Here is a 59,199-nt window from a genome sequence, read left to right as displayed (position 1 = left end):
GAAATTTAAGACGCCAAATCTTGTTGTCTTTCTCCCTTCGTAGGAGTACAGGGTATGCGGTTCCCTTAAGTCCCCAGCCTCCCCACAGACTCCTGTCCCGCTCCAGGTGCCCGCCACCCTGTGCACCGTCCCCTCGTCCAGCCCTGGCCGACCGGGGGTTGTCCGCTGTCTTTGCGGAGACAGTTTCCTGTTAACTCCACACTCCACACGCGCTTGGCTTTAGAGGCCCAGAGGGTCACCCCACCGGGCACCTAGCGCAAGCCCAAAACTGTCACCGCACACACTTCCGGCCGGAAGCAGGGCGGGGCCGGGGCGCGTTTTTGTGACGCAGTTCCTGGAGTTCGCTCCAAAGGTGGAAAAGCGGGGAGGAGGAGTGTCGCGCTTCCGTTCCGCCTGCCGTCGGGCTACTGGCCTAGCTGGCCAGGCTTCTTCCTAGCCACCCGCCATGGCGTCGGAGGGACCACGGGAGCCCGCGGGAGAGGTGAGGATGGCGGCCCTGGGCGCCCCAAAATGATGGTCTTGCGCGGACGGGGTGGGTGCTGGATTAGCGTGGCCCGGAGGCTTGTTGGGGACAGGGCCGGGGGCGTCGGGGTGGGCGGCCGCGGTCCCCAGACCCCGGGCGCGCCCACACGGCCCGCCGTTAAACGCGGTGAGAAAGGACGCTGTCGACGGGAAACCGCCTTACGTCCTGAGGCTGCGGAGGGGTTGCGCTACCGTGCCGGCTCACCGCACTGCTGATTGGGAGCCGAGTGTTTAAAGCAGCTTGTTAGTAACGTTTTCTGAAGCGGAAGTCTGCTCGACGTGCTTAGAGTACCTCTAGAAGGAGCCCTGGCAATCGCATAAATCGGCTTTCACACAAATTAAAAACCATGATTATAAGTTGTTAGTGGAAGTAAATCTCTCAATACAGATGTAAAAACGGAAAGAATAAAAGCCCAACAAGTTTTATTATATTCGTATTCCAAGGGCTCATGGCGATAGAAAGATTTTCTAGCAACGCTTACTTTTGCGTTTCAACAAAACAACTTTTAGTGCTTCGCTGAGTGAAAAGCAACAGTTTTAAGTTCTTTGGGAAATTTAATAGAAATAAACTTCCGCAGTGTGTTTTGAGCGCTACAGTTAAGTTTGACAGTCTCGATTGTCCCTAACTCAGCTGAGAGAGGTAAACTACCATATTCTACGTTAAAGCTAAGGAAACGTCACTTGTGGTTCTAACTATACAGTCTGGGTTGACTTTTACTCTCACTTTAATTGGTTGTCCTTATTCTTCATTTTTAATATTTGGTAGACTGTTTTTTCTAGTGAAAAAGTGTTTGCGGAGAAATTGTTAGCAAACAAATTCTTGTCCTTGCTAGGTAGAATTATTTGGACAACACCATTAGCATTTCTGGGGCTTCGAGAAGGGAGGGACTCTCCCTTTCTTTATTTTTCCCCCCCCACTTGGTTGATCTCAGAAGGTAGCCAAAACCCCCTTTTTTTCCTCAGGGCATCAAGTTGTCAGCAGATGTCAAACCATTTGTCCCTAAATTTGCTGGGCTCAGTGTGACATGGTCAGAGTCTTCAGAAGCACGCGTTTTTCCCAGCTGTGCAGCCACGACATACTATCCATGTGTCCAGGAACTAGCAGTGCCTGAGTATGTATCCTTCTGAATGTCTTGCCTTACCTGGGGACTTTTTTGCTTGACTTTAATGGTGATTAGACTTGAAATATGCAGCAGCTAACACATTAACGTTTTCAGAGCAACTGGAGAAGATGCTCCTCAGCCAAGAAGCGTCTGAGCCAGTAGCACAACTTAACTGTGTCCCACACCAAAAACTGAAGCTCCAGCTCTCCTTTTCTTTCTCCATATTCATTTGATTATTTTTGGCACAGAAAGTGGAGACTGCATTGCATTTATTAGTGGGAAATGCAGTTCATTTGTGCATACAGTTTATAAGTGTATCATGTATCTAATGGGAGACGAAATGGCAGGAATGAGTGGGCGAGAGGAAATTGGGCAAAGACACGCCCAAATAAATAAACATGAGGAATGAGTGGGTTTTGCTTTTACCTGTTTTGCTTTATACATGTCCTATGGAGATGGATTCTACAAATTTTGGTTATAAATTCTAGATTTGACTTGAAAGAAGGCTTATATTGTCCTTTAAATGTTCTTTTTCCTTCTCAGGATTTATTCTCTAGGTATTTACAAAATGGTTTCCATTTATTAGCTGAATTTAGAAAAATAAATGTTAAGCCTTGCACATAATTGTGTGGATTACTTGTAGGTTTATTTTTAAGACATGAATCACCTTTATGCTTATGTAAAAATTCTTGTTTTTATGTTCCTTTGTTGGGTCAGACTTGTTTCCTTTTTTTCCCCATACCTACATGGTGTAATTGAAAATAGTTTATACTTCATACAAATTCTAGAACTGTATTCACGAGAATGAAAGTTGGAATGAATAAGAAAATCATTGGGTTGTCTGGTGTATTTAGGAAATAAGGAAAGTTATATATATATATTTTTTTTTTGCTGTATGCGAGCCTCTCACTGTTGTGGCCTCTCCCGTTGCGGAGCACAGGCTCCGGACACGCAGGCTCAGCGGCCATGGCTCACAGGCCCAGCCGCTCCGCGGCATGTGGGATCTTCCCGCACCGGGGCACGAACCCGTGTCCCCTGCATTGGCAGGTGGACTCTCAACCACTGCGCCACCAGGGAAGCCCGGAAAGTTATATTTTTTGACAAAAGTTGAAGTCCTGCCTGAATGTGCTGAAGGTCTTTGGTAGGAATACCAAGTTTTCCATTGTAATTTCATCCTTTGTAAAAGGGAGGTTGGCATGGGTCTCTTTTGAGTCATTTCCTACCTTGAGTGGCTCACATAATAAAATACAAGATGTATCGCTCTCAGTGACAAGAACTCTTAAGTCATCTGCTGGGTGACATTCTAGTGACCCAATATAAAGGTGGAAAATATTTGTATAGCTAAAGCAGCATTCTGGTAGTAACATGAATTGAGATTAATCAGAGGCTCAAGGATGCTAAATGCTGAATTTTAAAATTATGTTTCTTAACCCCTTATCCCTTTATAGCTTTGATTTTTTTTTTTAATTGTTTATAACCACTGAAAAGGTTCACTGACAGTATTCCTGCCTGGCAAGAAAACAATTAAAGACAAAGGAGGCATGAAACCAAAGGGCAAGTTTAGAAAGAATGAGTGCCTTTAAAGTGGAGATGAAATGGTGAGACTTTACACAGTAGAGAAGTGATTATCTAGTCAGTTCTAATGTAAGTTAAGACTTGCATTGCTATAGTCAGATTTTGTTTAAATGGAGATCTCTTGCTGCCTTGAAAAAAGGAGTAGAATTTTCTGTAACAAACATATGTCCTCTTTCCTACTTATTCCAGTATAGCAACCTAATTCTGTATGTCCTTAAAGGAGTGACCTTTAACAGAATATCCATCTCTAGTACCTCTAGCAGTGCTTGCCAAGGGACTTCATTTATTCATTTGGAGTTCATTAGTGAAAGGCTGTTACATGGAAAAGCACTAGTTCCTAAGCGGGGAAAGACTGTCTCATGAGCTATGCTCCTGTTTTTGTCTTATATATAGATTTGAACTGGTGGAGATGGAAGAACACGAACTACCAATCTCCTCCAGGTTTATGTTATAGACAAGACAAATATCAATAGAAGTATTCTGGTATATAGAATTGGCCATGTTTGGGAAGTAGTGAGTATTTACTGGTGTAATGAACAAATAGAGGTTATGCAAACAAAGTAAGTTCACTGTTCCCAGTCATCATCCCTGGACGATGGCTTTGTTGATTGTCATAGTACCTGCTTTGTGACAAATCCTGTGTAACACATGCATGAGGACATGTGTGTTTTGTTTGGGAATTACTGAATATGTTCATTTCTTTCATGCTTGCCACAATCCATGAAGTTGGCAGGGAGGTGTAGTGTTATTTTACACAGGAGAAACTGAGACTAGAAATGCTTGTCCAAAGTTCCTCAGAGATGTAGCACCAGGACCAGAATTAGCATTCAGTTCTTCTGACCTGAGTTCATTGTATTCCCCAAAGCTGCTATTGCTGTCGGTAAAGTTGAGCTTTTTCAGTATCTTGTAGTATACTGTAAAAATCACAGTGCCAATGGATGCTTTTAAGTTAAACCTCTCATCTGTGAGAATTAGCAGTTCTCCACAGAGTGTGGCTCACGTCAGGTGGGTGGGTGGAGGAGTGACTGGATTCCTGACAGGTTCTGGCCTGGTTAGAGGGGACCAGATGCAAGATATGTTTGGGAGACAGTAGAGGAGTACAGCCCCATTGTTGGGGGAAGCCACTAGTCAATTGGCCTACATGGTACAGCTGAAAAGTTAGGTTTGTTGGGTAGGAAATAGAGAGCTCTTGGGGCTGTTTTGGTTGGGGTCATGATAATCACTCCTGGTTTCTGGCTCAACTTAAGGGAAAGGGGCTTGAAGGTTTTGATTGGGTTCTAGGCACTGGAAATAGAGAAGAAAATACCTGGAGACCTGCTGCAAGAGAAAAGGGTTCAGTGGTTGTCCATATGGGTTTTGGTGGAAAAGACGCTATAGCAGTTTCCAGTTGAATACATGGAAAGATTTGGGATTATTCGTGAGAGCATAAGTTGGCAGTGGGGCTGGTTTGGGGACCAGTTGTTATGTTTTGGAGCTATATGTGCTAAAGTGAACTATTAAGTGGAAATGACCTGTAAGTTGGAGATAGAGGCCTGGAGATGGTGAAAGTGTTGGAATTGAAGTATGTAAGTGAAGTCCTGAGCAGAATGAGGAGAAATTCTGACTCAGAGTGAGTCCGCCAGATGAGATAGGGAGAGTGTAGGGGAGGCCACGCCATGGAGAAACCTTTGGAAAATGGGTGAGAGCAAGGAGAGGGCAGAGGCTGCCAAGTGCAGGCTAGTGGAGCTTTTCAAGTGATGTGATAGAAGTAGACACCATGCAATAGAGGCTACTGAGCTTGGCAGGAAGGAGGGTCCTGGGAGACTTGGTGGTCGTCGGTAGTGATGGGGTAAGGGGAAGTGGGGCTGAGAGATTAGCAGGGGAGGTTAGAGGCTGCTATAGCAAAAGGAGGGGGGCAGATGAGACGGTGGGGCATAGAGGAAGCGTGTTACTATGGTTAAGGGCCATCTGAGTGATTTGTGGCAACTGGAACTTTAGAGGCAAGCCATTTGAAGCCCCAACTGCAGATGCTGTGGGTTATCTCTTTGAAGTTTTGTGTTGTATGTTGCTCTCTGCATGTAACTATATTTACCTGGGATGGAAAGAAAAAATATCAACTTTCCAGAGGAAGAAGGATCAGTGAGGGGATAGAAACCCAAGTGACTTATCCAAAGGGGAAAACCAGATTGTGACCCAAACCGAGGTCTCCTGATTCACAGGAGAAAAATGTTCTGGGTGACAGCAGCCTTCAAAACCACTACTGGATCCTGCCTCCTCCCACCTCCCTTTCCTTCTTTACCTGAATTTCATTGGTTTGTTCATTTATCCATTTTTCAGACTTGGGCTAGTAATTTTAACTTTTTTTTTTTTTTTTTGCTATCAGCCCATCTTCTTTGCCTATCTTCTTTTGTGGAGAACAGGTTCTTCACCTTCATCTGCCCTCCCTTAGATTTTCTGAGCATCAAACAAAATAAAACAGAGATTCACATCTAGGGTTAGCATCTGGGGAGCAGGATGAAACTTTGAATCTTTCTCTTCTCGGCAAAGAGCAGTACTAGGCCAGGTGTTCTGTGGGGCAGAAAATGGTCAGTAAAAGGGTTCGTTGAGGTTTTAATCAGGAATATTTCATTACTAGAATCAATTGCTTACAAGAAAAAGATCTTATAAGATTTAAACTTGTTATAAAATGTCATGAATTAATAGACGGTGATTCCAGGCAGTTCAGTGCTGCATGGAAGCGAAAGCAGTGAACATTCTTATCAGTGTGTTAACAGGTCTAGCCTGTAGATAGTGACTCCTTTCCTTCCTCAGTGCAGACTCTTACTTGCAGCAGAGTAGAAACATGACTTCTAGTAAGTGGTGCCTACGCCCATATCTCCTGACAGTTGAACAGTTGGAAGATCATATGGGATGTCTCATCATTAGCTTTGGCTCTTCCTGCCTTTCAGTGGACCAGTACACTTTGGGATTTCATTGATTTGCTACAAGATAATTTGGAGCTCTGGAAAGTCACAGAAACATCTGCTGGTGCTTATTTGTGGGAATGAGAAGATAGTGATTTGTATTTAACTCAGCTGCTTAGCATTTTGTCATTGTATCAACTTTCATTGCAAAATGGTTGAAACCTCTGGCCATATACCAAATTTGCTAAAAAAATAAAAATCAATATTAAATTATATTTCAGTTTAGCCTAGCAGCTTGAGAAAGTTGAGGCAGTAGCAGTGTTCACAGATGGTTCCATCTTGTTAGCAGTGTGTGTAGTTCCTGGACTACCTCGTGCGTAGTGTCCCCATTGCAACTCCAGCCCCAAGAGTCAGTAGAGCACAGGATGTGGCAGTGGGCTTGGAGCAGGGAAGGGGCTGGGCAGGCTGTCTGCGGGCACCTGGGGCCTCAGGAGGCAGGCCCTGCAGGTTGTCGGGGTAGAGGTTGGATGGGCAGTAAAAAAAACTCCCTCTACTGAGAGAATGGTCTGGATAGCTCTTTTGGCCAGGGTTGCTGAGAGAGGCTTTTCCAAATGTTTGACAGCATGAGAGTGGAAAGCTGCTGGAGCATCCTTGGGCTTTTCTAATGTTCCTTATAATAGGGTCCTTTCATGGAGGTTCCAGATAAGTAATGAAAAAAACAGAACTAGGTCAGCATCTTTCTTTGCAGATTAAGAAAAAGTGCTCAGAGGTTTTATTTGGTTTTTAATTTGAGGTATTGCTAGAATAAATGACCTCAAAAGTAGTAAAAAGTTTAAATTTGTTTATTACAAAATATTAAGCTCCTTGGTTTGTGGTATGAAATCTGCAACTAAAATTTACATGTTTTATTTAGACAGAAACTCTATGCCGAAGATATGGCTTTTGGAGCTTCAACTTTTCCACCTCAATATTTATCTCCTGAGATCCCTCTTCATCCATATGCCTATTCTCCTTACACCCTGGAGTCGTCACAAAATGTTTGCCCAGTGCCTGGCTCCCAGTATGATTACAACCAACCCGGTTGTTTCGGAGGTTTTCAAACCGTGAAGCCACGAAACGAGCACGTGTGCCCTCTCCCGCAAGACACAAAAGCTCTGTTTAAGGTCTGTAAATGTTTTGGTTTTGTTGATCACTTTAGCATTTAAAACATAAAGAACTGTTATTTAAGGTATTTAAATTTTGAGATATTTAAAATTTGATATGGTCTAACCTTTCTAAAAAATGGTTGAGTTGTACTTATGAATTTGCAAATTTGAGCCTTTTTTATAGTGAATTTATGTTAATTTTTAATATGTTACTTTTCAATTATGTTTACTTTTTAATGTTTCCCGCAGAAGAAAACCTGTGATGAGCAGAAGTTTGACACTAAGAAGACTGATGGACCTATATCATCTGATTTAAAATCAGTTAAAAGTTCACCTCGTATGTCCATTCATGCTGAGAATAGTTTGAAATCAGGTAAAAATAACATGCTCTGTATGTTATGTCTTCCTGCCTTGTCTACCCCCAGAAACGTCTCTGTTCTTTGAACTATTTTTGTGGACTTACTCATCATGAAAAACTGAAGCCATCAGGTTTCCTGTGGGATCCTGGGGGCCTTTCCTCCCGGGGAGGGAACTTGTTTGTGTGGGCTCTATGACGTGTCCTTAACATGTTATTACCTTGTTTTGTGCAAGAACTTCTGTTAAGTCACATAGCAAGTAGGTGATAATCACCCACCTCAAAACAGTTGTTAAATAAAAGTGAATTACAGTCACATCCCTTGTACTATATTTGATCATGTTCATCCCTGAAATAGCTTCTCTGGTATTCTGTTGGGACACTTTTTAATACGTGGGAGAGTTGACTGGTTTAAATCCCATCCTAAACAATACCAAACCTGGGGCAGGACAGTCATTCAGAGGACATGTCTGCTCTGGTCTTGAAAACTGCTGTTCCAGTCTCTGGCTGAAAGTTAGTGATTATACATGATGTCTTGTTTTTTTCGTGTAAATTACTTACTATTGCACGTTGATCACAGCCATCATCTGTTTATATAATAACTTAAAACCTTTGTAATAGCGTACTTACTGGGAATGGTCTGTCATTTTATTTACATGTGTAATTTATTGTTACTTGATATGTAACTTTTTCTCTTGGTGTTGACTTCACTCATAAACTATCTGGTACGTGGTAATGTGAAAGAAAATTTGAACAGTTAACTGTAATAACTCTAGCCTTACAATTAAATAATTTAAAAAATGCTGGGGCTTTATGGCATTGTAACCTGTAGCATCATTCATTTGCATTTGAAGGAGAAAGATGGGAAAGAGCTTATAAGTTTCATTTTACTTCTCTCCAGTTTCTTCCAGCAAACTAAAACATGGAAATTTTATTATTTAAAGAAAATTTGTAAGAGTCCCCTTAATCTCACAAATCTCTAAAGTGTGTATTAAGAATAATTGAAATGCCCAGCTGCACAGTCAGGTTAAGGTAGCCATTTCATCCACTTTAGAATTACTCCTAAAATTTGCAGTGTGTTTTCGTTTTTCTGCTTGGTGGCCCCCATGGTCATTTATGTTTTCCACTGTTACAGAGAAGGTTAACAACACTACAAAAAATTAGGCTGTTTGGACAATAACGTGTTGCATCAATAGCAATAGACTTTCTACTCTGCAATTTAAGTGTGAGTACAGGTCATTAGACAACATCTAAATTTTTACCCCTACTTTTAATTCTGTAAATACAGATGGTTATTATAAACGAACAGACAGGAAATCCAGAATCATTGAAAAAAGTGGATCTGCCTCCAAACCTGAGTTTGAATTTACCAGGTTGGATTTTCCTGAACTGCAGGGTCGAGAGAACAGTGAGATACCAGAGATACAAAAGCAGCTCAAGTGGGGGCCTTTACGCTCTGCCTCTACTGATGTTTCTCTTCTAAGAGAAGTGGGGAAACCTGCTGCAGTGTTAGCAGAGGTGAGTGCAGCCTCCTGCTCTTTTTGTTCCCTTCTTTCTTCCTTTCTCCTCAGTGATGGGTAGTGATGCAAGGACATCACTTCAAATACTACACTTCACATCTTGGTGTGGGAGGGGCCTCTCAGTTCGCTTAGGTGACTTTCTCTGTTGTTTGAACTGTTTATAGTCAGCTGTAACACCTGGTGTGGCTATTCTTTCCAGAGAATCACTTAGCAAGTGTCTTCATATCTGGTGGCTAGAAAGCATTGCAGTGTCTCAGGAGGAGAAGATTGTAGCATGGGTTCCTGCTTCCACAGCACATTGTGAAAATGTTGTTTCTACCATTGCATTCTGGTAGCACTTTTTCCAATACAGGGAAAGAGATTTTTTTAAATCAAATAGTAATGTTAAAACTGTGTAGTGTAACTTCTGATTTTTCCAGGTTTTTATCTGCACCTCAGTCTTGTCAATGATACGGAAAATGTCATTGCAATAAGTGCACTCAGTGCCTAATAATCTTAAATTGCACTGTATTCACCATTTGATCTCAAAGTTTTACTCCATCAAATTGATGCATTTTTCCTCTCAAATAGATTGATTTTGAGACTTCCAGGAAAAAACCTTATTGGGTTAGTAGTCCCTAAAATGGCTTGTGACAAATTGGGGCCCATCCCAGTATGGAGGTAAGGAGAAAGAAGAAACAATGAAGAAAACAGAGCTTACCAGTTCATTTAGCTCTTGAATGGAGAAAGGATTTCCATTTCCTGTCCTAGCACTTCTCTTGGGTGCCTGGATACTAAACCCTCTGAAGACTTGATGGTAGTGGCTTATAATGTGCAGAAAATAAATCATTCCCCCCATGTTGACCCTTAGACTATTATACCTTGGTGTTATAATGTGCAGAAAATAAATCATTCCCCAGATGTTGGCCCTTAGACTATTATACCTTGGTGTTTTCCTTTTACACAGTGGTGATAAGTAAGGCCAATTGACTGATATAGAAGAACCACAGTTTCATTAGGCAGCTTTGTGACTGCTTTCTGGGCCCTGGCTGGGTGTATGGAATAGCTGAGTAGTCGAGGGGCTCCATGCTTTCATCATGGGTGGTCAGTGGATAATTCCAAACCTGTGAGCACTGTACAAAAGTAGGACAGAGTACAGCGGGTCCAGGGTGAGTGGAAGCATGACTGACACTTTATGTCATGGTCACTTGTTACATATGAGTACTGCATATGTGGACAAGAAGTAAGGCATATCATGCTATGTGGGGAGATGTACATACTCATTGCTTTATATATTCACACTCTTGAATTATGTGTGGAGTATTTTTTTGTTTTTTTCCCATTTTCCCTCTAAAAGAAACCTTTTTTTTCCTGATGGTATTAGTAACATCTTTCAACATGAGAAAAATATTCAGGAAAAAAAAAATTGTCTGAAGCTGTACAACCAAGAGAAAACCATGTTTGACACTTACTCTTTTTTTAATGGTACATTGTGGGAATTGAGGGGCATTCCTTTCAATTTAGGATACACATGTATGATACAAGCTTGTGTTTGAATTTTTCAAAACTTGTGGTAGTTTTTCCATGTCATAAAATATTTTTTGAAAATATAACTGTTGCATTGAATCTTTGGTATTGATATATATAATTTAACCATTCTAGAATAGGTAAGCCATTTCTAGTGTTTCATTGGCTTTGGTGAGCATAAAAGTTACGTTTACTCAAAGAACAGGCTGTGTTTTAATCATTTATGTTATTTTATTTTCTCCTTTGATGAATTTATTTTTTTTTAGTTAACATAATTGCCTTTACATACTGTGTCTATCTGGAGCCCCATAGAGAACACAGCAGCCTATAGGATGGGGCCGGAAGAGAATTTGTTTCTCAGTGTGCAGTCACTTCCACAGAGCCATGCTGATGCCACATCACCTCCTCCAGGACTAGCCCAGTGTTTTGGAAGCTGAGAAAGGTGCTAATAGAAGGGAGAATGGCATCTTTCTCTTTGCCAGACTCCCAACCTCCCCATGCCTTTGGAGTTTCCAGAAATGTTTCATTAAAAATAAAAATTCACTTCCCCAGTCACTCTTGTTTTGCATCCATTTGGTAATAGCGAAATGAAATTATCGAGATTCTGTTCAGAGGTTGGGCCTCAGTCCTGCAGTGGATTGAAGCAGACAGCTCCGCACTCCTGGGATGGGGTGGGTGCTCTAGGCGGCACCTCCTGCAAGATTTGTATGGTGTGCATCTGTCAGGCAGTAATTTGGAATTTGCAGGTTAGCAAGTGACACCTGCCTGCCCAGAGAGCCCTGCCTGATGTCTGTAGGGAAGTGGTGGGTCCTCTGGGGAGGCCCTGGGGCAGGAAGGCCAGGGTGAAGTAGGTATTTCCAGGCCCTTAGTGAGCTCTACCACGGGGCCAGGAATCAGCGGATGCCACATGGAGGATTTTGCTTCATTTCTATTTGTAATGAAAATGGGGGCTTTCTGTCCTAGTTAAGGAACATGTTCTTTCCATTGTTCTGAAACAGCTCTTGGAGGTTAACAGGCTTCTACTATCCAGGCAGAGAAGTGGCACAAGGCATATTCAGCAATCAGCTATTTTGGCCACTGAACAATTCTTTTTTTTTTTTTTTTAACTAGGCTTAGATGTAATGGAATGGTAAAATGGATAAGTTTATGAAACATATGAACTCCAGAATTTATTTTAAATCCATTCAGTGTGAATTTATCATTTTCCTTTCACTTTGGCTGCTGGTCATTTTGAGGTCTCTCTTATGTACTCACTTGTCCCCAAGTGTCATTTGGTGCCTCTTGTTCCATGCATGTGGCAGCTTTCTGTCTGTGAAAGGGAGTACGTATTAGAAGGCCTGCATTTGTTTTTGTGGGTATGTTCAGGGATTTTTTGAGCCTTGGTGTGGGGGTGTGGTGAACGACAGCTTTTGCATTCACAGTGGGCACTTCGGCTCTAAGAATCGCGTAGGTACATCTGTGCTGATTTGGAAATTGTTGGTTGTATGTTGGTATTTTTTTCCTAAGTTACATGCTACTGCGTGTGGTGTGATCCCATTATGGAGATCCATTTAAAATGATATACAAATGTTTATGTCCTAAGCAAAGAAATGGAAGGATGCTAGCTAAGCTGTAGACGGTGGATGGTTTTTCCTTTAGGGAATGAGATTTGGCAGAAGAAAGTAATTTAATTTTTCACATTATGTACTTATGTGTTTGGAATTTTTAATTAGCGTATGTTTTGCAGGTTTTAAGAATGGCGAAGGAAACTATATATTTCAAAAATAATGATTACTTTTATTTTGAAATAGTAAGAAAAGAACTGGTTTGTTTTTTAGGGTGAAATAGTGGTGAAGAATAATAATCGGACCGAATCTGTAACTGATAATGCTGCTACCAGTCCCTCTTCATGTACAAGAGGTAAGAGTGGGCTACCAAATATTATTTTAAAATATAAAAATTGTCTATTGTTGTCTGTTTTCTTAGTTCATTTTCAGTCTAGTGCAACTGAAATGTTTTTGTTTTAAAGCCTTCTTTAAGGCAGCTGATGGGTTGATAAACTGGCATCATTGTTAGAAGACTGAAGTAAGCAAACGAGATCCCACATCCATGCACAAGGAGTGTAAACTACATACAAGTAAAGCATTCTAAATGAAATGTTTGTTCGGTTAAGTGAGACATTTTATGAACTCAGAAATGATTACTTTCTTAAGCATTACCTATATCAGTGGTTCTCATAGTTTTTGGTCTCAGGACCTCCTTAATACCCTTTAAAAGAACCCCAAAGAATTTCTGTTTATTTGGATAACTGTCAATATTTGTAATATCTGAAATTAAAACTGAGAAATACAAAATACTTATTAATTCACTTTAAAAGTAACAATAAACCCATTACAGGTTAACACAGCACATTTTAATTTAAAAAAATAACTATTTTCCAAAGTTAAAAAACTAGTCAGGAGAGGAGAGCAGCCTTTACGTTTTAGCAGCTCTTTAACGTCTGGCTCAGGAGATCTGCTTCGGCATTCACCTGTTTCACTGTTCTCTGTCGTACAGCCTCTGGAAAACCCCACTGTACTACGCTCATGGGAGAGTGAAAGTGGGGAAGGCAGATGGCACATTCCTGTTACCAGGAAAACAATTTTGACTGTGGACCCCTGAAAGGGTCCTAGGAGTCTCAGAACTTTGAGAACTGCTGGTCTGTCCTGACCTGGCCCAGAAGTGAGATATTCAGAGAGAGTTCAGTAGATTCTGCTTTTGAAGTTTTTGTGAGTAGCTTGTCCTAACAGAAGCCCTTTTTACAAAATTATTCTAGATTTATTCACAGGTGTGTTTTCTATTGCGTTAGCATGTTTGGTATGTACGTGGTTCAATAAAAGACCTTCACTTTAGCAACTGCTGTGAAGATGCATAGCTCTGTGGTGACAAGAACAGCCTGTCTCCCCACTGTGGGGTAGTCACAGGCTGCTGACATGACCTGCCCGTGTCCTGAAGGATGTCCTTTTGTTTTGTCTGTATATAGAGTTTCATGGGCACCTACGGAGTAGTGTTGCCATACTTATGCCTATGTTCTAGAAAGAAATAAATTACCAGTTATTGCGATAGCTGAAGTTTAGTGATCTTTGATTTCTGATGTTAAAGGTACACATCAGGGCCACAGTTTGCTGTGGTTAGTAGGGCTACAGTTTGCTCTTTAGCTCATTATTTCTGTGTGTTTGCCACGTGGATGTATTTGTGGATTATTGTTTTTTTTTTTTTTTTTTTTTTTTTGCAGTACGTGGGCCTCTCACTGCTGTGGCCTCTCCCATTGCAGAGCACAGGCTCCAGACGCGCAGGCTCAGCGGCCATGGCTCAAGGGTCCAGCCGCTCTGCGGCATGTGGGATCTTCCCGGACCAGGGCACGAACCCGTGTCCCCTGCATTGGCAGGCAGACTCTCAACCACTGTGCCACCAGGGAAGCCCTGGATTATTGTTTTTTAATGGAAACTTTTTTGTTTACCACCTGCACCTCAAAAGAACAGTTCCTAGGAAAGTCAGTTCCCCTTACGAGTTAATTCAGCATGCATGTTCCAAGAAGAAAAACAAATTTAGTGGATACTGTAGTTTCCAAGAGAATGTTCTTGACAACACCTTAATTTAACTATGCTCTTGAGTACTTCATGTAATGCATGCTTGGAATTTCTTTTTACTGTTGGGATTGTTCAACAATTTTGGTTATCTTTGAGCAGAATTATCTTGGACACCAATGGGTTATGTTGTTCGGCAGACATTATCTACAGAACTGTCACCAGCCCCTAAAAATGTTACTTCCATGATAAACCTAAAGATGGTTGCTTCATCAGCAGATCCTAGAAATGGTAGTATGTCATCTTCTGAAGTTTTATCTTCGGAGCCTTCGTACAAAGAGAAACATGTTGTCCATCCTACTAAAAAGGTACGTGTCACAGTTTGATTATGTTGCTCTTCTGTACCACTGGATTGTCTTTTTTTCTCAAATCCTAACTGAAAGTGTTTCATTCGGTACTGTAGGCACTAATCTGAGTTGGTTGTATTCAGTACTTGAATTGAATACAGTCTAGGGACACAAGTGGTAGCTTTTATACACAAGTAAGGATGTGCATGTTAGACCTATGGTCTTAAAATATCTGTGGACCATTTTGAATTCTTTACAAGAGAGATGCTGGCAGTAGCTTATGCTCTGGTATATAAAATACTGCAGTCTTTTGTCTGTTGATTTTACATTGCTTTTACCTACCAGGTACTGGTAGCAAGATAATTGTGTGCCACATTTTGCGATCATCATGTATGTTAATTGATTCTTGGTTAATTGCAGCTACTTACTATAAAATAGCATTTCAGAATCCATTTTTTCCTTTCAATTCAAATAATTTTAAGTTGTTATTTTTCAATCCCTAGATTTCTTTCTTGAAAGAGCCTTTTTTACTGGGCTAGAGTTTGGGTTTGATTTTCATTGTGTACTGATAACATTATTTTAAGTTGAAATATGGTCATATTTGTTTAGTGCTGGTTTCCTATCTTTTTGAGTGTTAGAATACTTTTTGATATCGAAAGTGTCTTAGACCATCCCACACAAACAGGAGCTGTGTGTTTATGCTTGGTTGATTGAGAAATCTCTGCTGGTGACAATTAATGGTGAAGTCAGACCTGTGTGCCTGTTCCCTACAGCTTTATGCACATACTTGTGAAACACAGGAGGCGGCTGTGAGGCCCCTCCAAGTACACATGGAGACTGGCCAGCTCCAAGGCCCCGCTGGTGTCGGGGCGCAGGCTGCACAGTAGGCCACCAAGTCACCATCTAAATGAGTTTTTGACACTCTTAAGAGTTAACAGATTTTATTTTATTTTCCCAGCATCTTTTTAAAAATTATTTTTTAATTAGAGGTGTAAGAAAAGTTTATTTTTGAGAAGTCCCAAAATAAAGATGAGAGAATGAGGATCTCCTGTAATCCTATGACCCAGATGGCTTTGCATTGTGGTCATAATGTTTTTTTTTTTTCCCCCTCTAAAACTTTCTGTATTGTGAATTTTTATTACTGAAATAGCACCTGTAATATTACAAGGATCTAATTATGGAAAAGGTCCTTTTCCCATAGCCCTTTGGTCCCCACCCCTCTAGGAGCCTCCATTAACAACTTGCTGTCTGTTTTACCTCAGGGCTCCTGAAAACATAAATAAGTATGTTTATTTTGTTTTAAGTTTTTTTTTTTTAAAACAGAAATGGGGGGACTTCTCTGGAGGTCCAATGATTAAGACTTTGCCTTCCAGTGTAGGGGGTGCAGATTCGATCCCTGGTTGGATAGTTAAGATTCCACATGTCTTGTGGCCAAAAAACCAAAAAAACCCATAAAACAGAAGCAATATTTTAACAAATTCAATAAAGACTTTAAAAATGGTCCTAAAAACCCATGATTTTTGCTTTTTTTGTTGTTGTTGTTCTAGTCCAGAGCATCACAAGGTGACGATACTGAGCAAAATGAAGCCTCAAGGAAGAATAAGAAAAAGAAAGAAAAGTCTAAATCAAAGTATGAAGTCCTGACAGTTCAAGAGCCACCAAGGATTGAAGTATATTTACATTTATTACTCACCTTGTTTGATATAATAAATGGGTCTTCCTTAATAGAAATGGGTTCATACTGGTTGCTGAAGTAAAAATTCTCCAACATTTTCTTTAATAATTGTAGTGCTGGGCTTCCCTGGTGGTGCAGTGGTTGAGAGTCCGCCTGCCAATGCAGGGGACGCGGGTTCGTGCCCCGGTCCGGGAAGATCCCACGTGCCGCGGAGCGGCTGGGCCCGTGAGCCATGGCTGCTGAGCCTGTGCTCCGCAATGGGAGAGGCCACAGCGGTGAGAGGCCCGTGTACTGCAAAAAAAAAAAAAAAAAAAAAAAAAATTGTAGTGCTAAAGAAAGTAGTTGTCACCCATTTTCTTCAGTTCTTCATTTTGGTGTCCCCAGTGCAGTGCCCATCTCATAGCAGGTTCTCAGTAAACAAATGAATGGCCTAGAGAAAAAACTACTTGTATTGAAATTTAATGGTGTGTATGCCCTACTACTAATATATACCCCTCAGTATCTTCTGGTCTGTTTTTTTCTTTGCTTTGGCATGCTGGCTTCTGCAGGGCCTCCTTTTCTATCTAGATGTTTTGGTATAATATGCTCCACTATTGAGAGAAACTTAGAATACTGTAGATCTGTCGTGGACCCTGGTCAAGAAGAGAATATCATGAACTTCCGAAAGTGCTCTTTAAATTGTTGTCCAGTGATACTCCAAGAATGTCTCTGTTCCCCAAGGAGCCATCCTGGATCCTGATTATGTTTCTCATGGGTCTGCAGTACCAGACTCAGCAGCCTGGCTCCTGGTGCTGGCAGAAGGGTCTCTCAGCAGTACTCCCAGGCAGCCAGCTTAGGGTCAAGCCCGAGGTGTTCCCACAAACTCGAGGGACTCCCGGGGCTTTTTGACATTCCCTTGAGAGTAATGGGGTTGCATGTTTGAAAACCTATGACTGCGGTAGAGCGTTATCGTTTGGGCCAACAAATAACTCATTATTTCTGCCCACATTTTTCACATAATTTCTCCAGGGTCCCTAAAATGTTGACAGAAGCACATAAGACATTTTAAAATGATTTAAACATTGTTTAGAGACCTGTTCCTTTGTTTCTTTTTTCTAGTCTAGGATCAGCACATGTGACAAGATGCTTACATCCCCTGAAGTCCAGATTGATGGTTTTCCTAAAGAAAAGCATAGTTGAAGGATGGGTGCTTGAACACTCTTGTGCCAGGGTGCTTGGGGCAGTTCGTAGACTGCTTGGTGAACCCACATCCTTGAGGCCCCTGCTCTCTCTCTCTGGAGCAGGGAGATTCAAACTGCGGTCCTTAACTTTGTTCTAAGAGTGAAATAAAGCCGAAGCACTTACATTAGTTTTTTGTTTTTGTTTTGACTGTTTTATAACACCTTTGAGCACTTTTATAAGGATATTTTTATGGAAAGAAAATAAGAGCAAGGAAAAGGTTGTAGTTGGGCTTATTTGATAATTGTGATTTGCGAAGAGCTAAAGGGTGTGTGGTTTACTTAGGATGCCGAGGAGTTTCCCAATCTGGCAGTTGCATCTGAAAGAAGAGACAGAGTAGAGTCACCGAAATTTCAGTCTAAACAGCAGCCACAGGTAATTTTTAGATTGAAACCACAATTGCTTTTGGCTTAACTTTTCTTGCTAAACTAAACTGAGAAAAACTGCTTTCCAGGCTTCTTTGTGTATGGGGACAGGTGGTTTTGTTTTGATTCATTCCTTCATTGGGGAACCACATCCAGTATGTTGAAACAAAGTTGCTCTTAAGCTAAAACTGCTTTATCACTTTTGAAATTAGGCTATTGGTAACTGCCATTGCTGTATCAGAAAGGGGGAACACAAACTGCCTAACTTGGATTTAAAGAAAAAACTTTGACTTAGTTTATTCAGGAAACAGAAGAATCTCTTTGTGAGGCAGTAATGTCTGACAGAAGGAAAAAAGAGAGCCACCAGCATTTCACTCAGGTAGTCAGGATCAGAGGAAGAAATGATTCTTCTCTTGCCTCAGCCCCACTGTGGATTCAGGAATGAACTTGTAGTCCATAATCTAGATGGAGAACTTGCATACTTTGGGCATGTTCATTGTCATTTTGCCTTTCAAAGTGGGGTGATTGTTTTCACATTTGTGAAAACTAAAATTCTAAACCCATGTATCTTTGCATTCCTATGTTGTAATTTGGTTATCTTCCATCCCTGCAGAGGTCTCTGTGGCTGCCTGTGCTGTGCTTAGCACTTACCCATTGCCATGAGCCCTCACCCAGCGTGAATTTGGCATCAGGGAAGAGAACAGTGGCGTGGGGCAGGAGTGGAGGTGTTAAAGCACAAGAGACAACACGTCCGTACAGCCTTATACAGTCTCAAAACCCAAATCAGAATGATTTCAGAAATAACATTTGTTTAGAGTGTATCTGACTTTGCGCCTAAATATAATACTCACCTGCTGGGTGTGTTTTGGACTTGTATAAATTTTTGGTCATGCCTCCATGGTTTCATGGCACTTGGTTGGCTCACTTAGGCAATTGGAGAACGAATGGTGTTAATGAGGCAGTAGTACCAACCAACTAGCCCCACACATAAACTTTTGTAGCCAAGGACTTTATACAAGTCTCGGTTCCTTATCTGTAGATGTATGCTGTTATTCACAATGGAGATGCAGACGTGTAAGTGGTTTAATTAAACCAGTGTTATGAAAGGAGGAGGAGGAAATAAACAACCTTGGTGGTAATATTGGCAGATAATTTGGAATTGACTGGGTTTTTAATTACTTTAATTTTTTTTAATTTTAAGATTTTTATAGTCCCTTTATCTGTTTTATCTTATTAATTATATGATTTTTTAATCATAAAATGAAAAGCACAATTTGTAAAATATAGTATTATAAATAAACTTCTGATTTTTGAACTTTTTAGAATAATTTTAAAAGTAGTGGAAAGAAGAGCCAAATTCCAGTACAGTTGGATTTGGGAGGAATGCTAACCGCATTGGAAAAGAAGCAGCACTCCCAGAATGCAAAGCAGTCCTCCAAACCAGTGGTGTTCTCAGGTAAAAGAGTCTTTTCATTTCAGACAAATGATTGAAGCCTTTTTCAGTAGACTATTTTGTGACTTTTTTCTTGTAATCAAAAGTTGTTTATATACGATCAAAATAATGTGGTTCTGGAATAAGGATAGTTATAGACCAGTAGAATAGAATTGAGAATCCAGAAATAAACACACATATCTATGGCCAGTGAATTTTTAACAGGGTTGTTGAGTTCATTAAAAGGACCAAGAACAATCATTTAAAAAATGGTCCTGGGGCAACTGGATTTCCACATGCTTAACAATGAAGTTGGACCCCCAACCTCACACCATATACAAAAATTAACTCAAAATGGATCAACAACTTAAATAATAAGAGCTAAAACTTGAAACTCTTAGAAGAAAACAGAGGTAAATCTTCATGACCTTGGATTAGGTGATGAATTTTTAGAAAGGACACCAAAAGCACAAGCAACAAAAGCAAAAATAGATAAATTGGATTTCATCAAAATTAAAAACTTTTGTGTACCAAATGACATTATCAAGAAAATGAGAAGACAGCTTATAGAATGGGAGAAAATATTTGAAAATCGTATAAGGATTTAATATCCAAATATATAAGAACTCTTACAATTCAGTAACACTCATTTAAAAAATGGGCAGAGCTCTTGAAAAGACATTTCTCCATGAGAAGGTATATGTACTGTCAATAACATGTGAAAAGATGCTCAACATTGGTAGTCATTAGAGAAATGCAACTTAAAACCACACTGAGGCAGTTCTTGAAACCTACTATGATAGCTCTAATCAGAAACATGGAAAATAACAAGTGTTTGTGGGGATTTGGAGAAATTGGAACCGTTGCTGATGGAAATGTTAAATGGTGCACTTACTTTGGAAAACAGTCCCATGGTTCTTCAGAATGCCAAATAGAGAGTTGTCATGTGACTTGGCAATTCCACTCCTCTGAATGTATCCAAAAGAATTGAAAACAGAGACTCAGACACTTGTACACCAGTGTTCATAGCAGCATTATTCGTAGTAGCCCAAAGATGGAAACACCCCAAATGTATATCAACAGATGAATGGGTAAACAAAAGGTGGTATATACACACAATGGAATATTCAGCCTTAAAAAGGAAGGAAATTCTGTCATAGAAAGTAGATTAGCGGTTACCAGGGGTTGAGGGGAGTGGGGAATGAGGAGTTATTGTTTAATGGGGATAGATTTTTATTTCGGGGCATGAAAAAGTTTTGGATATGGGTAGTGGTGATGTTTCCAACATCGTTGTGAACGTAATTGATGCCACTGAATTGTGAAGTGAAGAACGGTTAAAATAGTAGTTTCTATGTTATATGTATTTTATCACAAAATTTTTAAAGTTATTTAAGTACGATGATTTTAAGAAATAGGTCTTATTAAAAGGTGGGTTTTGGGGACTTCTCTGGTGGTGCAGTGGTAAAGAATCCACCTTCCAATGCAGGGGATGCAGGTTCAATCCCTGGTCAGGGAACTAGGTTCCCACAGGCCACAGGGCAGCTAAGCCCGTATGCCAAAACTCCTGAGCTCAAGCATCTCAGCTAGAAAGCCCATGTGTCACAAACTACAGAGCCCACGCACCCTGGAGTCTGCGCGCCACAACTAGAGAAGAGAAAACCCGCGCACCACAACTATAGAGAACCCTGCACACTGCAGCAAAAGATCCCACATGCCGCAACTAAGACCCGATGCAGCAAAAAATAAATAGATAGATAAACATTAAAAACAACAACAACATGGGTTTGTGGGTTTTCCACTTGATGTGACGACTTGGTGTACCTAAAAGTCTTACGTAAGTGCCCTGTACAGGTTATAAAGCTTCACCAGATTGAAATGAATTACCTGCCTGTTCATGGGAACACAGCGGGTGGCAGTGTTGGCTTGGTAGTGATGCAGTCATTCTCTCCTCTGAAACACCTCTTAGAGCCAAGATAGTTAAAATTGGCAATATGTTATACAGAGAAATAATGCACATTTGCCACCATAGTCTTTTAAATATGTTTCCCTCTGAGGCAGTTTATTTATTTTAAAAGTGAAGAATAGGTATCCAAGGAAATGGTAAAGAAGCTTACTTTTTTTGGTTTCTGAAGCAGTTTAAAGCAATTTGTGGACATCATGTCATTTTACTTATAAATACCTCAATCTGCATCTCTAACTGATGGTGATTTTATTATGGCATTAATCCCAGAAAGGATAAACATGATTTGTCTCTTCAGTGGAGGGAGGTAGCATTTTTTTTCTTTTGAAAATTTTCAAACATCTGGAAAAGCCGAATAAAATCATGCAGTGACCACCTATGTACTCACCATCTAGATTCTAATTTTTTTCAATCTCGTAATTTTTCCAGAGGTCAGCGAACTATGACCTGCTGGCTGCTGGCTGTAAAGTTTTATTAGAACACAGCCAACACTTGTTCATTTAAGTATTATCTGTGGCTGCTTTTGAGTTATAATGGCAGTTGAGCATTGCAGTACGCATATGCTCATTAGCCTAAAATATTTGCTCTCTGGCCCTTTAAGGAAAAGTTTGCTGACCCCGATTTATCCATTCATCAATATGTTGTTTTTTATTTTTGCTGCATTTAAGGTAGGTTGCAGACACCACTGTATTTTACCCCCAAGTGTTACAGCATGCATATCATTTACTAGAGTTCAGTATTTATTTATGGCTCTTCTTTTCCTTTGGAGGTAAAATATGCATTTAGTGACATGCACAGATCTTAAGTGCACCATTTGAAGCCTTTTGGCAAATGTATAACTGTGTAACGTAGACTTGTGGCTATGTAGAACATCGTCAGCACCCTTGAAATTTTCCTCAGCCCCTTCCCATTCCAGTCATTCCCTGCTGCTACCCGCAGGCAACCATGGTTCTGATTTTTTTTCTGCCATAGACTAGTTTGTCCTTGTTCTAGAACTTCATGTAAGTGGAATCTTAGTATATGCTTCTTTGTGTAAGGTTTCTTTCACTCGACACAATATTTTTGTGACTTACTTACACTGTAGATGTATGTCAGTAGTTCTTTTTGTTTTTTATTGAGATGAAATTCATGTAGCATAAAATTAACCATTTTACACTGTACAATTTAGTGGCGTTTAGTACATCCACAGTGTTGTGTAACCATCACCTCTGTCTAGTTCCTAATATTTTTATCACCCCAAAAGGAAACCCCTACCCATTAAGCTCCCCATTTTCCTCCTTTCCCCAGCCCCTGGCAACTACCTATGGATCTGCCTATTCTGACATTTTATATAAATGGAAACATATAGTTTGTGACCTTTTCTGTCAGTCTGCTTTCACTTAGCTTAATGTCTTTGATGTTCATCCATATTCATGTATCTTATTTCACCAGTGTTTGTGATCGAATCATACTCTGTTGACCACAATTTCTTTATCTATTGATGGACATTTAGGCTCTTTCCACCTTTTGTCTGTTGTGGATAATACTGCTGTGACTATTCATGTACAAGTATTTGAGTGTCTGTTTTTAATTCTCTTGGGAGAGTGGAATTGCTGGGCCACGTGGTATTTAGTTTATAAATTGCCAGACTGTTTTCCAAACTGCCTGTGTACCATATTACACTCACCAGTAATGTATGAATGTTCTCCTGGTTCCACATCCTCATCAACATTTGATGTTGTTGGTCTTAATTTTAGCCATTCTGATGGGGGTGGAGGTGGGATTATTTTGAAGCTGAAAATTCTGAACACTCTCTGGCAGATGATTTTATATGGGCTGCTGAATGATATAGTCAGCAGTTTCCTAAACAGCGTTCTCCTGGCTACAGCAGAAGTAAGTTTTAGTGAGTTTCATAGTGACCTTTATTAAAAGCCCAGAGTACAAATTTAAAATGTCTGAATACAGTTAATTTAGCCCATGTACAGTGTGGCTGAGGCACCAGTCGACAGTGTGTCCCTGAACCCAGTGTTTCTTTTTCACACAGTATCCCCAGGATTGCCAACAATGGCACTGCCTGGGAATGAGCTGAAAGTGCAGGTTCCAGGAACACCTCAGAAGTGGTACACTAGAACCACTTGGTATGGGAAGGGCAGTAGGTGTTTTTAACAAGCACACAGTGGGATTTTTTGTTTTGTTTTGTCTTTGTTTTTCACTTTTTTGTGGTGGAAAATTTGAAACATAATCAAAAGTAGAGAGAATATGATGAATACTGCCACCATGTGCCCATTACCCAGCTCCATCAGTTAACAACATTTTGCCAGTCTTGTTGCATCTGGAACTCTACTTTTTTTTTCTGAAGTACTTGTAGACATCAAGTCATTTAACCTGTAAATACATCAGTATCTCTAATTGATGGTGATTTTATTTTTAATTGAACCACTCTGCCATCCTCCCGTCTAATAATATTGATGATTATTTCTTGCTAGCATCTTGTATCCAGTCTGAATTTAAATTTCTTTGTCTCAATGATTTTGGTAATTTTATTCATTTCAGGATCCACAGTTTTATACATCACATGTGTGAGTAATTCTTACATATATCAAAACTTGGGACCACTGCCTTCTTAGATATTCCTCAAAGTTGCTTTTCTCAGCTCATCTTCTGTTTGGTAAAGGCCTGCAGTGTTGGCCTTTCCAGAGAAATCTGCAAAGCGCTTGGCCAGCTGCTGATTCTGAAGAATGTAGCTTCTTGGGGAGCCTGCAGGGAAGTGTGTAAACTACTGACTGAGCATTCTAGATCTCCAGTCAAAGGTAAAAGCAGGAAAAGTGAGGGAACTACCTCTGAGGCTACATGAGGTGGCTATTTTGCAACTAGGTTCAAGTTGGACCTTTTAGATGCAGTTGTGTATGAAGTACATAAACAGTTTTGCAAGGAATGGGGGCCTTCAATCAGATGATATTTTTAAGTATTTGAGGTTGTCAGATTGTAAGGTTGGGATTTTGGTAGTATTGAAAGGACATTTTGGTCAGAGATCCCAGGAATACCCAAATACTGACATGTCCATCACCTTCCTTTTTGACATCAGTAATGGAACCATTCTTTGCAGAAAAAGTAAAAATTAGGTAAGAGGAATTCAGGGTTCCTCTTTATTTTAGATGAGCCAGTACCAAGTACCCCTATGTGGGGCTTTCTTGCCAGAACACAACTTAAGTCAAAGGCCTTTGGAGGCTTATGTCTATTCTGGAGCCCAAGTCAGGCCTTCCCAACTGGCTGGTCAGATTAAAGAGGAGGTGAATGCTTTTACCAGCAGCATAGGGAAGAGTAGCCCTGGCCACCTAGCAGACAGTGTGTTTAAGATATGTTTCTTGTAGACAGCATATAGTCAGAGCTTTCTTTTTTATCCAGGCCAACAATCTCTGCCTGTTGAGTGGGGTGTTTTACTCATTCATGTTTAATGTAATTGTTACTTTGGTTGGATTTACTGCTGTTGCTATTTTTTTCTGATTCTTATTTATTCTTCTGTTCATCCTTAACTGCTTTATTTTATGTTAAACAAATATAGAGTACCATTTTGATTCCTTTGTTGATTTTCCCCTTTACTTTAAAAATACTATTTTCTTAAAAATAAAGTGGTTGCTTATAAATAAGTAAATTAAGCAATGAATTCTGTCATTGTTTATCTAGGAACATCTATATTTTACATTCAGTTTTTGAAGGATAGTTTTGCCGGGTATAGAATTTTTGGTTGACTTTTTCTTCTCCCAATACTTTGAATGGCATTCCATTGCCCTCTTGCCTCCATTGTTGCCAGTGAGACGTCAGATATTACTTGTCTTGTTGTTCCACTTTCTGTGGTGAGTTGTTTTTCCCTTGCTACTTTGCATAGTTTTTCTTTGTTTCCACCTTCAACAGTTTGACTATGATATGTCTAGGTGGGAATCTCTATATTTATCCTACCTTTGGTTGGGTAATGTTTATCCTATTCTGGCTTTGTAGATTAAAGTGTTCATCAAATTTGGGAAATTTAGGGCCATTATTTCTTCAGAATATTTTTTGTCTTTTCTCTTTCCTCTCCTGGCACTCCCATTATGTGTATAGTGGTATGTTTGTTGTTGCTCCACAGGTCTCTTGAGGCTGTCTTCATTTTTTCAATCTTTTAAAATCTTTAACATTTTTCTTTAAATTGAATAGTTTCTATTGATTTATCTTCATGTTCACTGATTTTTCTACCATCTCAAATCTGCTACTGAGTCTTTTTCCTTTGTTATTTGTATTTAATGAAATCCTGTGTTTTCATCTATTCTCATAGTTGCCTTGAAGTCTTGGTCATCTGTGTCCCACAGCTGGGAGCACTCAAAGACAGTTTCTGTTAACTTCCTTTTTTCTTTAGTATGGGTCACACTTCCTTGTTTCTTTGGAAGTTTGAAAAATTTTTTGTTGAATACTGAATATTTCAGTTAATATATTGTAGCAACTCTGGATTTGATTTTTTCCTTCTGAGAGTAGTGATTGTGCTGGGGTTTTTTTGTTTTGTGTAAGGAACTGCCTTGGTCTGAATTTGGTGGCTGTCTTCCTCACAGTGTGTGGTTGTTGATGTCTCTGCTCAGTTATTTTTTTTGTTTGTTTTTATTTTGTTTTTGGCTTGCCTTTCCAGGAGTTGCCCCTGTGTCTACACAGCACTTTTAAAACATATTCCAAAATTAAGGAGGGTGGGTAAAATATATTTGGAAAAATACTGATGGTTGTTGAAGCTGGACAGTGAGTACGTGAGTTTGTTGTTATACATTCTCTTTTTCTTTGGTATGTGTTTAGAAATTTTCCTAATTAAAAAGTAGGGGGAAAGTATGAACAAGTTAACTATTTCCTTGGGAACAGGAACAAGGTGGGAAGTAGAACAGAACCATAGTATGCAGTTGAAGTGTACTGAGTAGTGATTGTGGTCATGTATTTACACTGTGCAGGGAATTTAGGAAAGTATGTTTATGTCTAGAAAACTCAAGAGAATCAACTTGAAATATTACTAGGATCTTATAAGGTAGTGAGGTAGAAGGTATGCATAGGGAAGCCAGTGGCCAACTCCTGCAAAGGCAGTGTCAACTGAAAATGGTGGAGTAAAAGGCATCTTAAATCTTAAGTACAAGCTACCCGGAAAAATTCTTAATCAAAAAATGAGACCCACACATCATCAGATTTTACTGAGCAACATAGGAGATTTGATTACAGATTTGATTACAACATAGGAGATTTGATTAAAACATAGGAGATTTGATTACAACATAGGAGATTTGATTACAGGGATAGGAAGCTGGTTCTCTAAGGGACAATTTGAGGATGAGGAAGGTTGTGGGGATGGGCGGGCAGCATAAGGAGCCCCTGAGACAGATCTGCAGCGAGCCTGCCCTCTGGAGCCAGGCAGGTGGCGGGCAGCAGCCTGAGCCATGTGTCCCTACTGTGTTGTAGTCGGGGCAGTGCCCGTCCTCTCCAAAGACTCCATGTCAGGGAAGAAGGGCCACCGCTTTGGCCAGGTGAAGACCCCGCACAACCCCTTAGACTCCAGCGCCCCCCTGATGAAGAAGGGGAAGCAGAGGGAGGTCCCCAAGGCCAAGAAGCCAACCTCGTTGAAGAAGGTGTGTGGTATTTTGTTTGAAATTGGGCGCGAGAAAACCTACAGACTCTCCTGTATCTGTGTTACTCCTTTTGACTCTTACATTTTTAGATTTTAACCTTCACTCTCATTTGAAACTGCTCTTGTCAAGATGGGTACACGATTCTCTGAAAGATGATCCCTTGCTCTTCCCACATGGTGTGCTAGAGCAAGTGAAGCAGGGTGCCTTAGCTGCTGGAGGGGGAGGCCTTATTTATTTATTTATTTTAATGTTTTGGAATGACATGGACAGAAAACCAGAAATGGGGGAGTATGTTCTCATTCACATTTTTTACCCTCATTCTACCCAAGGCAATCTGTCTAGTGCTCAGATTTGGTAAATATTGGACACCTCCTGGCACACGTTCTTTGATTTAATTTTCAAAGCAGCCTGTGGAGTGTGGTGGGTCTCAGATGGAGGAAGGCATGTCTTGCCTGGGGCCAGGTAACAGTTGAGCTGCACAGTTGCATCAGAGCCCAGTTCTCACATGCCCTGCTCTGTGCACCCAGGGGGAACATGCTGCTCCTGGGCTGTGGGTGAGAGGGTTGGGCCCACCCATGGGGGTGGGTGGGGAGTAAGGGCACAAACAGGCACAGTGCCAACCAGCTTAACTTGGGTGGCTTATTTTGCAGAAGAGCTTATTTTTAAGTACAAGTATTTAGGTGTTTTGATCGTTTATTTAATTTTAAAGATTATTTTGAAAGAGCGGCAGGAGAGAAAGCAACAGCGTCTCCAAGAAAGTGCTGTGAGCCCAGCTTTTGCCAGTGACGATGTGCAAGATGGAGAGAGCGGTGGTGACGACCAGGCCCTCAGGCAGGCTGACCCCTCAGGTACCGAGTTCTGTTGGTTTGCTTCTTAAAGAATCCTTCAGCAGGGGCGGCCGTATGCACAGCCAACTGTCTGGGCTTTGCCCAGCCCTTGTCCCTGTGTGGTAAAAGCACGTGGGCGTTGGGCCTCGGGAATGCAGAAGTTTTCAGTCTCCTAACTTGACAGTAAGAGGACGTCCCTATGGGCAGGTGGAGCTTCTGGTGCCTCTGCTTCTCAGGGGTGAGAGGGACAGAGGGGTGAGGCCCCTGAGTTCAATCTGTGTGACATTGGATGGTCCTCGCAATTTGAAGTGCCATGAGAATTAACACCATTAACTGCAGAGCTGCTTGCCCACAAGTGTGTGAGACATGGTGTCATACAAAAAATGGGTTAAGTAAGCATTTTAGTGAATTATACATTCAGAACAGTACACAAATCAGAAGCATATAGCTTGAGGACTTTTTACCAAGTTCAGAAATGTATCAGCCCCACAGTCCCCATGATTCCCGCTCAAGGCCTCAGCCCTGTCTGCAGCCCTACCTGTGAGCTTTCAGGCTTTGTTCCAGTGGAATCTTGTAGTGTGTGCCCCTCTGGCCAGCAGTATATCTGTGGCCTGTAGAGGTAGTACCAGATTGTCATTGCTGCATAGCATCTAGGTGTACAAATGTGCTAGGTGGCATGTGAGTGTTGTGGGCGTTTCCACTTTGGGGCTATTAGAAGCAGAGGTGCTGTGGCAGCGTGGGATGTATATAGGGGATGTGAGCACCCCTCCTGCTGGCATTTCCCCGGGGTGGATCTTGGGGTTGGGTCCACTGCCACCCAGCCTAGAGGCTCCTGCCATACAGGCTGCCAGGGGTTTTACAAGCTACGCCTATGGGTGGTGGAGAGGCCAGCCACGGGACATTGTCTTTCCTGGTGGGTGAACTCCTTCCTCTGGTGATGTTACTGCACTTGCACTTTGGAAGTGTCTAGAAGTTACCATTTGAGTGTTGTAAGCTGTTATTGAGTCCTGTCTGATGGATTTAAACACACCTATTGTGGCTTTCCCAGTTTAGATGTTCAGCTTCTCTTTTAAGGGTTATTTGATAAAGGAATGGTTTCAAGCATTTGCAAAAAAATTGAGAACTAGTAAACCTGCTTTTAAAACTTATTGATAAGAACTTCAGGTTAAATTTCAAAATTAAAAAATAAATTTGGCCACTGAAACCGCACATTTAAAAATGGTTAGGGAATTCCCTGGTGGTCCAGTGTTTAGGACTCCACGCTCTCACTGCCAGGGGCTCAGGTTCCATCCCTGGTTGGGGAACTAATATCCTTCATGCTGCGCGGTGTGGCCAAAAAAGCCAAAAACAGTTAAAATGGTAAATTTTGCAACTATTTGCCACAATAAAAATAAGAAATAACTAAATAAGGGGCGGGGAGGCACCACTAGGCAGTGCAGAGAGTCGCCCGGTTCTTCTGATTTCCCAAGCCATTCCCATCACTCCTCTGCCTGCTGTGACACTCGGTGGCCGTGTCTGGATGTGGCGGGTGTGTGCCGCCGAATCTGGCTGCTCTGGCGACACTGCCGCTGTTGAGCATTCCCTGCCTCAGTTCCCGCAGTCTGTGTGTGGAGCCCTGGAGGGGCCATGCTGTGACTTCTTTCTCTAAAACTCCAGGGGGAACAGAAGAGTTGGTGTCCTGTGCTTCTGTGGCAGAGAGCAAGTCGGAAGACCAGCTGGGAGCTGAGCCCCAGAAGGAGGTGGAGGCCTGCCCCAAGATCCACAGCCGGCGGTTCAGGGAGTGAGTGAGCCTGGCAGCTGTGCCTGCAGTGGGGCCTGGGGCACTGTGCTCACTCTGACACTGGGCGTTGAGTTCTTCGCCCACTGGCTCGTCTGGGCCCCGGTGTTTGCATCCTCCCGGTGGAAGGTAGCTAGGACCTGGTTGTAACACATGCCAGGGCTACCTAATCTCCCGAGAGGTCCTAGTGCCGTGATGCCAGAGGTGCTCTTGAATCCAAGCTGTGGTTGGGGGAACGGGTAGTGAGGTGACAGCCCGTTGCATCTGGGTTCCATCTTGTTGTGTAATTTCTGTATGTAATTTCTTAGGGCACTCCGCCTCCTTCCCTCCCACTTTTCTTCAGGATAGACTCTCCAAACATTTTTTTTCATGAGGAGAGGTGCCCGGGAGTGGCTGCCCTGGGGACATGGGGCCCAGAGGTCTTTTGTCCCTTGTAGTTAGGGCTGGAGAGGATGCCTCCATCCATACCTTTCATAAAATCCTATCAGGAGTTCCACCTTTTTGACTAGTATTGCTCATCAAAGCATGATTTCTTCAAAGTGGCATGCTGTCCCCCTCATCTGAGGTGTGCCAGGAGCAGTGCGCTGGAGTGTCGCAGCCACTGGGAACGTGACCGTGTCTAATGTTTCTTTCAGCTACTGCAGCCAGATGCTCAGTAAAGAAGTTGACGCTTGTGTTACGGACCTGCTGAAAGAGCTGGTTCGTTTCCAAGATCGTATGTACCAGAAAGATCCAGTCAAGGCTAAGACCAAACGCCGACTTGTGTTGGGGCTGAGGGAAGTTCTCAAACATCTGAAGCTCAAAAAGTTGAAATGCGTCATCATCTCCCCCAACTGTGAGAAGATACAGTCGAAAGGTAAGGGCGCTGTGGCGTCCCTGGCGTGTGGCCCCCTGCAGTACACACCCTCTGGCTACCACACACCCGTCAGCAGCTAAGGGGCACCGAGGCCTCGGCACCTCAGTTTGTTTCATTTTCTCTTAATTGAGTAATTTGTTTCCAGAGTTTATGGGATCAGCCAGTGCATTCCTCTGTGAGGCAGGCTGTGGTCTTCAGAGTGTGGCTCAGCTGGCCTGCGCAGGCCTCTCGTGGTTACTGGTCACTCACACCACAGAGGCTTTGTGACTGGCAGCTAGGCGGTCCCTGCATTGGGCTTTTGTCCGTTTTAAATGTGCTTGCTCAGTCTGTGACTAACTCATCTGTCCACTGATTAAAGATGGGTTTGTTGGGCTTCCCTGGTGGCACAGTGGTTGAGAATCTGCCTGCCAGTGCAGGGGACACGGGTTCGAGCCCTGGTCTGGGGAGATCCCACATGCCACGGAGCAACTGGGCCCGTGAGCCACAGCTACTGAGCCTGCGTGTCTGGAGCCTGTGCTCCACAACAAGAGAGGCCACGATAGTGAGAGGCCCGCGCACCGCAATGAAGAGTGGCCCCTGCTTGCCACAACTAGAGAAAGCTCTTGCACAGAAACGAAGACCCAACACAGCCAAAAATAAATAAATAAATAAATAAATAAAAAGAACAACAACAAAAAAAGATGGGTTTGTCCAAGCACTTGGCCATCTTACTGATGCTGGAAGGTTGGTTCCGTTTTTTGTGATGTGATATGCTGGGCGAGGTGACCGACAGATGGACGTCTGTGACACCTCCCATTGGCCCTTGGGTGGTCCATTTTGTGTCCTCCTCAGGCTGCGCAGTAGAGGGGTTGTCAGTTAAGAGCAGAATGCCGTCACTTAGACACTGGTCCTCCATCTTCGTGTAAGTGTTCGGAGTCCTTCTCTGGTCCTGTTCCTCTCTCCTTCAGTGTAAACTTCCACTCGGCTGGAACTGGACTTTGAGGGATCCAGTCCAGATCCTAGCCCTGAGCTTTTCTGGTTGCTGTTCCAGTCTGAAGACTTGAGGTTTCCTGACTTGCTTGCAGCACCCAGGGTCACTAGGGCAGCAGCTGGACCTGCTCATTGCCAGCCCAGTGGGCTTGTCCCTGTCCTAGTTCAGGGCAGGTCCAGTCCCAGCCATCAGAAAGGGGTCTCGGGACCTGCCTGTTCGGTTGTGTGCTGGCAGTGTCCCCACCACAGTCCCATGGTAGGCGCTGAACTTGAAATGAATCACTCCTCAAGCTCTTACCTGGCTGCCTGAACCTCTTAAGGCAATGGGTGCATCGGGCATTCTGCAGCTTCTCTCCTGGAATCGTTCCAGGCTCTGTGCTTCCTGTGCAGCTGTCGTCCTGGGGACGGCCTCCCCCATCTCCTGTTGGGGTGTGGTGTTTAGTGGCTCTCGTGCACTTCTTTGTCTTGGGGTGTGCACATCCCCCAGTGGCTTATGAGAGAAAGGGTACATGGCAGCACATTTAGAAGATGGTGCTTGAAATCCAGGCTTTCTGGTTTCTGACCTTTTCCCCTTTGTTCTCCCTTATCTCTGGAAGCTTGTGGGAAATTCCTTGTGCGCAGGGTTCCGGGAGGTGGGGTGGTTTGCAGGCAGTGCCCTCAGTTCTCGGATGTGCTGTTGGGTTTGTGCTCTGAATCTCCCTACAGTCGGTCCTCTCTAGGCTCTTCCTGGAACCATGTTGCTCAGATGCTGGGCCTCCTGCACTGCTGTCCTCCTGTGACTTTTCCTCTTCCTTTCACCTCTTTCGTTTGGTTCTGTTTTCCATAAGGATTCTTCAGCTATGTCTCAATCTTTCTGTAGAGGTTTTTATTTCTGCTATTATTTTTAATTTCTGGGAGCTACTTTTATTGTTTTCTGAAGTTTCTTTGTGTGTTGCAGCTGCCGTTCCTCTGTGGATGTGTTTCCTCCCTGAGAATAATAGTGATGTGAGGTTTCCTTCTCCCTGCATAGCCTCCCTTCCCAGGTGGTTTGCTGTTTTGATCTCATGGTGGAGGTTTCTGCAGATACCGGTGTCTGCTGTTTGTCTTTTTTTTTTTAATTATTAAATTTTTTTGGCCACACCGTGCAGCATGTGGGATCTTAGTTCCCCAACCAGGGATCAAACCCGTGCCCCCTGCATTGGGAGCATGGAGTCTTAACCACTGGACCGCCAGGGAAGTCCTCTGTTTGTCCTTAACATCTATTATAGCTGACTAGAAATCTGGGGGTGGGGCTGGCATTTAAAGGCTTTGAGCTGCATTTGAGGGCAGTGGTTCTCAAACTGTAGTGAGCATCAGAGTCACCCAGGAGGCTGGTGAAGACACAGATTCCAGAGTTTCTTCCTGAGCAGGTCCAGCAGGCCCCAAAATTTGCATTTCTAGTAAGTTCTTAGTTGCTGCTGTGGATGCCAAGCTAGAACCTCTGCTGTAGGATGACAGCTGGGCTGCCGCTCTGTCTCTCTGACTCCATATTCCCTGGGGAAGAACTCTCTTACCTCCTGCTGGGAGTCTGTGACCTTGTCCTTACGCCCACGGTTAGAAGTGTGGGTCCCAGTGTCCCACAGACCTGCCCATCTGCCTCACCAGAGGTCTGGCACTGGCATGTCGGCTGGGTGAAGTGGATCTGGACACCAACTTGCTGTCACCTCATCTGAACTTCACCCTGTCTCTGAAGTGCCCGGTGCTGCCTGTTAGCTGCCAAGCTCTGGGGATTGAATTCTAGGGTGTAAATGGCTGGGTCTAGGGGGTTTTCCCATTGTTGGCTTAGGTCAGCTGAGTCAACTGTTTGCGTTTCAGCTTCCAAAACTTTTTTGCTCTTATCTTGCATTCTCCTGTGGATTTTCACCTTTAAAAGACAAACCAGGGACTTCCCTGGTGGCACAGTGGTTAAGAATCTGCCTGCCAATGCAGGGGACGCGGGTTTGAGCCCTGGTCCAGGAAGATCCCACATGCCACAGAGCAACTAAGCCCATGTGCCACAACTACTGAGCCTGCGCTCTAGAGCCCGAGAACCACAACTGCTGAGCCCGTGTGCTGCAGCTACTGAAGCCCACGTGCCTAGAGCCCGTGTTCCACAACAAGAGAAGCCATCCCAGTGAGAAGCCCGCGCACCTCAACGAAGAGCAGCCCCCCGCTCGCCGCAACTAGAGAAAGCCCACATGCAGCAACAAAGACCCAAAGCAGCCAAAAATAAATTTTTAAATTATAATAATAATAAATTTAAAAAGACAAACCAAAAAATGGGAATGTGTGTATTCAGTTGGCAGTCCACCTTGCTCTTTTTTTAAGCCTCCACTCCTCTGACTGTGGCAGAGAATGGAGCTAAGAATGTACTGATGGGCATCTCAAGGATTTGTTACGCATTTAAAATACGTTGTTTAATCATCCGTCCCTACATTGTTTTTTTTTTTTTTTTTTGCTTTGAAGCATAAAGAACTCGATTATGTGTTTTAGGAATGTTTATTCCTTGGAAAAGATAGCCAATAGATTGTCGTCATTTTACATGTAAAATTTAGTATTACAGCTTGGGATTATGTTAAAATACTGTATTTGCTCCGAGTGGCATTTTCCTGATAATTCTGAACTTAAATTTTAAATGGAAATTGTTTACCTGATTGAGCATTTGCTTGTTTTAAGTTGTCTTCCTGTGGAACTTTGAGAAGTCGGCACTTGGAGATGCTTTCAGCTCTCACTAGTAACGTCGCCTGGGAGCTGGGCTGAGCAAAACCATCTTGACTTGGCTGCTGTGTCGGGGAAAGCAGGGCATGCTTCCAGTGTCCTCTCCCAGGGGAGTCAGAGAGGACGCGCTGAATTCCCTCAGAATGAGATGTGACAACACGTGTGAAGTGTGATGTCATCTACCAGGGAGGCTCCTTGGGGCTGGTCACATGGGCACCCTCTGCCTGGCATGTCCCCACATTCCAGACTCACAGAAGGAAAGCTGGTGTTCAGTGTAATCCTCATATGCATTTTGGGTACAGTAGCCACTCTTCCTAGTTGGGGTGACAGGGGTCCTCCCAAAGCCGAAATTCAGGGACTGGAAGGGTCAGCCAAGTAAGTTGGCCTTTTTATGGATGGCAGCTGTTGGGCCGGTCACGTTATAGCTCTTTTCTGCACACTGCTGTAACAGCCTTTGTGACCAGCTCCTGGGTTGGGGTGGACACAAGGCAGAGACAGACCCTTGAGTGAGAGGCCATGGGGCTGATGTTGAAGAGACTCCGTCAGCCTCCCATGGTAAGCTGAAAATATCTCACTGTAAGGAACACAGCCATCGCCTCACCTCTGGTCCTGTCTCCCCCTTTTCACCACCTGCCCAGAAATGTTTTTTCTTTAAAGTTTATATCCCCAGAGATTTCATCCTCATCATCTTTGATACTCTTCAGGTAGATCTGGGGCAGGGGGGTGGGCAGATTTCAGGGATATGGGGCTTAACCATTAATCCCCAGTCAAACCAGCTGCAGAATGAGTTCCCAGTTCCCTCAGAGCAGTAGGATGTGCATTTGAGAAGTTCCTCTTGAAAGAAGATTAGGTAATCATATGTAATTAGATACCAGGTGACAGGAGATCTTGGGAAATTTTTCCTTCCATGCAGACGTTGTGTGTTCGCTCAGGAATTGGTCAGTTTCCAGAGGAACCGGGGCAATGCCATGCTGTAACCTCCTTTCAGATGGTAGGTTCAAACAGCTCACCATGCAAGAGGGCAGGATTCAGTGCTTGTTACTTTCCTTTGGGAGTAAGTCCCCCCAGATACTTCCCACCACCCAGAGGCAACCACCATTGCCATATTTTGATGTGTCCTTGTTAGTCCGTGTGTGTGTGTGTGAGAGAGAGAGAGAGAGAGAGATCTGGTGTCCTGGATCCCATTTGTGCCTTGCTCTTTTTAGTATCACAGTCTGGCTCGGGACACTCCCATTCTTCTGGCTGCGCAGTCCCGGGCTGATGGTCACTTCAGTTGCATTCAGATTTCTGTAGCCGTAAACAAGGATGCACCTTTCATACTGTAGTTCTTTTCTTTTTTCTTTTTTTTTCTGGCCACGCTGTGCGGCAGGCAGTATCTTAGTTCCCCAACCAGGGATCGAGCCCACACCCCCTGCAGTGGAAGTGCAGTCTTAACCACTGAACCACCAGGGAAGTCCACACACTCATTTCTTACTGAACATCTCCGTAGGTACATTCCTAGAGTGAAACGGCCTGTGCACTTACCAGGTTAACGCACATGCCACGCTGCCCCCCGGGGACACTGCAGCCCCTGAAGCCGGGCTGCTGCTTCCTCCTGGCCTCCCCACCCTCTTGGGAAGATTCTGTTAGCATTTTCTTGTGAAGGGAGGTTGAGCACCTTTCCACTTGTTTAAGGGCTTGGCATTTTCTGTAAATTGTTGATTCTTTACCCATTTGTCTTTTAGGATGTCAGTCTTTTTTATATTTATGTGTACCTTTTTTTAATAAATAAGAGCCCCTTTGGGTAAGAGTTGTAAATATTTTTGTTTTGTCATGTGTCTGTTTTTCTTTAAACCTTTTTTGGCCATTCAGAGACTTCAGGTGTGTACATATTGGTATTTTTTATTCTTGTTTTTATTGCATCTAGGTTTTGTCATTCATCAACCTTCCTACTCCAGGATTATTAAAGATTTTTTTTCTTAATTCTGTTTTTTCCCTGGTTCTTCCATGTTTTCATTTTTGTTTAGGTTGAATGCATTTTAATCTAAGATGGATCTTTGCAGAGGCTGACCTCGCTGTCCCTTCTGCACCTTCTCCGGTGCTTCAGAGTGCTTTTGCAGACCTGCTCAAGCGCCACGCATTTGGGTCGTTTCTGGACCTTCCATTCTGTTGCTCTTCATCCCCTCGTTTACGTTCTTGTAGTTTTATAGCAAGCTTTAATACCTGGCGATGCTAGCCTGACATTTCCTTTTTCAAAAGGCTGTTCTCATATTATGTATTGGGTTGGCCAAAAAGTTTCTTTGATTTTTAAGTAAAAATAAAAGACACATTTTTCATTTTCACCAAGAACTTTATTGAACAACGTATTCACCCTTTTGTTCCACTACCTTCTGCCATTTTTCAGGCAGCTTCATAATTCCATCTTCCCAAAACTTTTTGAGCAAAGAACTGTCCCAGGTGCCTTTTACAGTCTTCCCGGAAATGGAAATTTTTTCAGTCAAGAGATTTTTGTAAAGACTGAAATAAATGGAAATCTGAAGGTGCAATGTCTGGTGAATACGACGGATGAATCAGAACTTCCCAGCCCAGCCAAGCTGTAGCAGTTTTTGCCTGGTTATCAAAGAAACATGCAGTCTTGTGTCATCCTGATGGAAGATTATGCATTTTCTTTTGACTAATTCTGGATGTTTCTCAAGTGCTGCTTTCATTTCGTCTAACTGGGAGCAGTACTTGTTGGAATTAATCGTTTGGTTTTCCAGAAGGAGCTCATGATAGAGAACTCCCTTCCAATCCCACTGTATATACACCATCACCTTCTTTGGAGGAAGACCAGCCTTCGGTGTGGTTGGTGGTGGTTCGTTTTGCTTGCCCCAGGATCTCTTCCATTTCACATTATTGTACAGTATCCACTTTTCATCACCCATCACAATTTGTTTTAAAAAAGGAACATTTTCGTTACGTTTCAGTAGAGAATCGCATAATGAAATACAGTCAAGAAGGTTTTTTTGCTTATGTGGAACCCAAACATCAAAGCGATTAACGTAACCAAGCTGGTGCAAATGATTTTCAGTGCTTGATTTGGATATTTTGAGTATGTCGGCTGTCTCCTGAGTGTGGTATAACGTTGATTGTTCTCAGTTAATGTCTTGATTTGGTCGCTATCAACTTCAACTGGTCTGCCCGACCGTGGAGCATCAGCCAGCGAGAAATCTCCAGCACGAAACTTTGCAAATCACTTTTGACACATTTGATCAGTCACAGCACCTTCTCCGTACACTGCACAAATCTTTCTTTTGCGTTTCCACCTTTCTTGAAATAATAAAGCATAATATGCCGAAAATGTTGCTTTTTTTCTTCCATCTTCAATATTAAAATGGCTACAAAAAAATTCACTAATTTTGATGTTTTTTTAAATGCATGCTGATATGACAGCTGTCACAATACAATCTAACAAAATTGTTTCGAATGACATTAAAGACATCTAAGTGCTACTAGAGACATCTTACGGAAAAAAAGAATGAACCTTTTGGCCAACCCAATATTTTTTTATTTCTCAAAAAAATCCCACTTAGAGTAAGTTACAGTATAAAAAGTTTTACGTTAACATAAAATTGACATGTGATCATATTGGATCATTCCATCCAAGAGCATAGGTGCCTTTTGTTTAGATTTTCTATTGTGTTTCACTAGCATGTTGAAGTTGCTCTATAAATCTCTCACGTTTCTTGCCACATTTATCCCTACCTGTTGTAGTGTTTGGTTGCTGTCATGTATAAAGTCATTTCTTCCGTTTTATGTTCTAGCTGGCTGATGCGTGTGTGCATACTGGTTTCTGCACTACTTGTGCACAGACGTCCAGATGTGATTCTCCTGTTGGTGGTAACTCATCAGTGCTGCTGGGTTTCTGGCTTCACAGGCATGTCACCCGCATGCAGGGCTCCCTTCACCGTCTCTGCTCTCAGTGCCACCCCTGCCCCACTCCTGGCTGGCTGCTGCTTCGCTGGTACTCAGTGACCTCTCTGGGCTCTGGATTTCCATCTCTTAAGTGGGGTGCAGCCTCCCCCTCAGGGTTTTATGAGGATATAGGAGCCAGTCCACACGAGGCCATTAGACCGAGAGTGGCACGCGGTATTCAGCAGATACTTAACCAAGCCTTCATTTTTCCATTACGCACAGCACCAGCACCAGAGGTTGACTTGACGTGGACATGTTTTATCATGTTTTATTGCTTTTAGAAGTGTCTCTCTTGGAGAGTTGATTTCTTCCATGTGGCCTAGAGTAATAGTGTACTTGCACCACAGTGACTGGCTCTCTCCTGGTGAAACCTGGCCTGGCACACTGGCTTGAGTAAGGAAATAGCCAGGAGTGTCACTGTCAGGAAAAGCCCTTGGCGGCCAGTGTCACCAGCATGCTCGTGTCATGCACTTCCTTGTCATTTTCATTGTCCTTTGACCAGGTGGGCTGGACGACACCCTGCACACCATCATTGACTACGCCTGTGAGCAGAACATCCCCTTTGTGTTTGCTCTCAACCGCAAAGCTCTGGGGCGCAGTCTGAACAAGGCTGTTCCTGTCAGCGTGGTGGGGATCTTTAGCTACGACGGGGCCCAGGTGAGATGGTGAGGGGGCGCCGGCCTATCTTGCTTGTGAGAGGGAGTCGGGAGGGATGGTGGTTGTCTGCACTTCCACAGCACAGCAGCCCTGAGCCTCAGGGGCTCCAGTGTTGAAGGCAGCAGCGTTGGTGGCCTTCTTTCCTTAAAAGCATGGAAGTGTGATTCCGAATTTAGGTCTGGGCTCACTGCTGCCGCAGAGGAGCCTTAAGCAGGCCTGAGGTCAGCACCGCAGGCGGGCATCACCCTGCTTCCCTGTGGAGGGCGCCATCCCCAGTTTGCAGGGGATGTCACCTGTGCTCTCGTTTCTGCCCAAGGACCAGTTCCACAAGATGGTCGAGCTGACGATGGCGGCCCGGCAGGCGTACAGGACCATGCTGGAGAATGCGCACTGGGAGCTGCCGGGAGAGCCTGGGCCCCTTGCACCCGCTAGCCCGCCCACGCAGGGCCCCAGCTGCTCTGCAGAGAACAGACCCCTGGCCCCTGCCGGAAAAGAGGAGCCACACTACAGTGAGTGCTGGGGGAATGGATTTGGGGTTGAGCCTCCTCTAGTCTTCATCGACACTGATTAAAAAGGGTGCCCAGGAGAGCAGCATGGCCACTGCGGCAGGACCGGCTGCAGAAGGCCCCGTTAAGACCCGGCCCTTGTTTAAGAAGTGGTCTCAGACTTGGGAGGGCTGGTCAGTGGATGTCTCAGACAGACCTCGGGTCAGATGGCACCCAAACAGAGGGCATCCTTGAGGACAGCTGTATCCCTGGTGGGCGGTTGTCGAGGCCGGCGTGCGCCAAGGTGTTTGGTGCTGCTCACGAGGGGGTTGCAGTTGGGGACTTGGGCTTGAGTCCTTGCTGGGCCCCATCTAGGGAGCTGGTTCGCTGGGCAGGCCACATGCTGCTTGCTTTCCAAGAGACTTCCCTGACTGTCCCTGCTGTTCATCAGCTGTTCCCTTTCTTGTTTCCAGTTGAAATCTGGAGAAACCATCTGGAAGCATACACTCAACGTGCCCTGGAACTGGAGGAATCGCTGGAGGCTTCGACTTCTCAGATGATGAACTTGAATTTATAAAAGTTCTTTCCTGTGTGTTTGTGTATTTGGGGTAAGGGGGCGGGGGCTGAAAGACTTCGGGGTCTTTTTCTTCTTCTCAGTTCTTCGTTGACCTAGTGTGTGTTTTGTATGACTGTTTAATTGGGAAGTTAACCAGTGGTGTTTGTAGGCATCCAAAAAGCTGCGAGTCCCATGGACGGGCACTTGGTATGGTGGCGGGAACCTTTTCACAAAGCCTCGGGATGCAGCCTTGGCCCTCTGAGTGCAATATGAGTCTGGAAAATGCTGGAAAAGGTGGTACTTGGAGTACTCTGCTGCTAAGGGAACGTCTCTCCATTGCAGAGCAGCTGAGCCAAGTTAGTTTGTGAAAAGCAGCGGGGGGCTGAGGTGATGTGGCTGGGAGGCAGCGGGGTGCCAGCCTGATGTTGCCGGTCCCGGTGACCCAGCACAGCCCTGCAGAAGCCGCTGGACGGGCGCTGTGGTAGCCAGTGTTAGTGCAGGAGCGGTGGGGTGGGGAGGGGTTCCTTTCTCAGGTTGTGGCTTTTTGGCCAGAAGATTTGGGGGTACTTGGAGGGTTTGCTAAAATGAGCCTCAGGAGGAAAACCGGTTCTCTAACCTGTGACCTTTTGACATGAATTATTCCTTTTATTCTTTATTTCGCAAAGAAACAAATGTATATTGAAGTTCCTAAATTTCAGTTTTCTGCAAATAATCTGCAAATATTTTCTTTCTTTTGTAAGTGAACATATTTTGAATGTGGTTTCTATCTTAGAGGCCAGAAGGATAGAAGTTTACTTTCATATTTTCCTGTAAGTAAGAGGGCTTATTTATTTTGAATAAAGAGTGATTATTTAATTTCACTGGAGACTCCAGTCATCTTGGTCTAATCAGTGGTCCTGCGTCCTGATACGTGTCTTTTGGGCACTCTTCTTTGAACTGAAGGGGACTGAGCAGGGAGAGGTTTGCTGCGCTCAGGCCTCTTGGGTCTCGAAGTAGAGACTAACCCTTAGAGACTGTTGCTGGACCCGCCTTGGTCCAGCCTGCTGGCGTGCTGGTCATGGGAAGTGGCAGGAACGAGTTTCACTGCTTTGCACTTGTCAAGCAAGCAAGGTATCATGTGGGCTTGAAAATACTGTTAGTTGAATTCAGTCATGCCAAATGTACCTCTGAGAGTGAGTGGCCTGTGACAAGCAAATAAAAGTGGAATAAGGAGTCGGAAATGGCCCGCTGCGTGGCCAGGGCTGGCGGCGAGGTGGAGGTCGTCTGTGGGAAGCACCAGTCTATCTTCTCATCTGTTCTTCCCGGTGTGTGCCCTGCTTTTCCATACACTTTCTGAGCTGTTTAAATGAGGGACATGCAATCTGGTCCACCAAGCCCTCCATCCTGTCACAGGTTTCTCCCTCAGGGCCACCAGGAGGAATAGCAGGGAGGACCCCACCCCGTGTCAACTATAGTAGGTTTGAAAAGTAAAGGTTCCAAATGAACTTATAGGGAGAAAGTTAAATAGCTTGTCAGCTGCATTCAGCAGTCTAGAATTATAAAACTGACAAATCAAAAAATCATTAAGAAATCTCTGCTAGAGATGCACGTTGTTTGTCCAGAGCCCCCAAGGCCTCTGGGTCTGTAGTATTTGTTCAGATTAGCTGAACAAAGTATGTTGGGTTTTTAACATCACATTCATTCAGCTCCTGAGAGAGTTCACTTGTGTGACTTAATGCTGAGTTGCCCTGGTCATGGTGTCACTTTGCTGACAGAGGCCACTGCTGCAGGTGACACAGTGACCTACTCTGTACTGATGGTACCACAGAAAGCAGGCAGGCTCCCCAAATACAAACACGCTTCACGGAGCAAATGTAGAAAGAACTCTTTATTTTCTTCCAACAGTTCAGGGAAAACTCATCCTCATAATCCCATTTCCCACCAGGACCCTGCGTGTTGATGTTGTGATAACTGCAAGTGTCTGTTTTGTTTTGTTGGGCATGAAAGTGCTCTGACTGTATCCAAACTTGAGGAAGAATCATAGCACCAAGGAAAGGGCCCCAGTCTTGGAGCTGTCCACTCCGCAGCTGTGGTGGCTGGAGCCTACCCGCACTAGAACCACAGCGAGGGCCGATGGGTGTTTCACCAAAAACCCTGTCACAGTGCGTGGCGGTCCGTGAGCCAGCTCGGCGTCTGCTGGCAAGGTGGGCCAGCAGCTGGGTGGGCAAACGGGACAACTTTAACCCCAAAGCCAGCCGTCCTCAGAAGCCTTGTTCAGAACGGATCCTCTAGGTGACTGGCTGGAAATGTGTTCTGCTCTTGTACGAAGGTACCCAGCTTCAGGACAAGGGGGTCTGGAAACAACAGCTGTGGTCATGAGGCTGAGGAGACATCCATTTGCTAGGGTCACAGGAGAAGTATAACTTAACAGAGGTTTTGGTTTTATGATAGACTGGCATTCCATTAAAAAAACGTCATTCCACAAACAAAAAGTATCTGTAAGGTTACAGGCTGAGCAGCCTCGGCCTTCACATTTATACACACACACACAGCAGAGTCTCCAGGTGCAGCGTGAACAACTAGGGACCCAGAAGCACATGTACAGAGTAGCCTCATCAGACCCGCACCGCTGTGAGAAGAGTGACTGTGACCCGGGAGAGGCACACAGCTGACCTGCTGGCTTTTCCGCCTCATACAAGCTCGGTGCCCAGGCCGTGGCTGCCAGTGCACAGGTGCACACTGGGAGCTTTAGAAAACAGGCTGAAGCTCTGATATTAGTGAGGAATAACAGAGTCTCTTCAATCCATGTTTGTTAGCTCCTGAGTTGGGACCTCAGCACTCAAGGTTTAAGGCAAATTCTTGTCATTTGAAGCCTTGCCCTTCCCTGTCCTTTAGAGTCGAGTGGCTAAGTATGAAGGTGGCTCCACAGCAGTAAAACCAGCAGTTAAGAGGGGACTGAGCTAACACTGGGCTGTTTAGGGGGCAGGGGGCGGCCCCTTTGCATGCCATGAAATCAGTCAGATGGTGAGGAGTGACCTGTGGAGCGTAACAACAGTGCTTCTGGGGGAGGAACCGTCATGCACACTGCCGTCTTAACCAGGGTTTCTGTCTGTTAACACCTTTTTGGTTTCCTGTTTCTGTCAGGCCATTCTGTCCCATCTAAGCACCTAATTAAAAGAGGTTTCGGCTACTGTCGCAGGTTCACTCAGGGCTCCGTGTTCTCCACTGAGCAGCCCTGATGGCCTCGTCCAGCAGCGGGGAGGCAGCTCACTGTCCTGGGGCATCCAGGGCTGCATGGCAGGTGACGGCAAGGTCGGCTTGGGGTTGGAGTCAGCACTGCCTCCTGGTGGCTACGTGTCCTGGTTACAGCGTTCCTGAAAGAACAACGTGGACTTCGAGTTCCTGGCAGAACAGGAGGGCCTCGAGTCCCCTTCCCGTGTGCTCCCTGTGGGGTCTAGGGTCCCGCGGGAGGGAAGCCTGGTGTGCTAAGCTGTGTCTGGGGGTCGCGGTGGCCATGGGGGCTTCTCGCCAGAACCAACTGGCCCTGCCTGATTTCGGTTTCCTGTAAGGGCCCCACCCTGCGCTGACTCCCTTCCGGGGATTGGCTCCAGGCTGGATGGCTGCGGGTGGCAGGGGTGCAGGTTTCAGAAAGCAGAACTGCTCAGTGGGCCAGCAGGAAGCACGTGGGGCCCACTGGCAGCACAGGCCCCCCAGACCCCTGCCCTCCCTCAGGCCCGGCCACATACCCACTCCTTCCTCCAGCTGTGCATCATGCGGTCGTGTTCCCCGACCACGGCCCTCCAGGTGGCGAGCTCTCTGGTCCACCTCTCCTGCTGGGTTGCCTCTGCAAGACAGAGGGGGGGCTCCAGGTCTCAGCTTGCTGGCCTTCACGGTCCCCCGGGGGCCCTCCACGCACCGAGGCTGTGCTGTGAGCTAGGTGATGCCCCTCTGTAGGGCCGAGCCAGGCCGAGGCAGCCAAGTGGGCAGGGGTGAGGCGTTTACCCCTCGGGCCTCGCCTTCCTGGCTGCAGGGGCTTCCATAGTCAGTGCCCCCTGCCTGCCCTTCCCCGGGCCACCAACTCCCACAGCAGCTGCTCCCCAAGGTCACAGTGGCCCCAACCGCACATCTCACTGGCCCTTTCTGTGTAGCCAGGAGAGGGGCTAACTCCCCACACCTCACGAGCAATGCAGATACTCTGGGGCTCGGGGGGTGGGGCAGGGGCTGCTGCTGCCTCCCTCGAGTGAGGCGGGAGCTGAGGTTCAGAAACCTGCTCGGTAATGAGGTCTGGCGTCCCCTTACGTCATGTGCTACTTGCCCCACACTGCCCTCCTTTTGTGTTTGATCCTGAATTTTGAAAATGAGTTACTTGTAGGGGTTGTCAGGGTGGCATGAGTCTGAGAGCCATAGCTTTTCTTTGTAAACATAAAAATACACCCCGTCATTGCTTTCAACTATAGCTCACGTGACTAATTTCAGAAATGGGTTCCAGGGACTTCCCTGGTGGTCCAGTGGGAAGACTCCGGGCTCCCATTGCAGGCGGCCCGGGTTCGATCCCTAGTTGGGGAACTAGATCCTGCATGCATGCCGCAACTAAAGATGCTGCGTGCTACAACTAAGACCCGCCACAGCCAAAATAAATTTTTTTAAAAAAGCAAGAAAGAAATGGGTTCCAACGACCTGAGTCCTTCAGACAGTAAGTCGAACTCATACCCTGAGCAGAGCTGAGCAGGCCCAGTGGTGACGGTACCCACACAACCAGCCCTCGGCTGGAGCTGCCCCATCCCAGGACGACAGTGGGAGGCACCCAGAGTTCTGGAGGAGGGCCCTTAGTGGCCCTTCACTACAGGGGCCCTGCAGGGGCTCCTGACTCAACACGTGCGAATCCAAATCCCAAAAGAAACATTTCATCTTCTAACACATCCTCACCCACCACCGCCCGTACCTTCAGTAAACATGGTGGGGTCTGTGGGGAGATAGAAAATACTGAGCTGTCTTAACTGTGCTCATGCCCTCTCCTGGATTTTGGGTCTACTGTCCACAGAGTGACCCAGGTATAAATTTTCTTGCCATCAGAGTCAAGCCCTGCTCCTTACTGGCTAGTGAGCTGTGTGACCTTGGATGAGTCACTTAACCTTCATCATCTGTGAGCTGCACCTTCCTTATAAGGCAGCTGAGTTAGATGAGGTCAAGCAGTAATGGCCCCAACTGCCTAGTTGCTTCTCTGGCTACTCCTACTTAGCTACTTGCTGATAGTACCATTCACTTGACTTCTGGATAAGAGGTCACAATTTGTAAGGCACACTTATGACGAGATCATTCATTTTACCTTGACAGCAACAGGCAAGGGCATTCTACAGAAACGACAGGAACGGAGGTTCTAGGTGGGAGCGAATATTTGTAACTTCCTTTTCTCTGTAACCCCCACTTAAAGGACAAAGGACCTTTTAAAATATGTACATTTACATATAAACTCTTGAAAAAGGACAAAGAATAGGAGAGGAAACAGTGAAAACCTGAAGTTGAGAAGCAGAGGGACCAGTGCAAACGGCCCCCGGCAGAATCAGCAGACCCAAGCACACAGGGTCCTAGGCCAGCAGCGGGGAGACACTCAGGAGCTTGGGCAACAGGGAGTTGGCGCGCAGGCTGCTTCAAAGGCTGTGCAGAAGCAGAAGCACGTGGTCCCAAGGACCCTAGCCTCTCTGCACAGCCGGGGAGCTGCCCTGCCTCTGCTCCCCAAGAGACTGTGTTCTTGGAGAGCACAGGACGGGTGACCTGGGCAGCACCCGCACTGAAGGCAGACAGGATGGTGGGCTTTATGTACTGAATGATGAGGCCCCAGCCTCTTGCCAACCTAAGTCCTCACTGATGGCCCAACCTAAGCCCTGGATGGCCTGCTGCTCCAAGTGTGGGCTGTAGCCGGAGGCCCTCCACACGACAGTGGACGGGTGCGGGGCAGACCAGCCTCCTCACTAGCGCACGTAGGAATCTCCTGGAGAAGTTAACACAAGGTGCTCCCGGGACTTCTGAGTCGCTGTGCATTTCTAACGAACTCCCAAGTGGTAGGAATGCCGCCTGTCCAAAGACTGCACCTTGGGGAGAAAGGGCCTCGTAGGAGGGATCTTTGTGCCCCTCTCAAATGTAACCGACAATCAAGGGTCCCAAGACTTCTGAGGGAAACAGACAAAACCACCAAAAAAGGGCAACTGGGAGGGAAAAGAAAACTGGAAAATCCTCTCAATAACCCTCAGAGAGGGGAGAAGACACTGCATCCACAAGACAAGAAGAGAATGCACTCATGACAGAACAAAATGAAAACCTCCGAGTAATAAAGTGTGAGAGTGGGATGAAAACTAACAGGTGTGCAAGATAAAGTTGAGAAAAGCTAACAGAAGCAGAGGTGACAGGAAAAAGATGGACCACCCCAAGTAGCCCAACATCTTGGAAAATAGTTCCAGAAAGAACAGGAAATGAAGTGGAGAAAAGTGAATAAGTGTTGAACGCTTCCGAGAGTTGAAGGCGGGGGCTTCCACGTGTGATGGGACCCAGCCAGGCACGCACTTGCACAGCGCTCAGAAAGACAGTGGTCACACAGGGTCAGTGGCAGGCTCTCAGGAGCCAGAAGACGGGGCCAGCCTCACACACTAGGGAATGATTTTCAGGCCAGAACTCTCTACCCTGCTGGACTCTCTAAGTGTGAAGATGGAGAAAAGACATAGGCTCTCAAAACACTGACTCCCCCCATACACCCTGGGTGTGCCAGAAGAGACACTTCACAGAAGAATGAAATCAAAGAAAGGAAGGCACGCCGGGAAACACATCACGAGATCCAACATCAGAGGAATGGAATCTCTAGCCTCAGCGGGAGAGCCAGTCCCAGGGAGGCACTTGGCTCCTGGTGCAGAGGTTCTGGGGATGCTGACAACAGGACACCAGTATGTCTGTACTGACTGGGGACTGAACTGCAGGGTCTGATGTGGAATTAATGACAAGTATGAACCAAGCAAGTAGGAATCGGCACAGTGGTTACCTACGTGGGAAACAAAAGTACAGGAGGGGGTCGGCCAACCTAATAATGTCAACACAGGGAATTCCCTGGCGGTCCAGTGGTTAGGACTCCGCACTCTCACTGCCCAGGGCCTGGGTTCAATCCCTGGTCGGGGAACTAAGATAAGATTCCACAAGCCATGCAGCCAAAAAAAAAAAAAAAAAAAGATTGAGTCTTCTATTGGGAGGACGGGGGATTGGCAGCCAGCATGCATTCATGTGTGCACACGGGTACAGGTGTGTGTGCATACACACACGCATGCACCAATGAGGCAGACAGTGAAAAGCTAACTCATCCATGTTCGTGAAACCCTACAGGTAATCCCCAGACTGAAATGTTCCCATGCAAGTCTGCTGCTCGAGGGACAAGGGTAAATAGTGAAGAGTCGAGGCTAGGAGAGCGCACTTACCGAGTCTGGTCACGATGACCCGAACCTTGGAGGTCTTGTTCCCCGCCGTGGCGAGCGCGGAGCAGCGATACTCGGCGCTTTCCCGGAGGGCATCTCGCAGCCAGCTGAGCACATGGGCCCTGCCATCAGGCAGTGCGTGGGTTTGCGCAGGGACACACACCTCCAGCTCTCGCCCGTTCTTCTCCCAGAGAAAGTGAACGTCCGCAGGACCTGGGGGCACACAGACCATCTTCACCACCAGGACTCCCACTAGGGGTCATGGGAACCATGGGAACTATCCTGGCACGGGAGATGGGGGCTTCCCAGATTAGGGGCCTCGTCCCAGCTGGACTCAAAGTGACAGTGCAGTTTTCCCGTAAGTCCCTGTACTTCCCCTGGAGGAGGCCTGGAGGTGGTTCCCCACTGTGGTCCCCAGTGACCCTTGGGAGCAAAGGGGTACAGACTCCTTAGTGCCTTATGCCCTGTGGCTCCCTGACCTTGCTCAGGTGCCTTTTTCAAAGCACACCTGCGTAGCCACGTCCCCATGACACACTCTAGGCCATTGGGGGGCACCCCCTCTCCCTTTCTCGCCGGGCTGTGCACCCCCGTTGGAGTGCCTGGTGGCCGAGCTCTGGGGCGGATGTCTGTTTGGCACAGAGGGTCTGGGCCTGGGAACTTCATCTGCCCACCTGGCCCCGCTGCCACCACCTTCAGCCTGAAGCTCTGCCTCTGCTGGGCCACTCCCTCTTACCCCAGTGGGGCCTGGCCAGGCGTGTCAGGGTGCTGAGAAGGGCTGAGGGCCTGTCTTACAAAATAAAGGCTTGGAGGAGAGTGGACCGGAGGAGGGGAAGGGCCCAGGCAGAAGCCCCCTTCCCAAAGCATGGCAGGGTCCTGTACACGAGCCACCCGCAGATCCCGTACTCATTCCACAGTGGCTGGGGTGGTGGGCTGTGGAGACCACTCTGTGGAAAACCTGGGGCAAGACTGGGCTCTGGTCCCAACACTGGAAACAGCCTCAGCAAATGACCTCCTTGATGGGGCCACCTTCCCCTCCCATAAAGTGCAGCTGGATGAGCCTGGGGCTTCAGGCTTCACCCTGGGCCCCAAGGGCTGTGCTGAGACGGGCCCGACTCCTGTCCCTGCTTCAGAACCAACAAGCCAGGCCGCCTTCACCGTGATCTGCTCACACGCTGGCTTCCACTCAAAAAAGTGGCTGAAGACAGGACAAGGTCAGATTAAAACACCCAGCTGGCACAACTAGGCTCCTTTCTGGGGTATGTGCAGACCCCCAGCTGAGCTGAGCTGGGACAGAGCAAAGGCCAGGCCAGGCCCTAGACCAAAGCAGCCGCCGCCTGCCCTGAGCACCCAGGTGGCTCAGAGCTGGGCAGGAGTGGGGTGCAGGCCCTACTCCCTGTGGGCTCCAGGGGACGCACAGGCCCTCCGTTCCCGCTGTTCCCAGTAACGGGGTGGGGCGGGGGGGTGGATGGTGCGGTGCTGGGCCAGGCCCTGCTGCTACCCTAACTGCCTCTGCCAGGCAGGCACCCCAACAATGTGGACGAGGGGGCCCTCTGGCCTCCTTGCCCAGGGACCCAGCTCCCTGACAAGTGCGTGCTGTTCCGCGTGGACAGCACCGCCCTGGACAGGCATGCCGTGAGGCTGACCCTGACCCAGACCTGATCACAATCCTGCCTGAGAATCAGCTTTTAAAAGCTAGATTCCATCTCAGATGCCCGCCAACCTGGGAAATCACATAAAACGTGATTTTATGCAGGATGGTCAGCAGTACAAGGAATACATCTGCCTGTGGCTGAAGTTCACTGAGCAGGAAAAACAAACGATAGAGCCAAAGGATTAAAAACCAGCACGAGAACAACTGGCATCGGGGTGTGCCTGCATGCGCCTGTGGGAACGGCCAGGTGGGAACGGTGGTGGGCAGACATTTCTGTCACGTGCTGGGCTTTTTAGAAGGGGGAGAGACTTCTAGTTTAGATATGATTACTTTTGATGGATTCGTCGCCAGTAAGGTCCCCGTGTGACCAACTTGGGACCTATTCACCTTTGTGCAGTCCCTGCATCAGTGACCCACCACGTTCAGGATCCTCAAAGAACCTTCCTCCCAAGGGAAGGTGAGACCCTTGAACCAGACAATCCTAGGAATGAATCCGAGACAATGATCAGAACCCACTGAAGCCGTTTCTATTGGAAATTAGGAAATGTCCCACAGGGGGGTCCCCTGAATGCTGTGGCAACCACCCGTGTTGTCACTGATCAGGAATCACGTTTAAGATTTAATAACACGAAAATGTAATAACATTATATTAAATCAAGACAATATGTAAGTACATTGTGTATGTATGTACATGTGTGTGGACACATGCACGTGAGAAAAGGCCTAAAAGTGGCCATTGTGCCAGTGGGGCTGCAGCTGGTTACATTTGGGGGTGACTAGGTTTTTGTTCTTCATACTTTCCTGAAGTTTCCAAATTCACCACAACAAACAAATACTGATTTTATGATAAAAATAAAATGCTATTTGGAAGAAAGACACGTTACACAGGCTCTGGAGGGAATCCTGAAAGCGTTTAGAAGCGTTTTACACAGCAGCCCCCAGCCTTCCTGGCCCAGTGGACGAGTCCTCAGGGGTCTGTTTAGTTGTTTTCTGGGCAGGATTTCTGGTGTTTTGTTCTATCACTATAATTTTGCATAATATAAACTTGTATAATGTACAAAACAAAGCGTTTTGTACTCTACCCATAGACAACTCTATACATACTCTCCGTATACATTCTGATGTACATACTTGTACATATAGGCACACGCACATGTACACAGCCCCACGTCTGTGTGCATCTGCCTGGGTACCTGTTAGTCGGGCAGAGGTACTTCCTCCCTTTAACTGAATGCACTTGGTGACACCATGTTCCATTTAGTCATTCCCTGGCCAGCAGGCACCTTGGTGGAGTCTAACGTTAAAAGTTGATATGCCCGAGGCATTATTGATTAAGAATGCGAGACTTGTCTCTGAATTTCAGATACTGAAGTCGGTTCTCATCCCCTTGCCCAGCTCAGTGGTGCCATGCTGCACCGAGCCCCCCAGGATGGGGGCCACGAACATGGGTCACAGGAGCCTCTGGAAGGTTCTCATGACTGACACTGGGACAAAGAACCCGGGTGGCCTGAGCTGGGGATGATTCATCACCCCAAACCACTTGGGCCAGGACCTCTCAGGAGCCAAATTCTCCTTCCACCCACAGTGGCCAGGGCACAAACAAGGACAGAAACCACATGTATCTCCATGGTGAGGACAGCGTCAAGCACCGGTAAACGTTCTCTAAATGTGTATTTAACGGTAGTAAAACATTACATATGTTAAAGTACTTACGTTCCATTTATTCTTTTTTAAAACTATCCAACTCATTCTGAATGCAGAGGAGATTAAAGAGAGAGGGAAAGCAACAGTTAAAACCGGTCAGCAGGGCCACCACATGACATCAGTGGAGACCCGGGGCAGCAGGCCAAACCCACCTGTCCCACAGGGACCTGCTCCTCGGAAATTCGGGGCCACCAGGAGTCTTGGGTCCCAGCCCACCTCAGGATTGCGGGACTGTTGGCTCCATCCTGCCCGCACCTCGACCCACACCGTCTAAGGAAACCCACTGGTGTAGAGTTGACTCTAGTGTGTGACAAAACTAGCATCCCTCCGAGAAATGGCCTCTCTCCAAGGGAAGCCAGCCCATCCTAGAGGCGGAGGGCCTGAGAGTCCCCAGCTGGAGGGGGTTTTGATGGTATCCACCCTAAGTCCTCAGGCCACGTCCTGACAGCTGCCCCACTGCCTTCGGTGCAGCTCCAGGCAGCCAAACCTTCCTCCAGGCATCCTCCGTGTGGTCAACTCTGACCCCCAGGCCCGTTGCCCTGGGGCCAACCCACAGCCCATACTCACGCCCTGGGTCCTGCCAGCTACTGGGCGCCGGGTGCACCCCTGTGGGGGGCAGGGGGCCTCTTCTCCGAGCACCCAGAGGCTGCACACACCAAGGACACTCACTCCAGATTCCCCGGCGTGGCCCAGAGTTCACATCTGTACAGAAACCAAGAGAACCTGCCCGGGAGAGGAAAGGGGCTCTCCCAGGTCTCCACCACCCCAAGGTCATCAGCTTTCCTCCTCAAAGTGTCTCAAGCCCATCACACAGGTGCTGGGGCCCTGTGGTCAGCTGAAGAGTGACCCCCAAAATATCCAGATCCTAAACCCTGGGACCGCATGTGGCAAAAGGCGCTTTACAGACAATATTGTGGGCCATGTCGGAAGGAGAGGGAGATGGCTGCACGGCTGCCAGCTTCACGGGTTCGCTGCAGGAGCTCCGAGGCCCAGGCCGCTTCTGCCCCTCTGACCCCGGTGGCTTAAAGGGCTCTGATTTCTAACATTGTAGTTAAAACATGAAAGGCCATCTGAAACCTGAATATGCAAATGTCACCCAGAGTAGAGAGGATCCATTCTTAGCTTTAAAAACAAAACAGGTCTAACTCTGACATAGAAAAATAGTTGTATCAGGAATGAGGGCAGGGCCGTTAGGGTATAGAGAAGTTCTACGTTTGTTAAAAAATTATACAGATCTATTTCTGTCTGTATATATGCGCAAGGTGCATGTGCAGACACATGCTTTGCACAGACGTGCACATGGACGCATTATCAATCGCTGGTACACGTACAGGCCTGCCTTGTTTTACTGTGCCTTGCTTTACTGCATTTTGCAGACACTATGTGTTTTACAAATTGAAGGTGTGTGGCAACCCTGCATCGGGCAAGTCTATCAGCGCCATTTCTCCAACAGCATTTGCTCAGTGTCTCTGTGTCACATTTTGGTAATTCTCACAACATTTTAAACTTTTTCATTATTATTATAATTTTATGGTGACTGTGGTTGGTGAACTTTGATGTTACTATTTCAGCTTGCTGAAGGCTTGCTTGATGATTAGCATTTTTTAGCAATAAAGTCCTTCTAAACTAGGTTACATAATGTCATTGCATACTTAATAGACTACAGTATAGTGTAAACGTAACTTCTAGAGGCATTGGGAAATCAAAAAAATTGTGCAACTCGCTTTATTGCAATAGTCACTTTATTGCGGGGTCTGAAACTGAACTCACAACATCTCTGAGATGTGCCTGTATGTTTTATCTGTATTTTCAGCCAAAATAAAGGTAAATGTGCTCATGTGCACGCAGTGGGAGATTTCTTTGCTTATCTGTACTATTCTAATTTTCCCACAAGGAGCATGGATTACTTCAGAAAAGTGAAACATGACTACATGCCTTCGTAATTTCTCCAGCTCAGAACCCCTTTTCTGTATTTGTCAGTATTTTCCTAACTCCCCACTGTGCACATACATCGCTTTCAAACGGAAGACAGCCAGCAGTTAGGAGACCCGCCCCCAGAACCTGGAATTTGTCCTCCTTACACTCAAGACTCAGGGCCTGTGAATGGAAGCATGGCCACAAGGCACATCATGCAGGGTGCCTTGGACCAAAAAGAAACACACACACACACACACACGGATGTGTGCATACATGTCCACACAAGAACAGACATACATGCACACACGTGTGTACAGATATGTCAGCAATGCACACACACATACCCATGTACACACATACACATGCACACATACACACATCAACATACAGACACACAGGTGCACACACACACTCCACCAGCATGATCTGGAGATGCAGAGAAGACGGTAAGCTGAGAAGCCCCTCCGAGTCACCCAGCTGCGAGGCCATGCCCACCGTGAGAAGCCGACCTGGCCTTAGCTGGACCAGAGCTTGAGCCACTGTGAGATGGTTCCCTAAGCCCAGCTCTGCAGTGACAGCCCGAGGCCACGTGGGAGCAACCTGGACAGGGAGGTGCCTGCAGGCAGAGGCAGGAGCCAACATTTCTGCAGAGCCGCAGCCTGACAAGAAACGTGGTCTTTAGTTCTGGTGCCTTCTGGGACTCAGGGGAGGGGATTGCCAGAGACACTGCCTTTTTAAACTGTGCACTTGAACACCCACATTGCACAGGGAACCGGCTTTGGCTATTGGGCTAGGTTTAGAGGAAGAGGGCAGCGCCTGCCTAGATCTGGACGTGTCACTGGGGACACCCAACCCGGTGACATGCGGCAGGATGAGCCTGGGGACAAGGCCTGCGTGGGGCCTCAGACAGAAGGGACATGCTGTCGTCCACTCTGCCCCTCAACAGCAGGCTGCCCTCGGGAAGAGTAGGTCCCCCGAGCGCAGACATGAAACCGCTCTGTTGAGGGGCGGGTCCCCGCAGGCCCAGCTATGGGGCCCCTGAGGGCCTGTGTCTGCCAGCAAGGGACCCTGGTGTCCCCAGCACTGAGCCTCTCCGCCTTCCCACCACCAAGGAGGTTCCCCAGTGTGACTGTGGAGGACCCTGCCACTGTGGGACGGGCCTGGGGGCCTGAAGCAGTTCCCGGGCCCCTGTCCCAAGGGAGTCAAGGGGCTGAGAGCAGCACCCAGGTGACCCGGGGCCACACGGACCCGCCCCTTGCAGGTCTGTCTGCAAAAGTCCCCTTCACTGGCAACTTCCCTGCCCACTGCCCGAGGCCCAGGCAGGAGTCACCAGTGGCCACACATGCGGGGTCACAAGTGGACAGAGCCACTCAAAGGCCTGTGAGCCAACTCCACAGGGATCAGGCAGCAGCGTAACACCCAGCAGCTTCTCACAGCTTGCTTAAATTCTCAGAAAAAGGAAAACAATGAGATTTGCTTGTCCTCCTCACTAACTTCATTCCTCGCTCTGAGCAAACAGAACAAGCCGCCAGGCCCGGAACGTGCCACGTGCTTTCCTTCCACGGCTACTGATGAGTTAGAAGACGGCACCCTGGGGAGACCGGGCCCCCGGGCGCTGCCCAAAGCCCAGGACGCACTCGGAACGTGGGTTTGGCTGACGCCCCATCCCAATACCATCCAACACAGTGCCAACGCCTCCTACATCCGAGGCGGCATGCTAGACTCCCAATCTTTTCTGCGTTTAAACATCTTGAAGCAAGTTGTTAAAACAATTCCCATTCTGGAGGCTCTACGGTTAATGTTTTAAATCTCCAAATGCCACATACATCAAACCCAAATTGTTAGCCGACAAAGAAGTAACCCTATATACCAGCAATTGGCAAGCTGCCGTTTGTAAATGAACTTTGGTGCCCGCGCAGTGGCAGCTTTCAAGCTACAAGGCAACAGCTGAGTAGCTGCAACAGAAACCATGGCTGGAGAAGTCGAAGAGTTTGGCCCTTTGAGGAAAACACTGGTCGGGCCCTGCTGTCCACAGGAACAGCCTCGGGGTAACAGTTTAGCATTGCTGGGGACAACCGGAGAGGTGCAGCCAGGAAGGCCGTGCTCGTGGAGGAGGCCCCCACTGCCCGCCCCCCACCTGGACAGGTGCCCCGCTCACCTGTGGCATGGCAGAAGAGGTGGAAGGTCCCCAGGGCATGCACGTGCTGGGCCTGGTCGCTGAGGAAGGGCGGCAGCAAGGTGACCTGCAGGCGGCTGTCAGGCCCCGGGCCCGAGGCCGGCCAGGGGCTTCGGGGAGAGGAAGATGAGTCAGGGACCAGACAGGACAGGGAAGAGGACCCCGGAGGAGGAAAGGGCAGAGGAGATGAGGCTGCGAGACAGAGGACAGAAAAGAGAGAGGGCTCTGAGGCAGAAGTCGTCAGGCACACACCGCATGCCAGAGAAGAGGAACAAAGTGCAAGAAAGACAGGGGCCCAGGCCGCGCGGGGAGGTGGCGGGAGAGCCACAGGGAACCACGCGCCCGCGTCAAGGATATAAGCTTCTGTTTATTCGGTTACTTTCCGAACGTATACAATTCAAAGTAGAAAAATAAAAACAAAGTAAATCTTATAAAACACAAATGTTTACACCAAAACGGTCGAATCCTATCATGCTGGAAGATGACACTGTCCACACAGGCCACACACACACCCAGAGTTTATTGCTCTTTGCCACGGAAAGAAAGGCTCCTCTATGTGGGTGTCTGGAAAGCAGGAAATGGAGCGTGACGTCGGTGATGGTTAGACTGTGCCGCCCACTTGCACCTTGAAAGAGGGCGCCAGGCCTGGCAGGTCCGTGGCGGCGGCATCTGTGGGAGGGGTGCTGTGCTCACCAGCCTGGCTGTCCCTGGCCGCCCTGCTCTCTTCCAGTTGTGGACAGCCCGGTTAGGCCAAGTGGAGAGTCTGGGCGGGCAGAGGGCATGAGATGGAAGCAAAAAGAAAAAGGAGATGTTCAGATGACCAAGACGTCCCGGTTGAACGTTCTGTCTGGGCAGGAGGTTTTGACCAGTGGCCGTGGGCACTGGATTGTAACTCACTCGTCCCCTCAACTCTGAGCCAGCCCGGCTCCACCCAGAGCACGCTGGGGGCCACATCCCTCCGTCCAAACCCTGCCCGGTGTTTTGGGACAGTCCTCCACAGCCTTCTCCTCAAAAGAGTTAAAACTAGAGTTAAAAAAAAGTCTCTCTGAAAACAATGCTTCCCTTAAGGAACAAAATTAAAAAAAAAAAAAAAAAAAAAAAAGGACATGTGCTCAAGACATGGTTTTGTCTACATTTCTAAAAGCAGAAAAGAATGCATTTAGCAAAAGTAAGATTATCCCTGAGAATCTTAAGCAACATAAGCCATACCTTTACCCTAATATACAACAAAATTCAGAAGATGTACATCTTCCAAATATTAAAACACCTGCTTTAGTAATTTAAAACATAAACGACCCAACACGCCAACATAATTAAAGCAAAACTCCAAAAAGTAATTATGTGGAAGAAAAGGTTCGTGCCAACCTGGACAACAAGCGATAAGTTACCAATCTGATAAACTAAAACGTCATTTCCAATCTGGAATTAAATTCTCTTTCAGTGGCTGCTACAAGGAGGGGACGCTCACGGCCCAACTCTTCCCGGGCCAGTGGCAGCCCGGCCGTCTTCCCGCCGCAGAGTGCCCTCGGGCAAGCTTGCAGGCATGACTCCAAGGGCCCCACCGACCAGCAGGCCGGCCGCGATGCTCGCCGTTTTCCGAAAGGACAAAGAGAAACCAAGTCACAAGCGCGACCCAAGAGAAAAGACACAGAAGACTGAAGTTTGCTGACAACGGCTACCTACGCAGCACTGGACGGGGGACTGAACTGGCAACACAAAGACCTCCCGGGGAGCAGCGGGCGCCTCAGTCCCCGTCCGCGTCCGAGTCGGCGAACTTCAGCTCGCACTTGACGTCGAATGGCCGGTCTCTGACCGGGAGCTCGTCGATCTTCTGCGAGTCCTCTCGGTCAGTGGGCAGCCTGCTGGCCATGGTGTCCTGCTCTGTCTCATAGCCAGTGTCCAGGGCTGGCTTGGGCTGCCCCCCGTTCTGCTGGGAGAAGCTGCCCTGCTCCACCAGCGTCTCCTTCACACTCTGCTCGCAATCCGAGAAGTCCGATGTGGGCTGCTTCTTCCCGAGGAGCATGGCCGAGCGGAACTTCAAACACTGTCCGGGCAAGTAGCCCTTATAGCAGTTGTAGGTGAAGAGGCAGAGGAAGAGGACGAAGAAGAAGAGGAAGAGAAACATGAGGAGACGGTTGTCACTGGACTTGAGATACATTGTCTTCTCCGAGTGGACCTGGGGGACCGTGTTGATGACAATCTTTGGTTCACAGGACATGCTGGTGGGCCCCTCGGGGCTGGAGGGCAGGGCGATGGCACTGGGAGTGGTGACCTGCAAGGCTGGGGTCTGGGGAAAGGAGCCTTGGGTGGGCCCCGCTGACACTTTGGAGGTGATCCTACTACCTTCTGTCCGTGTGACCGGCGAGGTGGAGGCCACCGGAGTTCGAGGGACCACCTTGACCTCCAGAACGTGCTTGGCCACCACCTGCAGGACTGTCTTGTTCTTGACCCTCTCCTCAGACAGGCACTGGTACACCCCACTGTCTCCTTCTGACAGGTTGAAGATGAGCAAGTTCTTCCTGCCCACCAGGCTGTACTTGGGGCTTTCAGCCTTGAGCACGCCATTCTGGAACTTCCACACCACCCGGGCCAGGTTGGACTTTTGAGAGCATTTGAGTTCTGCTGTGCCACCATGCTTGAAAAAATGCTGCAGGTAACTTTCTTTAATTTTATCTGGAACATCAAAATAAACGTGCACAGCATCAACAACCCTGCTCGATACTTCTTTCAAAACTAGGTTAACACGCACAAGAGGACACAAGAGTTTCACCCTGTGGAGCAACATGGAATCTTCCAGAACAGCAAGGAGATAAAGACATGCGTGACAGAAAAGCAAAGATTAAGACCCCAATGGCAGCCCTTGGGGACAAAGAAATTGAAGCCAACTCTGAGCAGAAGAAATCCTGTTTTGCACCCTGATTTCCCAGGAGAAAACTCCCCAGGCCGGGGAGGCTGGGCAGCGGTCAGCTGTGCCTTCTGGTGGCGGTGCTGAATCAAACAACGGGCTTCTGCTAACGGCTGCCGGGTGTGCTAGCCGATCGGTGGGCCTTGGTGCCCTCCTCCTAAACTTGTCTTAACTGATGACAGCTAGCGAGCGGGTTAGGGATGGGAGGGTAGGGGCCCAGGGCACGCCTGCCTTCAGCTGGGACTTGCCTGACCTCCTGGCAGGGGTGGGATCCCCTGAGGGGAACGGGGACTAATCTCTCATGAGTTCCTCCCTCCTGTTCACAAGAGGTGTAGGTTTTGTTTAACGCGCCTCAAGCTAAGCAGAAGAGAGAGGATGCATCCCAAGAGCAGACGTCACAGTTTGGGATGGAGAGTGCCTTCCAGTAAACAAATACACTCTGCGTGGCTTCAACATCCTGTTCTGTGATAAAAGGGACAGAGAAACATCACGGGGTCTGCCACGAGATTACTTGACCTCTGTTCCGAGTAGAGAAAGAAAAACAAAATGTACGAAATGCCACACCAGCAAAGCATCATGAAATGGTTACGTGACCTGGCCGTCCCTGAAGAGAAGGCAGCGAGGACGAGCAACTTACCGGGGCAAGCGGACGCATCCCCACTCATTTCCTGAATCAAACTCCTGCAAGACAACCGGGCACAGGTTACACAGTGCATGCGCTTGACGCCATGGGGCTGGGTGGAGCGCCTGCATGGAGTGGGGCTGGTACCTGCTGGGGCCATCGGTCTGGTACAGGGCAACGCAGGCGGCCGCGGCCGGGCTCCAGGCGCAGTAGGGATCCCGGGCCAGCACGCAGTCCTCGCAGGTGCCATGTTTTCCGCAGAAGGCCACGGGGGCCTGCACCACGCCCGAGTTGGAACCGGCATAGACAAACCTTCCGCCCTGTGGGTGTGAAACAGATGAGAACGGTGGGCACTGGGTGGGGGCAGCCCTCAACGCGCCAGGTGCTTCTCTAGCTCATGGGGAGTGATGACAAAGCTTCATCCCGAGCTTCTGGAGGAGGAAGGGGAACGAGGCCAGATTAGATCCAAGACAAATCTGCACTGCAGCATCGTGACAGACGGGTGGATTTCGGACGGAATCCACGGGCTAACTCAGAGTGTGCTGGGCCTTGGTCCAAATCCCTCCCCTCCCCCATCCGAGCACCCACCTTCATCCTACCCACCAGCAGTGCATCTCTGCACCTCCTCTGCCTCCTCTGTGTGCAAGACGACCCACTAGCCTGACACTCCCGACTGCCCTCCCAGCCTCACTAGACCAGAGGCCAAAGGGCACAGCCTCCAAAGCCCATCTCGTGCAACACGTGAGCACCAGCACACAGACGGCCCGTGTCAGTGTGTGAATCCAGCGGGGCTGCAGTGAACACAGGTGGAGAGTGAACAGAGCTCTAGTATATGAGTGAGGAGGCATTCATTTCTCACGCATCTACATTTACGAGAAATGAACGCGGCTGGGGAAATGGACAGCCACGCTCAGAAGCAGAGAGCAAAGCAGGCTCCTCCGTGTTCTGGAATGCTGGGCCTGGGATGTCTCCACCCTCAGGCTGATGCCGCCGGCGCCCGCAGCACTGGTAGGGAGCCTGGCGCACGGGCAGTTGGGGCAGGCTGATTTTCTCACGGGACTCAGCTAGAACGAGGGCTCCCCCAAGGAGTCCACCTGAAGCCTAGAAGCAGACCCAGGGCTGGCAATTCACATATGGCATTTTCTCTCTCCTTTGCTGATAAGCCTGTCTCACCCTGACGCTCTAGAAAAACCGTTGGTTAATGTCAAAAGATTCCCAAGTTTCCACAGAGCTTAGTATTTAAAACACAGCCTCTATCCTCTG

At 46.6% G+C, this 59,199-nt stretch overlaps 2 protein-coding genes across 6 annotated transcripts in view; one reads left to right on the top strand and one right to left on the bottom strand.

The window, feature by feature from the left end:
- The first annotated feature begins 445 nt into the window (after positions 1–445).
- SECISBP2 (SECIS binding protein 2) lies at positions 446–39,552 on the top strand. 5 transcript variants are annotated; one of them, XM_065878681.1, is made up of 17 exons: positions 446–481; positions 1,486–1,634; positions 6,996–7,266; positions 7,477–7,600; positions 8,871–9,100; positions 12,426–12,507; positions 14,433–14,521; positions 16,048–16,170; positions 17,679–17,768; positions 19,082–19,214; positions 26,590–26,756; positions 27,466–27,616; positions 29,240–29,363; positions 29,996–30,216; positions 38,336–38,490; positions 38,807–38,999; positions 39,449–39,552. In XM_065878681.1, exons 1-17 carry the CDS (start codon positions 446–448, stop codon positions 39,550–39,552), a joined length of 2,442 nt encoding a protein of 813 aa, XP_065734753.1. The 5 variants fall into 5 exon arrangements, with proteins under 5 accessions (XP_065734753.1, XP_065734752.1, XP_065734751.1 ...); XM_065878680.1 differs by having other exon boundaries at positions 14,430–14,521; XM_065878679.1 differs by having other exon boundaries at positions 14,316–14,521.
- A 16,601-nt stretch (positions 39,553–56,153) lies between these two features.
- SEMA4D (semaphorin 4D) overlaps positions 56,154–59,199 on the bottom strand; it is a 22,191-nt gene continuing 19,145 nt past the window's right edge. The window contains exons 12-14 of the mRNA XM_065878908.1: positions 58,084–58,256; positions 57,952–57,995; positions 56,154–57,082 (exon numbers count right to left, since the gene is read on the bottom strand). Coding sequence (XP_065734980.1) covers positions 56,154–57,082; positions 57,952–57,995; positions 58,084–58,256 — 1,146 coding nt within the window. The remainder of the gene's footprint in view (positions 57,083–57,951; positions 57,996–58,083; positions 58,257–59,199) is intronic.

This window comes from Phocoena phocoena, chromosome 6 (assembly GCF_963924675.1).
Source record: "Phocoena phocoena chromosome 6, mPhoPho1.1, whole genome shotgun sequence".
Lineage (NCBI taxonomy): Eukaryota > Metazoa > Chordata > Mammalia > Artiodactyla > Phocoenidae > Phocoena > Phocoena phocoena.
Note: the sequence above shows the minus strand (reverse complement) of the source record. Positions and strands in the feature narration are given on the sequence as shown.

Bases quoted from the DNA above. Each gene is read 5' to 3' on its own strand.
- SECISBP2 (XM_065878679.1), top strand. From the start codon at position 446: ATGGCGTCGGAGGGACCACGGGAGCCCGCGGGAGAG. The intron at 9,101-12,425 runs GTGAGTGCAGCC...TTTGTTTTTTAG, and splicing joins CTGCTGCAGTGTTAGCAGAG to GGTGAAATAGTGGTGAAGAA. The intron at 27,617-29,239 runs GTTGGTTTGCTT...CTAAAACTCCAG, and splicing joins CCCCTCAGGTACCGAGTTCT to GGGGAACAGAAGAGTTGGTG.